The sequence below is a fragment of the Cicer arietinum genome, chromosome 3, assembly GCF_000331145.2.
Source record: "Cicer arietinum cultivar CDC Frontier isolate Library 1 chromosome 3, Cicar.CDCFrontier_v2.0, whole genome shotgun sequence".
NCBI lineage: Eukaryota > Viridiplantae > Streptophyta > Magnoliopsida > Fabales > Fabaceae > Cicer > Cicer arietinum.
In genome coordinates, this window is record NC_021162.2 from 20252739 (window position 1) to 20318201 (window position 65463).

Consider the following 65463-nt stretch of genomic DNA (forward strand, 5'->3'; position numbering starts at 1 on the left):
TGTTGCAAGAAAGAAAGAAATGTTATACAACTGATGATTATGTCCCACATTGGCTAAAAGACATATCAAGTATCTAGGTCTTGGCTATAAAATAATAGTTCATTCTCTTAACAAAACATACCTTTCTCGGCCTTTTGGCTAAGATCAAGTGTAGTATCTGTTATTATCAGTTTAATATTTGATATGTGGACCAATGGTCCACACGATAATAAATTTATTTCTTGAGGGGTAGAGTCTACTACAATAGCTTATTGTTGGGTCTCTCAAGTGTCACCTTTGTGTTGCACTACAACATTGGCTTGGCGCACCCCACCAATTTAGATAAAGTAAGTTTGCATTATTATTTCAATGGATGTTGATATGGATTTGAGTGTTTCCATATGATTTTAAGGATCTAACCAAATGATCTTTTCAAACAAAGTACCAAATAAAATGGAGAACACAAAGAAGAAAATATGGAGAAGGAATGAAATGGTAGAAATCACCACACTCCACAACAAGGAATGATAAGATCAATGTAGAATCGCCAAAAGAGTAGGAGGCTCTTGATAAGATCCAAATTTGGTTCAAAGAAGAACCCTAGAGAGCATTTCTCACATTAAGTGTTTTTTTCTTTCAAAAAGTCTCTCTTATGTATTACAATAAAAAGGCATATATAGCCTAACACAAAATAACATCGTACATAGGCTACACACAACTAATGACATTGTGCCTAAGCTACTAAATATTTAGGCACACTCACAAGTCAACATAATTCCTAATTATAAGGAATGATTATTACATCCCAAAATTAACATTAAGTCTTAAGATATTTCTATGACTAAAAGATTAATATAACGTGGATCAATCTTTTCACAGCTCTTAAGACTAATAAAATTAACAACTTGTTTCTCTAATTGTTCTTTTAGCTTCCTAGCCTTCCCTCTAGTCAATGGTCATTCCGCTCCTAGTTCTTGAAGCTCATTAGTGTTACACCCTAAATTTTATAATAAATTATTTTATTAGTTAACTACGATTTTAAATAACTAATTTTAATGTTAAATTATTTTATAATATATGATGATAAATTTTCTGACTAATTTTCGTTATATAGGTGATTTCTATGATGTGCTAGTTTTAAATATACTAGATTACATGAATGATATAAATAATAAATATTATATTTTATTATTTAATATATTTTTTTTAAAAAAAAATTAATTGTATTGTAGTGTAATATATGTTTTAAAGAAAAAGATTTTATGCAATACTTTTATGTGCGTTTGACTAATGTTAAGTATGCATGTAGTTATATTTCAATTATTTATAACTATTTTCTATTTTTAGTTATTTTTTTATAAATAATTATCTTGAGATAGAATTGATATTGTGTTTGATTTTGTTTACTTTTATATACTTGTCATGACATTGTGATTTTATATATATTTATTATGATTTAGTAATTAATATAAAATATTGATGTTATATTTATTTTATAATTTTAACTATTTTCTAATATGCTGGTATTATTATAATGTGAGTATTTTGATAAATAAGTATAATTGTAGAGATTATTTTGAATGTGAGAGTTTCAATTATTAGTAATATGTTTTTTTTATATTGATTATTTTAATTACTCTAATTTATAAAATATTAGTAATGTTTGAAAAACTGTGTTTGGAAGAATATTAAAAAGGAGATTAAATAATTATTAATTTTGTTTTAGCAAAATAAAAATAATAATAGTTAAACAAAAACATAAATAAAGGGACCAATGGGTTTGATTCATGTGTGAACCCTGATTGTTAATTAAAAAAAACAAACAAAAAAGAGAAGGGAGTTGGAAGGGCAGCCGTAAAACCAAAGAGAAAACACAATAATAACCTATCGTTTGACACCAGTGATCGATAACTACTCCAGAAAACTTTCTTCATCTTCGCCAAATTTGAGTATGTTATTTCATTAATTTAACCCGTCAATTAAACATAATTTTTCAGATTTTTAACAACCCCAATTTCTCTCTAAAATATCCGACTTCTCCGTTTGTAGAATTCGTTATTTTCACCGTTCTCCTTCACCGTAAGCCCGAATTGAGGGAAACCAACGCCAAAACGACCATGTGGAAAGTGGCTATATTATCAGCTAATTGATTTTTTGATTTATGATAATTTTACTTGACCGAATTTTGAATTTAGTTTTTAGAGTATGTGCTCATAATTTATTTTTAATGTTTACCCATAAAATGTCGGGTTAGAACGGTTGAAGGATAAAAAGTCAATGACCAAAGGATGTTTGCTCGTGGAATCGTATTCGTGTGTGAAAGCGTCGAAATAAGGTAAGGGGTGATAGAGCATTTGAATTCATGAGTATAATATATTGTGAGATGAACGGGAAAACTGTATTTCTCAATGATTCATCTGGGGCTCGCTACGTATGGCAGTAGCCCTTTGAGTGATAAATTAATTAATGTGCAAATAAGAAAATTGTGAGATTAAAATGTGGAATATAAACATTTATAAAGTGTTGATTGATTTAATTTCGTAAAACGTGTGATATTTGATATTATTGTGATATTTAACATTATTGTGATATTTGATATTATTGTGATATTTAACATTATTGTGATATTTGATATTATTGTGATATTTGATATCATTGTGATATTTGGTTTCAAATGAATTTGGTGCATATGTTTGATTAAATGAGTTTACATGAATCCAGTGTATAATGTATGCTTATTTGATGATGATGTGTGATTTATGATATAAATTTGTGATAAGTTTATGCGATGATAATGATGAAGTTTGGTTGATGATAGTGATTCTATGACAAAAAGATTAATATAATATGGATCAATCTTTTCATAGGTCTTAAGACTAAAAAAAATAACAACTTATTTCTCTAATTGTTCTTTTAGCTTCCTAGCCTTCCCTCTAGTCAATGGTCATTGCGCTCCTAGTTCTTGAATTTCATTAGCCTTCATGTAGGGTCGTTCCACATCATATGTTATCTTACGAAACACGATTTCAAATCCAATAGAACTTTTTCATAATTGATTTTTTTTTTTTTTTTTGTATCTGCAACAATGTTTCCTTGTAGTTTTAGACTTGAGAATTTTGAAGTATTCTAGGAAGCAGGACATCACTTTTTGTTTAATATTATAATCATAAAATAAAACATTTATTTTCCATAATAAAGAAAATAACCTAGAATAATTATTACATGTTGGTACATAGGCTACACACAACTAATGACATTGTGCCTAAGCTACCAAATATTTAGGGACACACACAAGTCAACATAATTCCTAATTATAAGGTATGATTATTACATCCCAAAATTAACATTAAGTCTTAAGATATTTCTAGGACTAAAAGATTAATATAATATGGATCAATCTTTTCATAGGTCTTAAGACTAAGAAAATTAACAACTTGTTTCTCTAATTGTTCATTTAGCTTCCTAGCCTTCCCTCTAGTCAATGGTCTTTCCGTTTCTAATTCTTGAAGCTCATTAGCCTTCATTAAGGGTTGGTCCACATCAGATGTTATCTTATGAAACAAGATTTCAAATCCAGTAGAACTTTTTAATAATTGATTTTTTTTTTTTTGTATCTGCAACAAAGTTTCCTTGTAGTTTTGGACTTTAGACTCTTGAGGTGTTCTACAAAGCATGACATCACTTTTTTTTAATATTGTAATAATAAAATAAAACATTTATTTTTCATATTAAAGATAATAACCTAGAATAATTATTGCAAGTTGGTAATTCATGACACATTAATAGTTATACATAATATTATATGCTAAATATAATAATAATAATAATAATAATAATAATAATAATAATAATAATAATAATAATAATAATAGTAGTAGTAAAATGTGTGTTAAAACAAAATGAAAGTTGAATAATAAGGAGGATTGAAGAGGAAAGACCTTTTAGATGTGCCACATGAAATTTTTGTTGACGAGACAATATTTGAATGAAATGACACAATATTAGATGATATTTTTGTGGGAGTCTATCAGGTGCGGGGAGAGGGGTGAGGATGATTGCGAGTAGAAGCAGAAGATGATTAAAAAAAATTAGAATCTAGAAAAAGAAATTGTCGAAGGAAGAGGAGAAGTAGAAGATGATTAAAAAAATTAGAATGCAGAAAATGAAATTGTGGAAGGAAGACAAAAAAAAAGGATTAAAGAGATTAAAATAGGGGAAAACTATTTAAAAACTAAGTAGATTAAACTTTCTATGAAAACATACTCATCAGCGTGAAAGGAAGTCAAAACAAAAAAAAAAGGATTAAAGAGATAAAAATTGGGGAAAACTATTTAGAAACTAAGTACATGAAATTCTCTATGAAGCTGTACACATCAGTTAATAATTGATTTTTTTTTTTTGTATGTGCAACAATGTTTCCTTGTAGTTTTGGACTTGAGACTCTTGAGGTGTTCTCGAAAGCAAGACATCACTTTTTGTTTAATATTATAATAATAAATAAAACATTTATTTTTCATATTAAAGGAAATAACCTAGAATAATTATTAAAAGATTTCAATTCATTTACATTTTTGTAATTAATTTTTTTTTATTTGTGTTCCATCTTTCTAATTAAATTATTTTTTTCTTTCACTATCCAAGAAATTTGAGTCCTTAAGACTTATAGTGCCGAAATTGCAATTGTGTTAGTGAGTTTCCGACGACATTTCTCATCTCGTCGACATAACAATTTTTTTTAATGTTTTTATTTCTCTCTCCAAAATATATACTAGTGACGTTAATGAAAAGTCTTGAATTGTTGTTTGTAGTTTTCTTGTTAAAATAGTTACAAGAAAAAAAAATATATTCTATTTAAACAATTAAGAATTGTAGGAGCCACAATAGTGCAATGCAACAATAAGAGTTAATAAGCTAAATATAACGGAAAAATAAATATTAGAGTTTCAGTTTTTCTTAAATAAAGCACTAATTGTAGAAATTATTTGGAGAAGAAGAATAGTATAGGTAAAAAAAACTTATATATTGATTGTACTTTAATTTGCGATTCATGACACATTAATAGTTATACATAATATTGGATGCTAAATATAATAATAATAATAATAATAATAATAATAATAATAATAATAATAATAATAATAATAATAATAATAATAATAATAATAATAATAATAATAATAACAATAATAACAATAATAATAGTAAAATATGTGTTAAAACAAAATGGAAGTTGAATAATAAGGAGAATTGAAGATGAAAGGCCTTTTAGATGTACCACATGAAATTTTTGTTGATGAGACAATATTTGAATGAAATGACACAATATTGGATGATATTTATGTGGGAGTCTATCAGGTCAGGAGAGTGGGGTGAGGGTGATTGCGAGTAAAAGCAGAAGATGGTTAAAAAAATTAGAATCTAGAAAAAGAAATTATCGAAGGAAGAGGAGAAGTAGAAGATGATTAAAAAAAATTAGAATGTAGGAAAGGAAATTGTGGAAGGAAGACAAAACAAAACAAAAAAGGATTAAAGAGATTAAAATAGGGGAAAACTATTTAGAAACTAAGTAGATGAAACTCTCTATGAAAACGTACACATCAGCGTGATAAATATCTAGATATTTTTAGATATTTGTTAAGTTATAATATATATATATATATATTTGGAGGGAAAAAAAAAGGAAAAGGAAAAGAAAGAAAAGGAAAGGAAGGAAAAAGAAAGAAAGGAAAAGTGAAAGAAAACGTTTTTCTTCCTCCCCGGTTGTCAAGCGAATCCTCCATCTTCTTCCTCCTTCTTTATTTTCGTTTACTTCCTTTTGCTTTAAGAAAAGAAACCCAAGGCTTAGTGGGTAAGAAAGCAAGGAAACCCCAACTTCATTCTTCTTCTCGGATTTGAAAACAGTGTTGGTGATTTCAAAACAGTCAAATACAAACTCTCACATTTCTTCTAGATCTAAGCTTTATTTTGCGAAGAGATAAAAGGGAAAGTTGTTCATCTTCCCGCTACGAAGCTAGTGAACCAACTTTGGAAGCGACGACGCAAACTTAGTTTTTACCGGAATTAATCGTGGTGCCGTAATCGCTCGTTAAAGCTATCGCTCGTCATAGTACATGGCGACCGGATGGGCCATGGTGATAGTGGTGACTGGATGGGCCAAGAGATGATTCCATGTGATTTGTTGGTTCATCTTATCCTTGCAGGGATTGTTGTGTCGTGTAAGGTCCACGATAGACTTCACATTTTTGGTAAATCGTGCTGACCCGTGATAGGTGGCACCTCGGTAAATAGTACTTTGGCATGTGTTAAGCGGTACATTTACGATTTACATTTTTAGTAAATCGTGCTGGCCCGTGATAGGTGACACCTCTGTAATTTAGTACTTTGGCATGTGATGGACGGTACAATTATGATTTACACCCTTTCGAGGATGGTTTGGTTAATAATTCTAAGTCCATGCATTTTGGCATATACACATTGCATTAGGGTGCTTGGCACGCGAGTCATGTTTGATTTAATGTTATGATTGCGTGTGTAAACTCAAGTTGTTGTTGTGATTATGACATAAAAGCTAATTTTTGTTGTTTTCTAATGTGTATTCGAATACAAGAGGCTTTTAGTCGAATACTAATGTTCTAATTTGGCTACTGATTCATGAAACAACTGTGTAGTCGAATACAAGAGGCTTGTAGTCCAATACAAATGTCCTGTTTTTGCTACTGACTTCTTAAACAGCAATGTATTCGAATACAAGGATGTTATATTCGAATACAACAATGCAGTTTTGTTAAAAACTCTATTTTTCAACTTTGATTATGCATGTCTAGCATATGAAAACCCTTTCAAGGTGCATGCTAACTTGAAATGTTATTTTGTGCATTTAAAATTTAAATGCTAAGTGATATTTGTTAATTTCGGTTGGTGACCCTTTGCAATTATTGTGGAAATCTAGGCTTTGCCCTCATATGAGAATCAGGATCATCCTACTGAGTAGTACCCTAGAGATGGACACGTAGTTAGACATACCTGACCGGTGTTGTGTTAGAAGGATCTTGCGGGGCGCGTGGAGACACCCGAGTTGTATAGCTAATGGAAGAATGATCAGATTAGACAGTTGTATAGGGACAAGAGGTCTTTCTTTCTTGGATGTATTTATTGTATGTTGGAAGACTATACCTATACCAATATTGTCATCTAGACTTTTATTTTGATGGGTCCACGTACTACTTTTTGATGTGACGTGGGGAGTTAAAATTCTTGGAGCAGTGATTTTGTACAGGTGTCTGCCGAGAATACCCCAGGGGTATGAGCAATGTCTGATAGGCCTCATAGCCCCGGTGTATTTTGATGTTTGAATACTTTGGATTTTTATTTCAAAAACTATTCCGCTGCTTGTAAATATTTGTTGATTTTGTCATTGTGTTACGACTTAAATGTTTATCCAAAAGTATCTCCTTCTTTATTTCTTTGTTTTATGAAATTTGTTTTGAAAAAGAAAAACACTCGCGCTGTAAAAAATCGGGGTGTTACAATTGTGCTCACATGTCTAGCATATGAAAACCCTTCCAAGGTGCATGCTAAGTTGAAATGTTATTTTGTGCATTTAAAATTTAAATGTTAAGTGATATTTGTTAATTTCAGTTGTTGACCCTTCACAATTATTGTGGAAATCTGGGCTTTGCCCTCAGATGAGAATCAAGATCGTCATACCGAGTAGTACCGTAGAGATGGACACGTAGTTAGACATACCTGACCGGTGTTGTGTTAGAAGGATCTTGCGGGGCGCGTGGAGACACCCGAGTTGTATAGCTAATGGAAGAATGATCAGATTAGACAGTTGTATAGGGACAAGAGGTCTTTCTTTCTTGGATGTATTTATTGTATGTTGGAAGACTATACCTATACCAATATTGTCATCTAGACTTTTATTTTGATGGGTCCACGTACTACTTTTTGATGTGACGTGGGGAGTTAAAATTCTTGGAGCAGTGATTTTGTACAGGTGTCTGCCGAGAATACCCCAGGGGTATGAGCAATGTCTGATAGGCCTCATAGCCCCGGTGTATTTTGATGTTTGAATACTTTGGATTTTTATTTCAAAAACTATTCCGCTGCTTGTAAATATTTGTTGATTTTGTCATTGTGTTACGACTTAAATGTTTATCCAAAAGTATCTCCTTCTTTATTTCTTTGTTTTATGAAATTTGTTTTGAAAAAGAAAAACACTCGCGCTGTAAAAAATCGGGGTGTTACAATTGTGCTCACATGTCTAGCATATGAAAACCCTTCCAAGGTGCATGCTAAGTTGAAATGTTATTTTGTGCATTTAAAATTTAAATGTTAAGTGATATTTGTTAATTTCAGTTGGTGACCCTTCACAATTATTGTGGAAATCTGGGCTTTGCCCTCAGATGAGAATCAAGATCGTCATACCGAGTAGTACCGTAGAGATGGACACGTAGTTAGACATACCTGACCGGTGCTGTGTTAGAAGGATCTTGCGGGGCGCGTGGAGACACCCGAGTTGTATAGCTAATGGAAGAATGATCAGATTAGACAGTTGTATAGGGACAAGAGGTCTTTCTTTCTTGGATGTATTTATTGTATGTTGGAAGACTATACCTATACCAATATTGTCATCTAGACTTTTATTTTGATGGGTCCACGTACTACTTTTTGATGTGACGTGGGGAGTTAAAATTCTTGGAGCAGTGATTTTGTACAGGTGTCTGCCGAGAATACCCCAGGGGTATGAGCAATGTCTGATAGGCCTCATAGCCCCGGTGTATTTTGATGTTTGAATACTTTGGATTTTTATTTCAAAAACTATTCCGCTGCTTGTAAATATTTGTTGATTTTGTCATTGTGTTACGACTTAAATGTTTATCCAAAAGTATCTCCTTCTTTATTTCTTTGTTTTATGAAATTTGTTTTGAAAAAGAAAAACACTCGCGCTGTAAAATATCGGGGTGTTACAATTGTGCTCACATGTCTAGCATATGAAAACCCTTCCAAGGTGCATGCTAAGTTGAAAGGTTATTTTGTGCATTTAAAATTTAAATGTTAAGTGATATTTGTTAATTTCAGTTGGTGACCCTTCACAATTATTGTGGAAATCTAGGCTTTGCCCTCAGATGAGAATCAAGATCGTCATACCGAGTAGTACCGTAAAGATGGACACGTAGTTAGACATACCTGACCGATGCTGTGTCAGAAGCATCTTGCAGGGGGGTGGAGATTACTCGGGTTGTATAGCTTTTTGAAGAATGATTAGATTAGACGGTTGTATAAGGACTAGAGGTCTTTCTTTCTTGGATGTATTTATTGTATGTTGGAAGACTGTACCTATACCAATATTGTCATCTAGACTTTTATTTTGATGGGTCCACGTACTACTTTTTGATGTGACGTGGGGAGTTAAAATTCTTGGAGCAGTGATTTTGTACAGGTGTCTGCCGAGAATACCCCAGGGGTATGAGCAATGTCTGATAGGCCTCATAGCCCCGGTGTATTTTGATGTTTGAATACTTTGGATTTTTATTTCAAAAACTATTCCGCTGCTTGTAAATATTTGTTGATTTTGTCATTGTGTTACGACTTAAATGTTTATCCAAAAGTATCTCCTTCTTTATTTCTTTGTTTTATGAAATTTGTTTTGAAAAAAAAAAACACTCGCGCTGTAAAAAATCGGGGTGTTACAATTGTGCTCACATGTCTAGCATATGAAAACCCTTCCAAGGTGCATGCTAAGTTGAAATGTTATTTTGTGCATTTAAAATTTAAATGTTAAGTGATATTTGTTAATTTCAGTTGGTGACCCTTCACAATTATTGTGGAAATCTGGGCTTTGCCCTCAGATGAGAATCAAGATCGTCATACCGAGTAGTACCGTAGAGATGGACACGTAGTTAGACATACCTGACCGGTGCGGTGTTAGAAGGATCTTGCGGGGCGCGTGCAGACACCCGAGTTGTATAGCTAATGGAAGAATGATCAGATTAGACAGTTGTATAGGGACAAGAGGTCTTTCTTTCTTGGATGTATTTATTGTATGTTGGAAGACTATACCTATACCAATATTGTCATCTAGACTTTTATTTTGATGGGTCCACGTACTACTTTTTGATGTGACGTGGGGAGTTAAAATTCTTGGAGCAGTGATTTTGTACAGGTGTCTGCCGAGAATACCCCAGGGGTATGAGCAATGTCTGATAGGCCTCATAGCCCCGGTGTATTTTGATGTTTGAATACTTTGGATTTTTATTTCAAAAACTATTCCGCTGCTTGTAAATATTTGTTGATTTTGTCATTGTGTTACGACTTAAATGTTTATCCAAAAGTATCTCCTTCTTTATTTCTTTGTTTTATGAAATTTGTTTTGAAAAAAAAAAACACTCGCGCTGTTAAAAAATGGGGTGTTACTATTGTGATCACATGTCTAGCATATGAAAACCCTTCCAAGGTGCATGGTAAGTTGAAAGGTTATTTTGTGCATTTAAAATTTAAATGCTAAGTGATATTTCTTAATTTCGGTTGGTGACCCTTTACAATTATTGTGGAAATTTGGGCTTTGCCCTAAGATGAGAATCAAGATTGTCCTACCGAGTAGTACCCTAGAGATGGACACGTAGTTAGACATACCTGACCGGTGCTGTTTCAGAAGGATCTTTCTGGGGGCATGGAGATTACCTAGGTTGTATCGCTTTTTGAAGAATGATCAGATTAGACGGTTGTATAGGTACTGGAGGTCTTTCTTTTGTGGATGTATTTACTATATGTTGGAAGACTGTACCTATACCAATATTGTCAGCTATACTTTTATTTTGATGGGTCCATGTACTACTTTTTGATGTGACGTGGGAGAGTTAAAATTCTTGGAGCAGTGCTTTTGTACAGGTGTCTGCCGAGAATACTCCAGAAGTATGAGCTATGTCTGATAGGCTCATAGCCCCGATGTATTTTGATGTTTGAATACTTTTTATTTTTATTTCAAAATCTATTCCACTGCTTGTAAATATTTGTTGATTTTTTCGTTGTGTTACGACTTAAATATTTATCCAAAAATATCTCCTTCTTTATTTCTTTGTTTTATGAAATTTGTTTTGAAAAAAAAAATACACTCGCGCTGTTAAAAATCGGGTTGTTACAATTGTGCTCACATGTCTAGCATATGAAAACCCTTCCAAGGTGCATGCTAAGTTGAAATGTTATTTTGTGCATTTAAAATTTAAATGCTAAGTGATATTTGTTAATTTCGGTTGGTGACCCTTTACAGTTATTGTGGAAATATGGGCTTTGTCCTCAAATGAGAATCAAGATAATCCTACCAAGTAGTACCGTAGAGATGGACACGTAGTTAGACATACCTAAGCGGTGCTGTGTCAGAAGGATCTTGCGGGGGGCGTGGAGATTACCCGAGTTGTATAGCTGATAGCGTTTCAGCAAGTGTACTGAATCGTTGCAAGTAATAATAAAACGGTAGTACCGAGTGTCGAACTCAAGGATTGCGTTTTACTATTGAATTATATTTAGTTACTAAAATTGAACAAAAAGTTCCCAAGTTGATTGAAATAATTATTAAAATTGACTGCAGTAGCAAAATTGATCTTTTATAAATTGAGAAAAATGTCAGGGATGAGTTTCACTTCGAATCCAACCTTGGTGTCTAATTTGATCCTAGTTACTGAATTCCTTTATTGAATTATTACCGAATTCTCTTTATTATTCTTGCCCTAATGTCTTAGTGACAGAACCTTTAATTCCAAAGTAACCCCTAATTCCTTAGTGGATTTAAGATTAGAATTAAGCATTACCGTATAGAAATCCTCTTCTAAATTATTGCTTTGCAACTAATTTAATTGGTTTCATGACCTGCATCTATCCCTAGACTACAAATTCATGAATTTCTCATCTCAAGCATTTGTAAAGTCCACTTCCGTTTCAAAATACAAATCGTAGAACATTTTAATGTTGATCAAGCAATAAAAAGCATTAAGCACAGAGATGAGAAAAACAATTCAATAAACTCATTCATATAACTAGAAATCAAATCAGAAAAATAAGGGTTTCATCTGGTTACACTCATCCCTAACAAATAGGGTTTAGTTACTCATGACAGAGATACAAAAGATAAGGATTAAAGAAGAATTACAAGAATGATTCATGGATGATTCTTGATAAAACTGCTTCAATCGTGTTAGAAACGGCCGTCTTTGAGTTTCTATGCTAGGGCACAAGTCTCCCAAGTTCCCCAGAGTCAAAAAGATCCCTAAAACAGTAAAAATCTGCGTTTTTATGGTTGTTGGTGCGCGTCGCGCGCCCCAGGCGCGGAAAAACGCGCTCCAGGCGCGCGTTGGCAGAGTCCAATCCTGAGAAATGCGCTCCAGGACGCGCTCCAGGCGCATTTCATATGTTGTCTGATGTATTTTGCATTTTTCTCATCTTTTGTGTCTGAATTTGGTCCCGGGTCTTCATGAAAGTTGTAGATATGGATCTTAGCTTTCATTAGCACTTGGAGTGATACTAATTGGACATCTAGAACTCCAGATATGGCTGAAATACGCCACATATGTCATGTTGATTTTTCACCAAAATTCAGCACTGCACTAAAACAAATCGCAATGTAAAATTACGACAGATTCCTACTTAATCAACGAAATAAAAACAAAAAACATTTTATTAACTCAAAGAACAAAAATCAACAAAATGTATTAAATAAATCCTTAATTTAACTGATGATTGAGGATAAATAAGACTAAAACAGTGGGAAAATATGCATATGATGAAGAGTCATCAATAGCTTTTTGAAGAATGATCAGATTAGACGGTTGTATAGGGACTGGAGGTCTTTCTTTTGTGGATGTATTTACTGTATGTTGGAAGACTGTACCTATATCAATATTGTCAACTAGACTTTTATTTTGATGGGTCCATGTACTACTTTTTAATGTGACGTGGGAGAGTTAAAATTCTTGGAGCATTGCTTTTGTACAGGTGTCTGCCGAGAATACTCCAGAAGTATGAGCTATGTCTGATAGGCCTCAAGAAGTATAAACTATTCCGCTGCTTGTAAATATTTGTTGATTTTGTCGTTGTGTTACGACTTAAATATTTATCCAAAAGTATTTCCTTCTTTATTTCTTTGTTTTATGAAATTTGTTTTGAAAAAAAATACATTCACACTGTTAAAAATTGGGGTGATACAAACCCTAGAGAGCATTTCTCACACTAAGTGTTTTAAGATATTTCTATGACTAAAAGATTATTACATCCCAAAATTAACATTAAGTCTTAAGATATTTCTATGACTAAAAGATTAATATAATGTGGATCAATCTTTTCGTAGGTCTTAAGACTAAGAAAATTAACAACTTGTTTCTCTAATTGTTCTTTTAGCTTCCTAGCCTTCCCTCTAGTCAATGGTCATTACGCTCCTAGTTCTTGATGCTCATTAGCCTTCATGTAGGGTTGGTCCACATCAGATGTTATCTTATGAAACACGAATTCAAATCCAATAGAACTTTTTAATATTTTAGTTTATTTTTTTTGTATCTAAAACAATGTTGCCTTGTAGTTTTGCACTTGAGACTCTTGAGGTGTTCTAGAAAGCAAGACATCACTTTTTGGTTAATATTATAATAATAATAACATTAAAATAATAAAATAAAACATTTATTTTTCTTATTAAAGAAAATAACCTAGAATAATTATTACAAGATTTTAATTCATTTACATTTTTTTAATTAAATATTTTTTATTTCAGTTCCTTGTTTCGAACTAAATTATTTTTTTTCTTTCACGATCCAAGAAATTTGAGTCCTTACGTCTTATAGTGTCGAAATTGCAATTGTGTTTGTGGGTTTCCAGCGACATTTCCCATCTCGTCGACATACCAATTTTTAAATGTTTTTATTTCTATCTCCAAGATATATACTAGTGACTTTAATGAAGAGTCTTGATTTGTTGTTTGTAGTTTTCTTGGTAAAATAGCTACAAGAAAAAAAAATTATCTAAACAATTAAGAATTGGAGGAGCCACAATAGTGCAATCCAATAATAAGAGTTAATAAGCAAAATATAACGGCAAAATAAATATTAGAGTTTCAGTTTTGTTTTCAGTAAAGAACTAATTGTAGAGATTTTTTGAAGAAGAAGAATAGTATAGGTAAAAAAAAAACTTATATATTGATTGTACTTTAATTTGTAATTCATGACACATTAATAGTTATACATAATATTAGATGCTAAATGTAATAATAATAATAACAATAATATTAATAATAATATTAATAATAATAGTAAAATGTGTGTACAAACAAAATGAAAGTTGAATAGTAAGGAGAATTGAAGAGGAAAGACCTTTTAGATGTGCCACATGAAATTTTTGTTTAGGAGACAATATTTGAATGAAATGACACATTATTAGATGTTATTTATGAGGGAGTCTATCAGGTCTGGGGAGAGGGGTGAGGATGATTGCGAGTACAAGCAGAAGATGATTAAAAACATTATAATCTAGAAAAAGAAATTGTCGAAGGAAGAGGAGAAGTAGAAGATGATTAAAAAAATTAGAATGCAGAAAATAAAATTGTGGATGGAAGGCAAAACAAAAAAAAGGGATTAAAGAGATTAAAATAGGGGAAAACTATTTAGAAACTAAGTAGATGAAACTCTCTATGAAAACGTATGCATCAGCGTGGAATGAAGACAAAAAAAAAAAAAAAGGATTTAAGAGATTAAAATATGGGAAAGCTATTTAGAAACTGAGTACTTGAAACTCTCATATGCTGATGTGGAAAATATTTGCATAAATGGAGAAACAGTGTGAGGTGGCAATAGAGTCTGTTTTAAATATATATAAGTTAGAGACTAAGACGGTTGTTGCATTAGAGTTGAGTAAGAAAGAAATATTATACAACTGATGATTATGTCCCACATTGGGTAAAAGCCGTATCAAGTATCTAGGTCTTGGCTATATAGTAATAGTTCATTCTCTAAACAAAACATTCCTTTCTCGGCCTTTTGGCTAAGATCAAGTGTAGTATCTGTTCTTATCAGTTTAATATATGATATGTGGGCCAATGGTCAACACGATATTAAATTTATTTCTGGAGGGGGAGAGTCCACTAATTTAGGTCTTGGCGCACCCCGCCAATTTAGTTAAAGTTAGTTTGCATTATTATTTCCATGGATGTTGATATGGGTTTGATTGTTTCCATATGATTTTAAGGATCTAACCAAATGATCTTTTCAAACAAAGTACTAAACAAAATGGAGAACACAAAGAAGAAAACATGGAGAAGGAATGAAATGGTAGAAATCGCCACACTCCACCACAAGGAATGGTAAGATGAATGTAGAATCAACACAAGAGTAGGAGGCTCTTGATAAGATCCAAATTTGGTTCAAAGAAAAACCCTAGAGAGCATTTCTCACACTAAGTGTTTTTTTCTTTCAGAAAGTCTCCCTTATGTATTACAATAAAAAGACGTATATAGCCTTACACAAAATAACATGGTACATAGGCTACAAACAACTAATGACATTGTGCCTAAGCTAACAAATATTTAGGCACAAACAAGTCAACATAATTCCTAATTATAAGGTATCATAGTTTTATCCCAAAACTAACATTAACTCATAAGATATTTCTATGACAAAAAGATTAATATAATGTGGATCAATCTTTTCATAGGTCTTAAGACTAAGAAAAATAACAACTTATTTCTTTAATTGTTCTTTTAGCTTCCTAGCCTTCCCTCTAGTCAATGGTCATTGCGCTCCTAGTTCTTGAATTTCATTAGCCTTCATGTATGGTTGGTCCACATTAGATGTTATCTTATGAAACACGATTACAAATCCAATAGAACTTTTTAATAATTGAATTTTTTTTTTTTTTGGTATCTGCAACAAAGTTGCCTTGTAGTTTTGGACTTTAGACTCATGAGGTGTTCTACAAAGCAGGACATGACTTTTTTTTAAAATTATAATAATAAAATAAAACATTTATTTTTCATATTAAAGATAATAACCTAGAATAATTATTACAAGTTGGTAATTCATGACACATTAATAGTTATACATAATATTAGATGCTAATAATAATAATAATAATAATAATAATAATAATAATAATAATAATAATAATAATAATAATAATAATAATAATAATAATAATAATAATAGTAAAATGTGTGTTAAAACAAAATGGAAGTTGAATAATAAGGAGGATTGAAGAGGAAATACCTTTTAGATGTGCCACATGAAATTTTTGTTGAGGAGACAATATTTGAATGAAATGATACAATATTAGATGATTTTTTTTTTTGGAGTCTATCAGGTCCGGGGAGAAGGGTGAGGATGATTACGAGTAGAAGCAGAAGATGATTAAAAAAAATTACAATCTAGAAAATGAAATTGTCGAAGGAAGAGGAGAAGTAGAAGATGATTAAAAAAAATTAGAACGCAGAAAATGAAATTGTGGAAGGAAGACAAAAAAAAAAAAAAGGATTAAAGAGATTAAAATATGGGAAAACTATTTAGAAACTAAATAGATGAAACTCTCTATGAAAACGTACACATCAGCGTGAAAGGAAGTCAAAATAAATAAAAATAAAAAAAGGATTAAAGAGATAAAAATAGGGTAAAACTATTTAGAAACTAAGTACAGGAAATTCTCTATGAAGTCGTACACATCATTTAATAATTGATTTTAACTTTTTTTTTTTTGTATCTGCAACAATGTTTCCTTGTAGTTTTGGACTTGAGACTCTTGAGGTGTTCTCGAAAGCAGGACATCACTTTTTGTTTAATATTATAATAATAAATAAAACATTTGTTTTTCATATTAAAGGAAATAACCTAGAATAATTATTTGAGTTCCATCTTTCTAATTAAATTATTTTTTTTCTTTCACTATCCAAGAAACTTGAGTCCTTAAGTCTTACAGTGCCGAAATTGCAATTGTGTTTGTGAGTTTTAGGCGACATTTCCCATCTCGTCGACATACCAATTTTTTAATGTTTTTATTTCTCTCTCGAAAAAATATACTAGTGACGTTAATGAAAAGTCTTGAATTGTAGTTTTCTTGTTAAAATAGTTACAAGAAAAAAAAAATCTATTTAAACAATTAAGAATTGGAGGAGCCACAATAATGCAATTCAATAATAAGAGTTAATAGCAAAATATAACAGAAAAATAAATATTAGAGTATCAGTTTTTCTTAAATAAAGCACTAATTGTAGAAGTTATTTGGAGAAGAAGAATAGTATAGGTAAAAAAAAAAACCTTTTATATTGATTGTACTTTAATTTTTAATTCATGACACATTAATAGTTATACATAATAGGCTTAATTGCACTTTTGGTCCCCCTATTATAGGTGAAAATTGAAAGTAGTCCCCCCATTTTGTTTCTCCCCAGTTTTAGTCCCCCAAACAGAATTTGAGTCCAAATCATGATGAGTTGTCATTTTTTTAATGACGTGTCAATAAAAAGCTGATGTGGCAGACGCTTACGTGGAATAAACTTATTATTATATTATTTCTGATTAAAAAATATAATTTATATTTTTAAAAATCCTTATTATAATTGTGACAATATTTTTAAAAATACAATTTAATTGTTAAAATTAAATTAAAAGAAAAACAGTCCCAATTCAAAAACCCCTCCTCCCCCTTCTTCAAGATCCATGGCAGATAACATAGTGCAACCCAGGAATTGAAAGCAAACTGATTCTTCATGATAACCCTTTCCATGAATTGACTAAAATTGCCTATAGTTAAGCTCAGAGACACACAATGATAGGGCGTCTTTCACTTGCATATTATTCGAGTCCATATCAAGGGCATCTTCATACATCCTTTTAGCCTGCTGCAGTAACTTCAATTTCTCCTTACTACTTCCGGGCCTTAATCGAGATCTCTGTTGTAAGGCCACACCCCATCTGAACAAAGCTGCAATTCGACATGTTAAAATCCAAGTTAATACAGGATTTTGGATGGGAGTTTGAAGAAGGGGGAGGAGGGGTTTTTGAATTGGGGCTGTTTTTCTTTTAATTTAATTTTAACAATTAAATTGTATTTTTAAAAATATTGTCACAATTATAATAAGGATTTTAAAAATATAAATTATATTTTTTAATCAGAAATAATATAATAATAAGTTTATTCCACGTAAGCGTCTGCCACATCAGCTTTTTATTGACACGTCATTAAAAAATTGACAACTCATCATGATTTGGACTCAAATTCTATTTGGGGGACTAAAACTGGGGAGAAACAAAATGGGGGGACTACTTTCAATTTTCACCTATAATAGGGGGACCAAAAGTGCAATTAAGCCTACATAATATTAGATGATGATAATAATAATAATAATAATAATAATAATAATAATAATAATAATAATAATAATCATAATAATAATAATAATAGTAACAATAATAATCGTAAAATATGTGTTAAAACAAAATGGAAGTTGAATAATAAGGAGAATTGAAGATGAAAGACCTTTTAGATGTACCACATGAAATTTTTATTGAGGAGACAATATTTGAATTAAATGACACAATATTGGATGATATTTATGTGGGAGTCTATCAGGTCCGGAGAGTGGGGTGAGGATGATTGCGAGTAGAAGTATAAGATGATTAAAAAAATTAGAATCTAGAAAACGAAATTGTCGAAGGAAGAGGAGAAGTAGAAGATGATTAAAAAAATTAGAATCTAGAAAACGAAATTGTCAAAGGAAGTGGAGAAGTAGAAGATGATTAAAAAAATTAAAATGCAGAAAATGAAATTGTGGAAGGAAGACAAAACAAAACAAAACAAAAAAGGATTAAAGGGATTAAAATAGGGGAAAACTATTTAGAAACTAAGTAGATGAAACTCTCTATGGAAACATACACATCAGCGTGGAAGATAGACAAAACAAAAAAAAAAAGGATTAAAGAGATTAAAATTGTTGAGTCAAAATCTCTCTCAAATGGTTTTAATGATAACAAAATTAATTAAAAGATTATGATTGAGGTTAATGACTAATTTGTGCTTTTGAGTGTATTCATATAAGAAAACAAGTTATTATTCATTAAGGCAAAAAGAAGAAAATTCTGAGTTAAATGCTAAGTATGGAAAATGCTGAGTATGGCCTCACGAGTTGGTGAAACTACAGTTATACATCCTCGCTGATTTGAGTTACTTTTATTCATTAAACAAAGGCAGAATAGTATTAAAGAATGAATTATTTGATTCATTCAACAAAGGCAACATAGTATTAAAGAATGAATTGTTTGATTCATTCAACAAAGGCAAAATATTATTAAAGAATGAATAAAGAAAAGCTTTTGAAGAAAAGGAGCAAGAAGGCAAAAGAAAGGTACGAGGAAGGATTACACTAGGATGGGTTTATAGTCAACATCTTGAAAAGCATCCCAACACTTTTTGGAAGCAACCCATCATATCATAGGCAAAGGCTACATGTAGACCTAAAAGATCACTCTGGTGTGATTTAAAAATATTATAAAGTCAATCTTCTAAAAGGCAACAATAAACAAGTCAAAAATGAAATGCTCACATGTCTTAAGGCAAGGAGAGAGAAAAGGACTTCACACGTGAAGCCTTTACAAAGCCTTGAAGAAAGGGATGAAAAAGACATCACATGTTCTTACAAGCATTAAAATGAAGGAAAGAGAAAAAGTTCACATGTGAAGCTTTAACAAGGCATTGAAGAAAGGAGAACGAAAGTGACTTCACATAAACTTACAAACATTAAAGAAAGGAAAGAGAAAAGGACAACACGTGCCCCAAGTACCCAGAAAATCTGCTACCTCGTACTTGAACATGGATTGCATCTATCCAAGGAGCTGAATGGCATTTTCGTAATTATGAAGAAAAACCTTAACACAAGTTCATCCTCTGATCAACAAAAGAAAGCCTTGGTACTTGGACGGTGATTGCTCAAGGCATATGACAGGGGATAAGCATTGCTTTATTTCCTTGGAGATAAAGGATGGAGGATCAGTCACATTTGGTAACAATGATAACGCTCAAATAAAAGGTACATGTATTATTGGTTAAAATAATTTTGCAAAAATTGAAAATGTTCAGTATGTGGATGGTCTAAAACATAACTTGCTAAGCATTAGTCAATTATGTGATAGCGGTTTTGAAGTCATTTTTAAGCCTACTCTATGTGAGGTTAAACATTCATCCTCGGGTAGTGTTTTCTTCTCCGGTTTTAGAAAAAAAAATTTATATGAACTTTATCTGGATGATTTACCCATTGAATCTTGTTTTGTATCCATTGATAAAGATAAATGAATTTGGCACAAAAGAATTGGTCACACATGTTTAAAAAATATTTCTAATTTATCAATGTTAGAATTAGTTAAAGATCTTCCAAAAATTAATTTTGAGAAAGACAAAGTTTGTGAAGCTTGTGTTAAAGAAAAACAAGTTAAAAGTAGCTTTCACTCAAAAAATATTGTTTCAACAAAACATCCTCTTGAACTTATTCATATTGACCTTTTTGGTCCCATCAAAACTCCAAGTCTTAGTGGTAAAAGATATGGCTTTGTTATTGTTGATGATTTCTCTCGTTTTACTTGGGTTTTATTTTTGAAACATAAAGATGAAGCCTTTGAGGCGTTCCACCATTTTTGCAAAAAGATTCAAAACGAAAATGGATTAAAAATTGTCTCGGTGAGAAGTGACCATGGGGTGAATTTGAAAATGAATCCTTTAAAAATCTTTGTGATGAAAATGGTATTTCTCACAACTTTTCTTGTCCAAGAACTCCCCAACAAAATGGGGTTGTTGAAAGGAAAAATAGAACTTTACAAGAAATGGCTAGAACCATTTTAAATGAAGCCAATATTGAAAAATACTTTTGGGCCAAAGCCATTAGCACTGCTTGTTATGTTTCTAATCGTGCATCCATTAGAAAAATTTTAAACAAAACTCCATATGAACTGTGGAAAGGGAGAAAACCAAATATTTCCTATTTTCATATTTTGGGGTGCTATTGCTACATTCTTAATAATAAAGAAAATTTGGGAAAGTTTGATCCAAAATCTGATTAAGGAATTTTTCTAGGATACTCCACAACGTCAAAAGGTTATAGAATATATAATCTTAGGACTCAAACTGTGGAGGAATCCATGCATGTTATTTTTGATGAGTTTGATGACTTGTGTTTAGAAAAAATTGATAAAAATGAAGAAGATGAACTTTCATCCTCTCGAGTACCCGGTCCTCACGAAGAGGATGAGTCTGACCCAACCTCACAGCAACCTCCAAGAGGATGGAAAACAGTCACACATCATCCTCCAGATCTAATCAATGGGAATACTGAAGATGGTGTTAGAACTGGAAATTCTCTAAGGGAAATCACTACCAACATGGCCATGATATCACAAGTTGAACCCAAAACGATTGATCAAGCTATTGGTGACAAATCATGGGTTGAAGCTAGGATGGAAGAACTCTCATAATTTGAAAGAAACAAGGTATGGAATCTTGTACCCCATCCTCTGGACAAATCTATTATTGGGACTAAATGGATATTTAGAAACGAACTAAATGAGGATGGAGAAGTCATTAAAATAAAGCAAGACTAGTGGCACAAGGGTACAATCAACAAGAAGGAATTGATTATGATGAAACGTTTGCACCCGTAGCAAGACTTGAAGCAATAAGAAACCTCTTAGCTTATGCTACTCATAAAGGTGTAAAACTATTTCAAATGGATGTCAAAAGTGCCTTTTTGAATGGGTTCTTAAATGAAGAAGTGTATGTTTGTCAACCTCCTGGTTTTGAGGATGAGATGAGGCTGAACCATGTGTTCAAACTTTCAAAAGCTCTTTATAGCTTAAAGCAAGCTCCTCGAGCTTGGTATGAGAGTTTAAGTTCTTTTCTAAAAGAAAATGGATTCATTAGGGGTCAAATTGATACTACTCTTTTCAAGAAGACTCTTGAGAAAGATTTATTGATTGTTCAAATATATGTCGATGACATAATGTTTGGATCCACAAATGAAATGATGTGCAAAGATTTCTCCAACCTCATGCAAAGTGAGTTTGAGATGAGTATGATGGGAGAATTAAAATTCTTCTTTGGTTTGCAAATTAAACAACGAGATGATGGTATCTTTATATCTCAAGAAAAATACACCAAGGATCTACTTAACAAATACAAAATGAGTTCAGCCAAAAGTATGGGAACTCATATGCATCCATCCTCCATACTCCACAAAGATGATGAAGGAACTCCAATATCTGAAAAAGAGTATAAAGGGATGATTGGATCCTTGTTATATTTAACAGCCAGTAGACCGGACATAGTCTTTGTAGTCGGTCTTTGTGCAAGATTTCAATCCTCTCCTAAAGAATCTCATCTTACTGTAGTAAAAAGGATTTTTAGATATCTTGTGGGCACTATCAATCTGGGAATTTGGTACAAAAAAATGTTCAAATCATGACCTCACAGCTTATTGTGATGCCGATTATGCTGGAGATAAAGTTGAAAGGAAGAGCACAAGCGAAGCTTGCCAACTTCTGGGTAAATCTCTAATAAGTTGGTCATGCAAAAAACAAAGTACTATTGCTCTTTCAACTACAGAGGTTGAATATGTATCAGTTGCTCAATGCTGCTCACAACTATTGTGGATAAAGAATCAACTAGATGATTACTCATTAAGGTACACAAAAATTTCCATCCTTTGTGATAATGCAAGTGCCGTTAATCTTTCTAAAAATCCCATTCAACATTCAAGATCTAAGCATATTGAAATTAAACATCATTTTATAAGAGATCATGTTCAAAAGGGAGATATAGAATTAATTTTCATTGATACTGAAAATCAATTGGCTGATATTTTTACCAAACCTCTCCAGGAGGATCGGTTTAAATACATCTTAGAAGAACTCTCCATCATAAATTTTCCCAAAGTTATTTAAATATTTTAATTATGTTATTTTCTGTTTTTATTTTTATTTTTATTTTTATTTTTATTTTCTATTTTTATTTTTTAAATCTTATTTGGGTCAATATAATAGCAAATCTGATCCCTCAAATAAAGTCTAAAAATTAGAGGATAGGAAAACCAAAAAAAGACTCTATGTACTCTTTTGTGAAACTCCCTCTTGACAAGTCAGTCAAGGCATGCGCATGTATCTCTTTTTCCATTGGTCAAATGGATGACACGTTTTGCATACTTCCCATCCGTCATTAAATGCGCATACTGCATTAAATGCATTTCATCATGATTCCTGCATCATCATCATTATGCCTAATCAACGGCTCTCCGTCTTTCTCTCTCTCTCTCACGCCTTTGATTTCTTTTTATTATTTTCTCTCTCTTTTTTTAATTTCTTTTTCTCTCTCTCATTCAATCAGATTTCTTTCTCTCTCTCACATTCTCAGCTTCTCTCTCTCACGTTTCAAGTTTCAACTATCTCTCTCTCTCTCATTTATTATATTTCTCTCTCCTTTTTTATTTCCTTCTCTATCTCTCCCATACGTTTCTCTCTCTCTCAATTAATTAGCTTCCTCTCTCTCTCTCTTCACCATGAACTTCAGACTCCCTTTCAGTATTCTCAAACCATCAAAACTACAGCCAAGAGAAAAATCTCATCCTTTGATCTTGAAACAGACTCCCAAAACTATTCAAGCTCTGAATCCGTTGGCCAAGAAACCAAAAATCCCTCATCTTCAAAACCCAATGCCTCAACTAGAAGATCTTCAAGAGTTCATTCTGGGGCTGTCTCTTCAAGCAAAAAGGTTCCTCAAGACTTTACTATTCATGTGGTTGATTCAGACGATTCCAAAGGAAACACCTCGGCTCCATCGATCCCTAAATCATCATCCAAACCTTCCACTCCAAAAAGGTCAAAAACTAAATATACTGAACAGGGTAAAAGAAATTTCGTTCATCCAAAAAAACTTCTTCTTTTCCTCTTTTTGACTCCACAGATTCAGAGACAAATTATACCTCAAAATGGATCAATAAATTTGTGGTTCATGGCAAGCACATTGACCTAATTAATTTGAAAAGTGGTGGCTTTAACGTTGAAGAAATGTTTGATAAGTTAGGATGGACCTCCTTTTTTAGAGTAAATGAACCACAATACCCACGGCTGGTAAAGGCGTTCTATGCTGCATGTAATCGCTGTAAAGGAAGCCCTGGTTTCAGTTTTGTACTTAAAGGAGTACACTTAGAAGTAAACCCCACTACCTTATGCAAAATCCTTGACCTACAAGATGTTGGAGCTCACTGCTTTGTTGAAACCTAGTATATGCAATATTTGATCACTCGAACTTCCGTTCTTCAAAACATCTTGATAAATCCTCGCAAGCCTCTCGTAGCTTCAAACCTTTCTCATATGTGTCAGATTTTTCACAACATCTGTTTTCACTCGATAGTGCCTCGAGCTGGGAGCTTTGAAAAGGTAACCGAACTTGATATTCTGATTATTCATCATCTGTTGACTGGAACACCCCGTCATTTGGGCAATATCATATTTAGCTACATGTTGAATGCTGCCATTGTGGGTCGATCAGCTCTCTATGGGATGATCTTGACCTAAGTCTTTAAGTTCTTTAAGGTACCTCTTGATGATGAAGAAAGTATTTAGTGCAATAACTTCTTTTCTATGAAAAATATCAAACAAATGCGCATTGATCTGCCTAAACAAACCCCCACCTCAAGGAAGAAGAAATCTGCCTCAAAGAAACAGAAGTCTGCCTCTCCACTATCTAATTCTCGCACCCCCACTTCCTCATTTAACTCAGCTGGCTCAACGCTTCCTCAATCTCCACAACTCAATAACAATCCATCAACACATACTGCCGCTCCTTCAGTTGAGGATGCAGTTGAAGAAAATCCTCCACAACACGGGGAGGATGGTGAAGACTTATTCTTTGATCTGAATGTATCATATGATCACCATTCTTCAAAAAGCCCTCATAGGAACATGCCTGCGGAAGAATCCACATTACCATCTCAAGTAAGTCTAAACTCTTCTCCTATTTCTCCAAATATTGCTCCATCTAATTCTGATCCAAATTTACAAGAAAAATCCAAATCTCCTTTGGCTCCATATTTTGAAAATTTCTCCAAGGATAAGGCTAAAAGTTCACAAACCAAAAGTGCGCGTGATGATTCAACAACCAGCATGAAATCGGCAGGAACTGAGAACAAAAAGTTTTTAAAGCTACTAAAGACCATTAGGAAAGACCAAAAGAAATTGTTGGTTAAATTTTCTCACTTTCAAAAAACCATCGCTCAATTTGGACTCATTCTGGAATGGGTTACCAAACACTTGGGTTCATCTTTGCTGCCAATGACCAACCTCCTGTGCTACCGGCCTAGTTCTCCTTTGTCCCAAACTCTACATCTTCATCATCTGAAGAATCATCTTTCGCTGAATGACTCTGTGTTAAATTTTTTATACTTTTTAATGTCGACTTAATTTAGGGGGAGTCAGATTATGGATTATATTTTGTCTTATGTTAGTTAACTCTTTGATATTATGTTTAAACTCATATTATGTTTGCTGATGTTATGGTTGAATTCACGCACCTATGGTATTTTGTTTAAGTTGTTGGAATTTATTTTAGGTGTTAATGAAAGATCTACTTACCTCAATGTTGCATAATTTCAAAAATTTGTTTTTACTGGAATGTTAAAAGGAACTTTTTTCAAAATTATCACTTGTATGATTGAGGGGGAGTTTAATCATTTCATTCTTACATATAAAAAAAATCATAATCTAAAGAATTTTGTCATCATCAAAAAGGGGGAGATTATTGAGACAAAATCTCTCTCAAATGGTTTTAATGATAACAAAATTAATTAAAAGATTATGATTGAGGTTAATGACTAATATGTGCTTTTGAGTGTATTCATATAAGAAAACAGGTTATTATTCATTAAGGCAAAAAGAAGAAAATTATGAGTTAAATGCTAAGTATGGAAAATGCTGAGGATGGCCTCACGAGTTGGTGAAACTGCAGTTCTACATCCTCGCTGATTTGAATTACTTTTATTCATTAAACAAAGGCAAAATAGTATTAAAGAATGAATTATTTGATTCATTCAAAAAACGCAAAATAGTATCAAAGAATGAATTGTTTGATTCATTTAACAAAGGCAAAATACTATTAAAGAATGAATAAAGAAGAGCTTTTGAAAAAAAGGAGCAAGAAGGCAAAAGAAAGGTACGAGGAAGGATTACACTAGGATGGGTTTATAGTTAACATCTTGAAAAGCATCCCAACACTTTTTGAAAGCAACCAATCATATCATAGGCAAAGGCTACATGTAGACCTAAAAGATCACTCTTGTGTGATTTAAAAATATTATAAAGTCAATCTTCAAAAAGACAACAATAAACAAGTCAAAAATGAAATGCTCACATGTCTTAAGGCAAGGAGAGAGAAAAGGACTTCACACGTGAAGCCTTTACAAAGCCTTGAAGAAATGAATGAAAAAGACATCACATGTTCTTACAAGCATTAAAATGAAGGAAAGAGAAAAAGTTCACATGTGAAGCTTTAACAAGACATTGAAGAAAGGAGAACGAAAGTGACTTCACATAAACTTACAAACATTAAAGAAAGGAAAGAGAAAAGGACAACACGTGCCCCAAGTACCCAGAAAATCTGCTACCTCATACTTGAACATGGATTGCATCTATCCAAGGAGCTGAATGGCATTTTCGTAATTATGAAGAAAAACCTTGGCATTTCTAAAATGGATTTTCCAACGGTCATAAAAAGCTTGGCATATGAAATGAACATCACAAGACCTCTATAAAAAGCAGCAAGCTCATCTTCATCAAACACACAACACATTGCATTAAAAAGATCAAAGATCTTAAAGCTTTTAAGCAGCAACATCCATCATCTCTTCACACTTTCAACAATCCTACATTAGATCTTTGTTAATCTTTTGAGAAAGTATTTAGAATCAATCACTCTCATATCACATTGTAATTTCCACGTGAGGTACACTTGGAATTATTTGAAATTTGATTGTAAGCTTGGTGAAGCTTAAGAATACACAAGTTGTAATCATCCTACGCCCGAGGTTGATCTATTTGAACATTAGTGAAATCTCACAAGGGTGTGAGGACTGGACGTAGCCATCTTTGGGTGAACCAGTATAAAAACAGTGTGTGTCAATCTTATATTTCCCTTTCACTCTTTAGCTCAACTCAAATCTGAAGGATTTGAAAAACTCATCATCGGGCTTGCCATCCTCTACAAGAGGATAGTTTTTAAAAACACTTGAAAATTATTTTTAACAGCAAAATCCCTATTCAACTCCCCTTCTAGTGATATTTAGCTACATCAAAAATAGGGGAAAGCTATTTAGAAACTGAATACATGAAATTCTCTATGAAAGTCGTACACATAAGTTAATAATTGATTTTTTTTTTGTATCTGCAATAATGTTGCCTTGTAGTTTTGGACTTGAGACTCTTGAGGTGTTCTCATAAGTTGGACATCACTTTTTTTTATATTATAATAATAAAATAAAACATTTATTTTTCATATTAAAGAAAATAACCTAGAATAATTATTACAAGATTTCAATTCATTTACATTTTTTTAATTAAATATTTTTTTATTTGAGTTCCATCTTTCTAATTAAATTATTTTTTTTTCTTTCACTATCCAAGAAATTTGAGTCCTTAAGTCTTATAGTGCCAAAACTGCAATTGTGTTTGTGAGTTTACGGCGACATTTGCTTTCTCGTCGACATACTAATTTTTTTAATTTTTTTATTTCTCTCTCCATGATATATACTAGTGACGTTAATGAAAAGTCTTGATTTGTTGTTAATTTTGAGTAAAAAGTCATATTTTCAATAGATATGTTGTATAATATCAGCATGTTATAAGTTGAGTTTGGAGATATATAAAATTATTTTGATATTGTAGAATTAAGATTTAGTGAAAGTTTAACAAATTGAAAGAAAGTTGATTATTAATATCAGTTGTCAAAATTGTTTTCAAATATGCAACTGACAATTGATGCTCGAAAACGTTAAAGTTTTACAAAATTTTGTTATGACAATGAAATATATTCCATAATCATTATTAAGATGTCTATTTGTAGAAATTGCATAAATCTTATTTGCATTGTTATATATTTAATTATATTATGAAAGCTTTAAGTTTCACTTGATTAACTAAAACACACAAAATACAATTAACAACATGAAAATAAATTAATAGAGTTATTTTAGAGTCATTTGAATGTTGAATCCATCATTTTTCCGGTTACTTAAGTCACATTCACATTTACACAACAAATAATCAAATCACAGTACACTTACAAAACATGAAATGCAAAAGCAAAACCAAATCACAATACAAAATCAAAAATAATAATTAATTAAAAAGTAAGATATCTTTACCATGGTAGCTACCCAATATTGTTGATTTTTGTTTTTTTTTTTTTACAATTGAAGAGAATCTCGATTTTACTTCTTCAATGCAAGAAATTTGATATCCGCAAAAAATTACAAAGAATCCTAAATGCAAGTTATGCTAGTGATTTTATATAAGATTGATGCAATATTGTGTGTGGTAAACTCACAATGCAAATTTTGGCCATTGCAATATGGTAAAAATTGATGAATTACCAAATAGGAATGAATGTAATACTTTGTTTTAGAATAAACGATAATTTAGTTGTGAAATATGATGAATGAACTAATTATTTAAAATTTATATTATAAATTGATTGAGAAAATAAAAGCAACACGTTGATGATAATAGATTAACGTTAACAAATTTATTGAGGAAGGATGAATGATTAAAAGTTAATTAATATAAAGAAAATAAAAAGGTTTAGTGAGACCAAAAAGTTTTTTTTACAAAATAAAGAAGTTTAGTAACCAAAAAAAGTGAAAGCAATAGTCACATGCATTGATAGATGGTAAACTGACAATGCAAATTGTGATAATTGCAATATGATAAAAATTGTAGAATTATCAAATAGAATGAATGCAATACTTTGGTTTAAACAATAATTCAATTACCAATTGATCATTTAAAATTAAGTTGCAAATTGATTGATAAATTAAAAGAAATACATTGATGATAATAGATTAATGTTAATTAGTAGATATGTTTAAGTTTAGAAGACAAAGAAGTTTAGTGAAACTAAAAAGTTTTTTTTACAAAACAAAGTTTAGTAATAGAAAATGTGAAAACAATAGTCACATGATAGATTAAGTAACCGAAAAAGATAAAAATGAATTACATTTAGAGATATGAATGATAAAGAATTACAATAGAATTTAGTGACACAACATATTGTTTATGATGTGGAACAAAATTGAATAGGTGGCACATAAATAGATGATGTGTCAATGAAGAAGGTTCGGATGTTATTTTAATATATTATAATAGATTTGTAAGCATTAATTTTTAAATGATCATTTTTTTTACTTTTCATCTTGAGTACTATTATTTCTTTATTCTTTTTTGACTAATTGAATGAACTACTATTTCTTATATTTTATGTTTCATGTTTCATTTCCACTTAAACTTCTGATAACTAATTCTTAATTAGAGGTATTATGCCACCTGTTTTTTCACAAATATTTTGATTTAATTATCCTTTTTAGAGAGTGTATATAATGAACAAACTCAATGTACTATTTTTTACGACAAAAATACAAAAAAAATATTGGGAATGACAAGACATCACTACTTGATTTTGATTATTTTCATGTTAATTGAAACTATGATTTGAGTTTGATTAATAACTTTCTTTTGAATTAGAGGAATAAAATGTGTATCTCAACACTAATACGAGAAAAATAAACACAAATTGTACATTACTTTTTACTATGAAAATATTTAATGTATAATTTAATATTTTTGTTTTTTAAAAAATATGTTTTGCTCTTTTTTTTTTTTTTTTTGCAAAGACTTACTAATTTAAATGATTGTGTTTCGATATTTTTTATTTATTTTAATTTAAACTTCATTTCATTTTTTGTGCATAAGTTTAATTATGGATTTTTATTATGTGATGGTTATGTTTCTATATATTTTGTGGTAATTTATGGTTGCTACATTTTAATTATTATTATGTAATTAAAATATTGTGATGTATTTATATGCAATGAATTAAAAATTAAATGATAATTAAATCAAGTTTGTAGTGAGAGTTATATTTTTTATTGTTGGTTTTTTAATTATAAAGATAAAGAAAAAATATTAGAAGAATGGAGAATAAAAAATGAATGAATTCCAGAGGTGTCACATCATAAGGATAACGTGGCAAAATTAGTGTTGCATGACATATAAGGATGTGATGTGTCAACATAATATTTTAGGAGTTATTTTAATATATTACTAGAATATAACTCGCGCATTGCGCGTGATATATAAACTTTAACATATTAATAGTATTGTGACTAAGATTTTAAAATTTCAAAAATAATATAATTTATTCATTTTGTTTGTAGAGTATTTTTTCAAGTGTGTTTATTTGAGTAAGTATTATATATGAGTTGCCAAATACACATTTGAGAATATGTAAAATGTTTTGCAGAACATAATTGCAACTAATTCATATATTTAGTATTAAAAATTCATTGTTAAGATCATCCTACAAATAAAATTCATAAATTATATTTAGTGTTAAAAATCTTAAAAGTATTTTAATAAATATTAATATATGTAATTATCTACTGCAAAATTAGATTAGTCATGCTCTTTTTTTGTGTTGTCAAATCTAAATTTATTGTCAAAATATTGTTTGAAAAATATAAAAATAATTTTTTCATTTGATATTCATTTCATTATAACTCTGTCAAAGAAATGACAAATCTAAATTCCAATATTTTGACTATGAGACTTTTATACAACATGACTTGAGAATTTTTACAAACAACTCGTATGTACGATTTAGCAGAGGTAAAACAGGTCTAGAAACTTAAAATTGGTAGATTTTTAAAAAATTTGACAACATAAAACAACTCCGTATAAAAACAACAAATAATTTTTTAATCTAAATATTAAACATTATTCTTTTATCTATAAATAGTTTTTTTCTTGAAGACACAATAATAACACTCATATAAAGCTGAATATGGACAATCTTCTTTGTCTTTTGATGAGCCAATATGCTTTGATGTCGTAGAAGAGATCAAATATGTCTGCAAAACAATACTCTAACTAACAACGATCAAGGTTTTGAGGAAAATAAGCAAATATGTATAATATGTTACAAAATACCACTTGCTCAAAAACTATTTGTGCAACAACAAAAAAAGAATTTTCCAACTATATCTAATTTCCTTTTGAGTTGATAAAGTGGGATTTAGGGTTTAGGATTTATTTTTCATATTAAAGAAAATAATCTAGATCCACAAATTCATTTACATCTTTTTAATTGAATATTTTTTATTTGAGTTTCATCTTTCTAATTAAATTATTATTTTTGTTTCACTATCCAAGAAATTTGAGTCCATAAGTCTTATAGTGCCGAAATTACAATTGTGTTTGTGAGTTTCTGGTGACATTTCCCATCTCGGCGACATACCAGTTTTTTTAATGTTTTTATTTCTCTCTCCAAGATATATACTAGTGACGTTAATGAAAATTCTTGATTTTTTGTTTGTAGGTTTCTTTTAAGCATATATGAAATTTCATATTACAAATCATCATTTTGTTTTAAGTCTGGCTAAATTGCCCTAAGTACACTCTAGAAAAGTATTTTGCTTCGTGTATTTCATCCAACAACTCTTCGATCATTGGAATGAGGAATTTGTCCAGCACAATAACCTTGTTCGATGTTGAAAGCCCTATAATCCATACAAACATTTAACACCCATCATTTTGGTTTACAAATATCAATGGGCTTGAGTAAGGACTTCTATTGGATTTTATTGTACCATAGCTCAACATTTCAGCCACATGTTTTTCTATCTCATTCTTTGAAGGTGAGGGTACTTCTATGGCCTTACTCTCTTACATCTGTAGTAGTATTCTTGAGAGCATTTTATATGGCCATCACCCTGAATTTGTTAAATGTGGTTAGATGCTTTCATAATTCACTATCTAATGTTTGAAGATAGAATTGTTAGAGAATTGGACGGTTGTTGCATTAGAGTAAAGAAAGAAATAAATATTATACAACTGATGATTATGTCCCACATTGGCTAGAAGACGTATCAAGTATCTAGGTCTAGGCTATAAAATATTAGTTCATTCTCTAAACAAAGCATACCTTTCTCGGCCTTTTGGCTAAGATCAAGTGTAGTATTTGTTCTTATCATTTTAATATCTGATATGTGGGCCAATGGTTCACACGATATAAAATTTATTTCTTGAGGGGGAGAGTTCATTACAATAGCTTGTTATTCACTACGCAAAAAAAAACTATTTTACAACCCTTTTTTAAGCCATTTACAGCGCTTTTTCAAAAAAATAAGTGTTGTAGTATCTAGCGCTGTAAAAAGATACAACAACGCTTTTTAAAACAAAAAAGCGCTATAAAATAAGTAGATATATTGCGCGCTTGTTATACTTGTTTTACAGCGCTTTTTGGAAAAAAAAAACATTGAAAAAGGTGCATTCAATAGATACATTATTATGCACCTATTGCAGTGCTTTTTGGAAAAAGCGCTATAAAAGGTGCATTCAATAGATGCCTTATTATGCACTTTTTGGAAAAAACGTTGTAAAAGGTGCATTCAATAGATGCATTATTATGCACCTATTACAGCGTTTTTTTTGAAAAAGCGTTGTAAAAGGTGCATTCAATAGATGCATTATTATGCACCTATTACAGCGTTTTTTTTGAAAAAGCGTTGTAAAAGGTGCATTCAATAGATGCATTATTATGCACCTATTACAACGCTTTTTTAAAAAAGCGCTGTAAAAGGTGGAAACAATAGATGCATTATTATGCACCTATTACAACGCTTTTTTGAAAAAGCGCTGTAAAAGGTTCATTCTTATTTTAGTTTTATTAAAAAACGCTGTAAATGAAATTTTTAAAAAGCACTTTTGGGTTTTTTATAGCATTTTTTTAGAAAGCGCTGTCTTTTAATTTTTTTTTCCAAAATCATTTTCATCCAGAATCAGTTCACACAATCATTTCACAATCAGTACACAACAACATAACTATATAACTTTATAATTTAACTTTATAACTTTACATATTTACACAATCAGTTCACAATATAATTATATACATATTCACATATTGACAACAACACATAACTATATACATATTCATATAACTACATATTCACAAATTTTCAAATGTGCCCTATTCATATACATATAACTATCAGAACTACACAGAACAGAACTACCATATATTCATATAACTATCCCTTGCAGCATGCCATTTCCCAGCAAATCAAATAATTTTCATTTCAATCATATACTGACACCAGTCTTCCTTTTATTCAATTAGATCTCTTTCAGAGTATGTTAGACTGGAATTGTCAAAGTACTGTGCGATATAAAAATTGAACATAAATAAGTTAGAATCAAATATATACATAGTTTATATATGAAAATCAAATAATGAAAATATCGTACCGTTTCTTGGATTATAGTTTGATTCATATCAACAATCTCCTTCATGAATCGCAATATGTAGTACCCACAGTCGATGTTGTTTGTTTGACGAGGGCACTATACAATAAAACATATAAGTCAATAAATATTTTTGCATTGATTGTAAATAAAATTTTAAAGGCATATATTTCAAACCTTTATTGGAATCCATGTGATGCTATTTGACTTTTGCTTCGACACTGTAGCACCTCTTTGAGCTCGAAAAACTTGTAAAACACTATCGAATAAATAAATGTGATTATTATAGCATTAACAAACACATTATTTAAATATATATGTAAGAAATAAATGAATATTACTTACGTGTCGAACATAGTCTTTATATCAGAGTGATTGTTGTAATTGTCGTGCAAGGGATCTAAATAGTATATAACTTCAGAGGTCGCATTGATTGAAAATAGCACCCAATGTGATCTACAACAACAAAAAAATTGGTTGGAAATTTTGTTTACACAACTAATAAATTAAGATCTCATAAATTAAAAAAGATATAAATAAAGAATATATAATTACGTACCCTGAATTATATGGTGCAAGGAACAACTTATCCTTCTCTCTATTTCCTAATATGATATATACAATGTATTTCTTTACATTCACTGGATCGAGTTTAAACATTGAAAGCTTATGCGGAGACAAGAATAAAAATCTATTTGACAATCTTTGCGTGCACACCAACTTCTCATACCAAAACATTCAATGAAAATTTTAAATTAGATTAATTACCAATAAATTAAATTAATTACCAATAAATGCAATTAAAAGTAATTTTTACCTAATGTTTAAGTTGATGACAGTAGCACTCAGCTCCTTATGGTTGAGAAGTTCGTATATGTGCTCTTTTTCAAGTAGTTCTTCACACTCATCTCTGAATATAGCATTATCCATGCTTATGATGCGTGAATCATTGTTGCTGCCCCAATTCGTTTTTACCTGTATGTCAAGACACGACCCATATCGAGCAAGGCATGGGTGACTTATTTTAGGAGCAGGAGCATCAACTGATTTTCCCCGATCTAGTTTTTGAGCAGCAACTTTGGCAGCTTTATTACCCGCCAGCTTTTGAAGTTTGCCAGCTTTATTACCCTCCAATTTTTGAAGTTTGCCGACTTTATTTTTACCACGAACATCCAGTTGTGGTGCGGCAGTTGGTTTATTTTGGCAGCTGATTTGCTGTATGGGTGGCTTATTGGATTGAATCTGAAAAAATGAGGTTAATTAGTTTGTTAGTTTATTGAATATGAAAAAAATGACAAACCATACAGAATAAATGTGACAAACCTTTTCCGGCGATGTAACTGACTCGTTTCTGGGAATCTTCTTATCATTTCCTTTATACTTTGTTTGAATCTAAATAAATGTGAGATTAAAGTTAACAGCGGAAAAAAATCAGCAATTAAATATAATCAATCATAATCATATATCGTGCAATTAAATATACATATCAATTAAACATACATTTCAATTAATTAAACATACCTTATCAAGGGCAACAAGATGTGTGGGCCATGCCACGTAACTACCAATTGCTTCTCCCAAATACTTCATATCTGCATCGTTTTCCGGTATAGGCAATGATGCATTTGGTTCCAAAGCAATAACTGGTGATACTCTGACATGGCCCGTAGGGAATTGGTGTGTTGTGCAATACTTCTCCCAAAGTATTGTACAATGTTCCTTTTTCGACCTTGCGATGAGTAGGGGAGGATAAGTACAACACGCAAGGAGTGACACCCTAAATCAATGGTTAATACATAAGTATGTGAAACAATTAGGTTGAATAAATTTCTTATTTTATTAAGTAATTAATTACCTCGGGAAGACTTTTGAGACCAATATTGCAACTCGCATTTTCACTCTCCATTTGAATTTCATATTGGAGCTGATCCGGAAATTGTTTGTCTTTATTCGTCTTCACCAAGAGTGCCACTTGCTCTGATAGGAATTTGAGCTTCTCCAATACTTCCTCGTTAGATGGATTTTAGCGCTTCTCTTGTGAAAAATAGCTTTTAGGAGTTACGTCAAATCCTTTCCCCCTCACGCGACCGGAATATTCAGGAACATTGAACACTTTACCGAGAATGTCCCTGCAACTAGCTTTGTTGTCCTTTTGATTTTCCAAACTTTGTTCGAGATTCTCCTAAAATACACGTAGGATTAAAAAGATAAGTCCAATGTCATTTTTAAAATACAATATTCAAAAATATTAAAGTGATAATATACTTACACAAAGTTCTATTACTTTTTGAACATTTCCGTTATCAACCGCTCGATCTTTATTTACATGAGCTTCCTTCCACAAGATATGACGACCCAATGGTTCATCGGATTGGGTGTCTTGTAGCTATTCGTTAAGATCATAAACAAAATATTAGTTAGAAACTATAGTTTATAATGTACCACATTATATAAAAGTGATGTTTAATTACTTACAAGTTTTTGCTCTAGACGTGCATATCCCGTACGAGATTTTTTGATAGGTGCGTCGAATTTTTTGCCCTCTCGCGATTTCCCTTAATTATATTCTATATAAAAAAAATAACAATCGTGTAAAAATTTAAAATATGCTATGAATATGAATAATAAAACACAAATACTTATAAATTAATCACTTACCACAAACGCGGGGTCAGAATGTTTTGCTACAAATGCGCTCCATTCTTCATTTGATATATAATGTTTATATATTTTTGGAGCTTCAGCATTCATATTTCCTTCACGGTCTTTTAGATAGCAATTTGAGAGGTGAGATCTAAAACCACGGTGTATTTTCCCTGCAACTCTCAACACGTAAGCCTTTCTCACCTCGTCAACAGAAAAAGCTGTCTGCAAACGAAATAAAGATATAGTTTGAGTAAAGTATTTCAATGGAAAAAATTATAAGTAACAAAAAAGTGGATCAAAAAAGTTACTTGTATATCAGTCCACAATATATCTTTCGCATCCTTCAATGCCTTATCTCTCCAATCGTCAATTGTGATGGGGATATTCTGACGAACAACAGCCCTAATATAACTTACAAACATGGAACTGTTGGGGTCAATTGGATGACCACGCTCATTCCATCCAACCTAATAAACTCATATAGTAAGTACATGCTTTCAAAAAAGATAAAAAATAAACAGCAAACAAAGTATAGTATACCTCAAATTGTATGCCACTACTCCTTGCTTTTTTGACATTTTGCATGATGGTTGCACCACGTTTGACTTCATTTTCATAGGTCTTAGTGTTGACAACTTCCTCATTTTGATGATCTAAATCCTTGTTGGTATCCATTTATCTACAACAAGTTCAACATGCAGTTCAGTATAACTTCAAAAAGTTCAACATGCAGTAGTCTAAGTACGTAGCAGTATAAGTTCAACATGCATTTTAGTGAAACAAAAAACTAATAAATACAATACCTGAAAAACAAAAGAACAATAGGGTTACGACACAAACTTACAAACAAAGAAGAACAGCGCAGAAATACAAAAGGTTTGTAGTAGAGTATGGTTCGCAGAAATGAGTGTATGAAGTTTACATAATGGAGAGTAGGGTTCGCAGAAACAAAGATGGTTCGCAATGACAAGGAGAATGAAGAGGACACAAACGTATGAAGTTTATGTAATGAGGGTTAGTAACAATGCAATATTGTTCGTAGGGTTCGCAATGAGAAGGAGAATGAATAGGAGGAGGAAACAAGCGTATATGAAGTTTACGTAATGAAGAGGAAACTGAAGCGATTTACTGTTATATATAAAACCCTACTACAACGCTTTTTTGAAAAAGCGCTGTAAAAGACCTTCTTATTTTATTTTTTTAAAAGCCTTTTACAGCGCTTTTCCACAAAGTGCTTTAAAAGGCTTCTTTGTTTTATTATGTGCAAGCGCTATGTGACCCTTTTACAACACTTTTCCAAAAAGCGCTTTAAAAGGCTTCTTTCTTTTATTATGTGCAAGTGCTATTTGACCTCATTTTTTTTTAAAGGCTTTTTATAGCGCTTATTGACAAAAGCGCTGTAAACTTACAAAGTTTATGTTCTTCCAAATAATTAGTTAAATACCTATATATATATATATATATTAATGCTAAATTACATGATCAGATCATATTGGGATGATCAGTTAAAGTTCAAGAAAAATTCCCAGTACTCAAACAAAGCTTTTTCAAGTTCAATATAAGCAGAAAATCAGTTCTGGCAGGTCAAACACTTAAATTACACGAACTTAGTATAAAACACTAAGATCAAGCTAAATATAAGCAGAAAATAAGTATAAGAAGAAAATCAAATACAGTTTAAGCTAAATACTAAAATGCTCAATTCTGGCAGATCAAACAATAAAATTACATGAACTCAGTCTAGATTACATTTACATTAAGATGCCCTTCTTCTTTTCCTGGTGACATTCACATTTGTTTGTCCATTTACAATACGAAACGATGGATTAATCCAAATTCTCTCATCATGATCATCTCTAAGATATAAACCATCATCAGTTGAATCAATTTCATGTGGTTGTTGTGATGTTGCAAATAAAAGATCATTACCAACATCTTCATCATTATTGTTATCATCACTTATTTTATTGGTCGATAGGACAACAGACCATTTATCATCAGCAGGATCAGTGACAAAAAACACTTGTTGAACTTGCGACGCTAAAATAAAAGGCTCATCTTTGTATCCCATCCTATTAAAATCGACAAGCAAGAACCCTGACTTATCAATCCGAACGCCATTATTATTATCAACCCACTTGCAACTAAATATGGGAACACGCAACATTGTGTAGTCTAACTCCCATATGCACTCGATAACCGCAAAATATGATAGATTTGCATATATTGAGTTTTTGTCTTTTGCACTTGAGATATGCATCGCTTCAGCTACGAAAGTGACACCGCTATTTTGCATAGTGGTTTGATCATCTTGTTCTTTGGTATAAAGTGTGTAGCCGTTAATTACATAACCGGTGTGAGAAAAGACATGTAAACTCGGACCATTTGCTAGCCACCTCAGTCTTTGTGAAATTGATTTGGGGTCTACATCAAACTTTGACTTTATGTGATTTTTTAACCATGTTATAAAACTTCGATTGTGCTCTCGAGTTATCCAACTTTGATTCCTATTCATGTTCAAACTAGATAACTGATCCATGTGTATTGTAACATACGGTTGAACCCCATCATCATTGTGTAGAACATACAATTGTGCCTGCTCCCATTCTGTCCTTGATATAGTTATTAGTCTCTTTCCAATTATCCCTTCTCTTGATATTCTTCCCGAATGACGAGACATAGGAAGCCCGATGGATTCAACATTGGACAGATATTTAGAACAAAATTCAGCAACTTCTTCGACAATGTATTGTTCAACAATACAACCCTTCTGGTCGACTTCTACTTTTTACGTACCCTTTTAATATTTTCATATATCGTTCTATCGGATACATCCATCTCATATAAGCTATCCCACAAAGTTGTGTCTCCTTAACCATGGATAGTAAGGTGAACCATTATATAAAAAAAACGAGGGTGGGAAATACATTTCAAGCTCACACAAAGTAACAACAATTTCCCTCTACAATGTCGGTAATTTCTGAGGATCGATCACTTTACTATAAATTTCCCTGAAGAAGAAGCATAGTTTAGTTATGGCTCGTCGAACTTTTTCAGGTAATATGGAACATATACCTATTGGTAGCAAATGCTCCATTAGAATATGACAATCATGGGTCTTCAAACCTTTTAACTTGAGGTCTTTCATACAAACTAAATTTGTAATGTCTGAAGAGTATCCTTCTGGAACTTTAACTTCTTGTAGAAATTTACACAAAACAATTTTTTTCCTTTCTAGATAGAGTATGAGCGGCTGGAGGTAGATATGTGCGATTTCCTTTCTTTACGGGACCCAATTCATTTCTTATTCCCATATCGACCAAGTCCAATCTTGCATTGATGCCATCCTTAGACTTTCCTGGAACACTAAGTAATGTACCAATAACCCTATCAAATACATTTTTTTCAATATGCATCACGTCGAGGAAATGTCTTTTATACAATGACTTCCAATATGGCAATTCAAAGAAAATTGACTTTTTCTTCCACCCAGTTTTCACCAGCTCTCCCGCAAAAGGTTTGCCAAATTTATTGGTCAAACCTTGTACTTTTTCAAGTATTTGATATTCAGTCGGTGCTAAAGGAGCTTTACCTTCCTCTGATTTTCCATTGAATGCATTTCTCCACCCACGATACTGATGACTATAAGGTAAAAATCTACGATTTCCAAGAAACACATTCTTCTTACAATGTTTCAACCGCATCCAATTTGTACTCTCTTCACATATAGGACATGCACACTGACCTTTAATGCTATATCCTGATAAATTACCATATGCTGGAAAATCATTAATTGTGCCGAACAACATAGCCCTCAAATTGAAACATTCTTTCTTATACCCATCATAAACTTCCACACCTGTCTCCCACATATTTTTTAAATCTTCAATTAAAGGAGTTAAGTATACGTTGACAACATCATAAACTTACGCTTCTTACATAACCATGGAAGTAGGTTACAAATCAACAAAATCACAGGCGAGCGAAAAAAAATGAAATTATAGAATGGATTGCTACCTATGACTAGATCTCGTATAAATGGAAATTTTATTTATAAGACCTTTTCGATTGTAGCCAATATATTATTGCGAATAATTCCGACAACTTCTGGAGAAAAAGAGGCATTCAATTATAACCGAGATGGTGCGATTTGATTATCTTTTTTTTTTTTACCGATCTCAGTCTGAAAACAAAGATACATTCTTCGGAGAGAAAGAAAAAAATTTTGAAAAAAAAAACCGACGCTTGCTGAAGGTGAAGTTTGGAATGGAAATAAAAGGATTAATTCCTTCTGTCGTGTATTCCCGATTAATGCAGCCTCATATGCTTGAATTTTAGGTTTATAGTATTAAGCGAAAGGTTATACCTATATCTATGCGGTTAGGTCAATCCTACTCCACTAGTACCAATAGGCGGCATGGGGAAAGAAGCACTACGCTTAGGAATCAACAACACGAGAAAACTTTGTAAAAAAAAAGATTTCCCTTCTTATCGGGATCGGGACTAACAAAAATGGTTGGGACAATAAACATCCATCTCGTTTGTATTTTGGATACTCATAGAACCATCGAAGATTGTTGAAGTGACTAATTCCGGGAAATTTAGCAGCGTTGAGGACAAAGAAATTGTTGAAGTTACTATTTATTCAGTAATAACATACTTGATGTTAATAAAAGATCTTTTACAGGAAGGTTGGCTAGAAATTTCGTGTAAAAACACTAGTCCCGCTCAGTTGATAATGAGAATATTGGAATCTTTTTTGATTCTATGCATGTTTATCATTATGAATCTGCAGGGTGTCGAAACTTTCCATCTCTAATTCTTTCATCTGCATGCCATGTCAACTGTTTTGAATCTTCTTCACTGCGATACATGCACCTAAATCTTGGTATTATAGGAAAATACCACACGAATTTTGCTAGAGTAGATTCTTTCTTCTTATATCAAGAGACATTGCATTCGGGACACGCCTTTAGTAAATCATATTCGTTTCGAAATAAAATGCAATCGTTAGGACATGCATGAATCCTTTCGTAATTCATGCCAATAGAGCACAAAATTAGTTTAGCCTCGTAGGTTCGACTGGGAAGTTCATTATCATCTGGCAACATATCTTTTAAGAGTGTTAATAATTTTGTGAAGCTTTTATCAGACCATCCGTTACTCGCTTTTAAGTTGTACAACTTTAATATCGCCGACAGTCTTGTGAATTTAGTACAACCATTATATAATGGTTTCTCTGCATCACTCAACAAACTCTCAAACATTTTAGGACAATCCCGAAGATCTTCTTCAACTGCTTTTGCAATCTCCTCAACTCGGTCCGACTCATATGTATCTGTGTCGAAATCAACTGAAGCATATGTCGAACCATTCTCAAAATTAATGTTTCCATTTATTTTCTCACCATGTCTTATCCAACATGTATAACTTTGATTAATTCCATGCCATACTAAATGTTCTTCCAATTCATCTGCTCTAATGCGTTTTCCAAAGCAACATTTTAAACAAGGACAAACGACTCTATTTGGATCTTTTGCATTCTTCACTACAAACTCAACAAACTCCTTCACTCCATTTTCATACTCTTTTGAATATCGTTTGGCAGACATCCATTTCATGTCCATTTTATATGACCTATATAAATGCAGTTACACAAATAATAAGCTACTGGTAATAATATACTAATCTATAGTACACATATATATCTAATATTGGAAAATGGAAACCAATGTTCAGGCCTGATTTCAAAACATAAAAGATCAACAAATTTCAAAAAAGAATAGATGTTTTATGATTTATCATGTAACAATTTATCAGTTTTAGTGACAACAAAAATTAATAAATACAATACGTACCTGAAACAACGTATCCAATTTATTTTAAAGGAGGAGCAGTAGATGTGCGCACAATAGAGGAAATGAGGGTTCGCAGAGTAGAGAAGATGAGGGTTCGTAGGGTTGATTTTTATTTAAAGTGGTTAATGAGTTATTTATTTGAAGTGAATGATTTTTATTTAAAGCGCAAGCCTTTTACAACACTTGTATAAAAAACGCTCTAATAGGTCATTTAATTATATGAAAGCGCATGTATTTTACAACGCTTTCACAAAAAGCGCTATAAAAGTCATGTAACATAAGGTGGGAGCGCTACATTTTACAACGCTTGTGTTTAAAATGCTCAAAAAGCGCTGTAAAAGCTATGGGAGAGCGCTTCAATTTACAGCGCTTTTACAAAAAGGGTTGTAAGCATTATGTGCAAGCGCTGTGTGACTATATATGACCCTACAACAACGCTTGTCAAAAAAGATCTATTGTATCCTCTGTTATTTTTAAAAAATTCTACAACAGCACTTGTATTTAGTAAGCACTGTAAAAGACGTGCTATAAAATATCGTTTTTGGCGTAGTGATTGGGCCTCTCAAGTGTCGCCTTTGTGTTGCACCACTGCATTGGCTTGGCGCACCCCACCAATTTAGTTAAAATTAGTTTGCATTATTATTTCCATGGATGTTGATATGGATTTGAGTGTTTCCATATGATTTTAAGGATCTAACCAAGTTATATTTTCAAACAAAGTATCAAATAAAATGGAGAATACAAAAAAGAAAATATGGAGAAGGAATGAAATGGTAGAAATCGTCACACTCCACAACAAGAAATGATAAGATCAAGGTAGAATCCCCACAAGAGTAGGAGGCTCTTGATAAGATCCAAATTTGGTTCAAAGAAAAACCCTAGAGAGCCTTTCTCGGACTTAGTGTTTTTTTCTTTCAAAAAGTCTCCCTTGTGTGTTACAATAAAAAGGCATATATAGCCTAACACAAAATAACATGGTACATAGACTACACACAACTAATGACATTGTGCCTAAGCTACCAAATATTTAGGCACACACACAAGTCAACATAATTCCTAATTATAAGGTATGAATATTACATCCCAAAATTAACATTAAGTCTAAAGATATTTCTAGGACTAAAAAATTAATATAATGTGGATCAATCTTTTCATAGGTTTTAAGACTAAGAAAATTAACAACTTGTTTCTCTAATTGTTCTTCTAGCTTCTTAGCCTTCCCTCTAGTCAATGGTCCTTCCACTCCTAGTTCTTGAAGCTCATTAGCCTTAATGTAGGGTTGGTCTACATCAGATGTTATTTTATGAAACACGACTTCAAATCCAGTAGAACTTTTTAATAATTGATATTTTTTTTTTGTATCTGCAACAATGTTGCCTTGTAGTTTTGGACTTGAGACTCTTGAGGTGTTCTAGAAAGCAGGACATCACTTTTTGTTTAATATTATAATAATAAAATAAAACATTTATTTTTCATATTAAAGAAAATAACCTAGAATAATTATTACATGATTTCCATTCATTTATACTTTTTTTATTAAAATTTTTTTATTTGAGTTCCATCTTTCTAATTAAATTATTTTTTTTCTTTCACTATCCTAGAAATTTGAGTCCTTAAGTTCTATAGTACCGAAATTGCAATTGTGTTTTTGAGTTTCCGGCGACATTTTCCAATTTCGTCGACATACCAATTTTTTTAATGTTTATATTTCTCTCTCCAAGATATATACTAGTGACGTTAATGAAAATATTGATTTGTTGCTTGTAGTTTTCTTGTTAAAATAGTTACAAGAAAAAAAAATATATTCTATTTAAACAATTAAGAATTGAAGGAGCCGCAATAGTGCAATGCAATAATAAGAGTTAATAGGCAAAATATAACGGCAAAATAAATATTAGAGTTTCTATTTTGTTTTTAGTAAAGCACTAATTGTAGAGATTATTTGAAGAAGAAGAATAGTATAGGTAAAGTAAAACTTATATATTGGTTCTACTTATGAAGATGCTAAATAGTTATACATTACAGTAATAGTTATACATTACAGTAGATGCTAATAATATTAATAATAATAATAATAATAATAATAATAATAATAATAATAATAATAATAGTAAAATGTGTGTGACAACACAATGGAAGTTGAATAATAAGGAGAATTGAAAAGGAAAGACCAATTAGATGTGCCACATGAAATTTTTGTTGGGCAGACAATATTTGAATGAAATGGCACAATATTAGATGATATTTATGTGGGAGTCTATCAGGTCTTGGGAGAGGGGTGAGGATGATTGCGAGCAGAAGCAAAAGATGATTAAAAAAATTAGAATCTAGAAAAAGAAATTGTGGAAGGAAGACAAAAAAAAAAAAAGGATTAAAGTGATTAAAATAGGGAAAAACTATTTAGAAACTAAGTAGATGAAACTCTCTATGAAAACCTACACATCAGCGTGGAAGGAAGACAAAAAAAAAAAAAAAAAATTGATTAAAGAGATTAAAATAGGGGAAAGCTATTTAGAAACTGAGTACATGAAACTCTCTTATGAAGATGTACACATCAGCTTTTTGGTTGATGTGGAAAATATTTGCATATATGGAGAAGTAGTATGAGGTTGCAATAAAGTATGTTTTAAATATATATAAGTTAGAGACTTGGATGGCTGTTGCATTAGAGTTGAGAAAGAAAGAAATATTATACAACTGATGATTATGTCCCACATTGGCTAAAAGACGTACCAAGTATCTAGGTCTTGGCTATAAAATAATAGTTCATTCTCTTAACATAACATACCTTTCTCGCCCTTTTGGCTAAGATCAAGTGTATTATTTGTTCTTAACAGTTTAATATCTGATATGTGGACCAATGGTCCACATGATATTAAATTTATTTCTTCAGGGGGAGAGTCCACTACAATAGCTTGCTATTGGGTCTCTCAAATGTCGCCTTTTGTTGAACTATTGCATTGGCTTGGCGCACCCCACCAATTTAGTTAATGTTAGTTTGCATTATTATTTCCATGGATATTGATATGGATTTTAGCGTTTCCATATGATTTTAAGGATCTAACCAAGTGATATTTTCAAACAAAGTACCAAATAAAATGGAAAACACAAAGAAGAAAATATGGAGAAGGAATGAAATGGTAGAAATCGCCACACTCCACAACAAGGAATGATAAGATCAAGGTAGAATCACCACAAGAGTAGGAGGCTCTTAATAAGATCCAAATTTGGTTCAAAAAAGAACCCTATGGAGCCTTTCTCACACTAAGTGTTTTTTTCTTTAAAAAAGTCTCCCTTATGTATTACAATAAAAAGGCATATCTAGCTTAACACAAAATAACATGGTACATAGGCTACACACAACTAATGACATTGTGCCTAAGCTAACAAATATTTAGGCACACACACAACTCAACATAATTCCTAATTATAATGTATGATTATTACATTCCAAAATTAACATTAAGTCTTAAGATATTTCTATGACTAAAAGATTAATATAATGTGGATCAATCTTTTCATAGGTCTTAAGACTAAAAAAATTAACAACTTGTTTCTCTAATTGTTCTTTTAGTTTCCTAGCCTTCGCTCTAGTCAATGGTCATTCTGCTCCTAGTTCTTGAAGCTCATTAGCCTTCATGTAGGGTTGGTCCACATTAGATGTTATCTTATGAAACACGAATTCAAATCAAATAGAACTTTTTAATTTTTTTTTTTGTTGTATCTGCAACAATCTTGCCTTGTAGTTTGGGACTTGAGACTCTTGAGGTGTTCTAGAAAGTAGGACATCACTTTTTGTTTAATATTATAATAATAAAATAAAACATTTATTTTTCTTATTAAAGAAAATAACCTAGAATAATTATTACAACCTTTCAATTCATTTACATTTTTTTAATTAAATATTTTTTATTTCAGTTTCTTCTTTTGAACTAAATTATTTTTTTTCTTTCACTATCCAAGAAATTTGAGTCCTTACGTCTTATAGTGCCGAAATTGCAACTGTGTTTGTGAGTTTCCTGCGACATTTCCCATCTCGTCGACATACCAATTTTTTAATGTTTGTATTTCTCTCTCCAAGATATATACTAGTGACGTTAATGAAAAGTCTTGATTAGTTGTTTGTAGTTTTCTTGTTAAAATAGTTACTAGAAAAAAAATATATTCTATTTAAACAATTAAGAATTGGAGGATTGAAGAGGAAAGACCTTTTAGATGTGCCACATGAAATTTTTGTTGAGGAGACAATATTTGAATGAAATGGCACAATATTAGATGATATTTATGTGGGAGTCTATCAGGTCTTGGGAGAGGGGTAAGGATGATTGCAAGCAGAAGTAGAAGATGATTAAAAAAATTAGAATCTAGAAAAAAAAATTGTCGAAGGAAGAAGAGAAGTGGAAGATGATTAAAAAAATTAGAATGCAGAAAATGAAATTGTGGAAGGAAGACAAAACAAAAAAAAAAAAGGATTAAAGAGATTAAAATAGGGGAAAAATATTGGGAAACTAAGTAGATGAAACTCTCCATGAAAACGTACACATCAGTGTGGAAGGAAGACAAAACAAAAAGAAGGATTAAAGAAATTAAAATAGGGGAAAGCTATTTAGAAACTGAGTACATGAAACTCTCTATGAAGACGTCTACATCAGCTTTTTGGCTTATGTGGAAAATATTTGCATACATGGAAAAATAGTATGAGGTGGCAGCAGAGTATATTTTAAATATATATAATAGATAATAGATATAATAGATACATCATAACTTAAAAAAAACTCAACTTTTCATATCCTAAAAATCAATTCACATGTTCAGAAAAAATAAATTTGCCCATAAATTATAATAACATTATTGTACCCATAAATTTGTCCAAAAAATCAATTCATTGATATCATTCCTATTTCGAAATCAATTCACCCGTACTTTGAAATTCAATTTGCCCTTCATTTCCATTTCAAAATCAATTCACTTGTTTTCAAAAAATCAAGTTGCCCTTCATTCCGATTTCAAAATCAATTCACTCTGAAATTCTTTTTCCCTATTTCGAAATCAATTCGCTCTGAATTTTTTTTCCCTATTCCAATTTCATCTCATAAATTGTCCAAGTTTTTCCCAATTTCTTCGTCAATAATATTGATTCCATCTTCAATCAATTCCTTCAATTTTCTCTTCAATCGATTTCCTCTTCAATACATATTCGTCTTCAATTGTTTTTCTTTAATGTGATTTCTCTTTAATCGGATTTCAATACGTATTCAGCAACTCTATGATTTTCGATTTACCATTCAGACTCCGCGAGTCAGATTCAGCGATTTAGGGATTCACAAGTAAGTGAAAATTGTTTTTCCACTATTATCAATTTGCATTGGTTGAATGATTTAATTGATTTTAGTATTTTATATTTTAAAACAAATTTGAGGTTCTTCTATTTTCATTTTCAGAGAAAAGATAATGAACAACCAAAAAACAAATATGGAGTTTCTCATCTTCAAGCTCAGGTTTGATTGAAGGATTTTGTTGAAATAATATTATGTATTGCAGCTTCCTAACTCTTGATCTTGTTGTCTATTTGCCAATGCTCTCATCATCATATGCAAACACGCTAATTATTCTGCCATCACTCATGTTTCAATTGCTGCAATTTCATTCTGTAAAGTAAATGAAAGTTTTCTAATGTATGTATTATATATATAATATATATGAAGAACATTTTCTCCTTATAGAATAATGCCTAAGAAAGAAGGGAAAAGCAAAGGAAAGAAACATTTTTCGTCTTCTTCCTCTCACTGCCTCGCGTGACTCCCTCCCTCCTTCCTCCATTTTTCGTTTTTCTTTGCTTCCTTTAAGTTCGAGAATTGAAACCCAAGGCTAGTGGGTGAGAAAGATCAAGTTCCCAACTCCTTCCTCCTTCTCGGATTCAAAAACGGAGTTAGGGATTTCAAAACCGTCAAACACAAACCTCCCCGTTTCATCTAGATCTAAGCTTCGTTTCACGAAGAGATAGAAGAGAAAGTTGCTCACTACCACGCTACGGTGCTAGGGAACCAACTTTGGAGGCGACGTTGCGAGCGGAGATTTTACCGGATTTACTCGCGGTACCATAATCGAACGTTAAAGCTAACGTGAAGGTAAGGGCTCCTTCCAAACTTCTAGTTTGCATTTAGGGACTTATCTGTGGTTGTGTGGAAAGGAAATTGTTAGGGTTGAAGTGTTGATTTGGGGGAAAATGAATCTAAGACTTTATGGGTAAAATCTTAGAGTTAGGTTTTGGTTATATTGATGAATGTTTCGTGGAAAATGAATTTAAACTCAATTATGTATGATTTTGAGTAAATGGAACTTGTTGTGTTTGAGTGGTGGATTGTGTTGATTTGTGTTCGTCGTATTTGACGTGTTCTTAATTAATACTGATGAAATTTGATATGTGTATGGTTGGATTTTTGTGGAGAAATGAATTGATGTGTTTTGGTGTGGATCGTGGATTGAATTTGATAATATGTTTGAGTTCATTTTGTGTGGAATTTGAAAACCATTAGAGTTAAACGAGTATTAAGAATGGAGAATCTCTTAATGTCTACGTTTACTTAATGTTGGCGTGAAAACCATTAGAGTTAAACGAGTATTAAAAATGGGGAATATTTTAATATCTCGGTTTACTTAATGTTGTTTTGGAAAATCGTTTAAGTTAAATGAGTATTAAGAATGGGGAATCTCTTAATGTCTTGTTTACTTAATGTTGTTTTGGAAAATCGTTTAAGTTAAAAGAGTATTAAGAATGGGGAATCTCTTAATGTCTTGTTTACTTAATGTTGTTTTGGAAAATCGTTTAAGTTAAAAGAGTATTAAGAATGGGGAATCTCTTAATGTCTACGTTTACTTAATGTTGGCGTGAAAACCATTAGAGTTAAACGAGTATTAAAAATGGGGCCCGTGATAGGCAGTACGTTTATGGCTTACGCTTTTTAGTAAATCGTGCAGACTCGTGATAGGTGACACCTCGGTAATTGGTACTTCGGCCTGCGATAGGCGGTACAATTATGATTTACGGCCCTTCGAGGAGGGTTTTGGTTTGGAATTCCGAGTCCATGCATTTTGGCATATACACATTGCATTAGGGTGCTTGGCACACGAGTCATGTTTGAATCAAGTTATGATTAAGTGTTATGTATTGATTTTGTGTGTAAGTGTGACTGATTGTAAACTATTTCGAAACTCAAGTTGCCGTGATAATTGTGTTGGAATTGCTAAGTGTTATGTATTGATTATCGTGTGTAAGTGTAATGGATTGTAAAACTATTTCAAAACCCAATTTGTCGTGGTGATTGTGTGGGAATTGCTAAGTGTTAAGATTTGGAGTTGTGTATGAATGTGATTGAATTAGTTTATGTATTTTTGAAAGAATGAGCAGGGAAATTGATTTCCCAATCGATTTGATGAGTTGCAGGGACTTCGCTAAATTGACAAAATCGATTTGCCAATCGATTTTGTAATCTATTTTTCAAAACCATTTAAGAAATCGATTTGGAAATCGATTGGTATGATTTCCTGTTTTCTTGAATCTTGAAAATATATTGAAACAATCGATTTGGCAATCGATTGGCTGCATTACAGGAGCTCAGCCATTTTGACAAAATCGATTTGGAAATCGATTGGCTTTAACACAGGGGCTCAGCTACTCATTCAATCGATTTCCCAATCGATTGATGTAAGCCCAGAGTACAGATTTTACAAAAACACCTTCAAGCAATCGATTTCTCAATCGATTTGCTAAGTGGAAATTCTTATTTTGAGTTAGATAATCGATCGCTCAATTGGTTCATCAAAGGATTGGCCAGTTGTTTATTACCTGATTGACTTAAGACTTATTTTGACTTCATTTTTATTTGGCAAGCATTATATGAACTTTGAGCATATGGAAAATCCTTTTAAGGTGCATGCTCAGTTGAAAGGTTATTTTGTGCATTTAAAAACTTAAATGTTATGTGTTAACTGTTAATTTCGGTTGGTGACCCTTTACAACTATTGTGGAAATCTAGGCTTTGCCCTCATATGAGAGCCAGGACGGTCCTACCGGTTCGTACCCTACGGATGGGAATGTAGATGGGAATGTTTGACTGGAGCTATGTTAGGAGGATCTCACGGGGCGCGTGGAGATCGCTCAGGGTGTATAGCTATAGTTTTTTTTGTAGAATGATCAGATTAGGATGACATAGAGGGAACAAATGTCTTTCTTTTGGATTACGTTATTTTGAACTGGAAAACTGTACCTTTACTAATATTGTCAGTATGACATCTTATTTCGATGGGTTACATGTACCACTTTCTGATGTGTAAATATTTTGGATTCATATTTTGAGAAACTTTTCCGCTGCTTGTAAATTATAATGACTCAATTATTTATCCAAAGGTATTACCTTATTTAATTCTCTGATTTATTTTAATTTCTTTTGAAAAAAAAATACACCCTCGCTTTGAATATCGGGGTGTTACAAAGAGAGTTCATTCAACAGTTCTAGAACATTTGAGTTTTGCATTGTGTTTTGTAATTGACATATGGAACTTTTGCTTGTGTCAGAAAAAATAATGTATGTAAAATAAGATTAAAAATTAAGAATAAATAATACCCATTCTTTGTTGCTGTTGCATTTGGTATTTGTAGGAACATGGAATTTATATTTGTAATTGATATTAATAGCATAATGCCTTATGTTGGTTGTGTAGATTGGTGTAGGTAGGAACTCATTGATATTAAAAGCATATCCATTTTATCATTCTTATTTCTTTCTTCTTCACCATCACTCATCTCATAATATTTTACATTCATATCTCATATTCATAATTCACACATTATAATTCATATAAATCCTTAACCAACACCCCTCACTCAGAACTTACATATTATAAGTATTATCTTTATATTGGAGTTAATGTCACCAACAATCAATCAGGGTTTACTAATATGCGTTTGAGTTTGTATTTTTTTTATAAAAAAATCAGTAAATTTTATGTGATTTGAGTTCATGTACGTTGTAAATAATATTGTATGAAAACTTAAATCACGTATCCTTATGTGGTATGTGTTCACGTACGTAATATAAATTAAGTTACGTTTTATTCTCGGAAACTTGGGAAAACCTTATATTATTATTTTTTGCATTTTAACTTTTAAATTTATTTTTTTTATTGTCAACTCAAAATGATTATCTTTCTTGCATGTTACTTTGGATCTTGACTAATTTAACTTATAAATTTGGGAATATTTTAAAACTTAGCCACATCAATTCTTGTAGAAACAATATTCTACTTTCACTTTATTATTTGTCACAATTGTGTATACTTACACACTTGCATTTTATCGCAACAGCATTGGTGGTGAACCAGGATAAATTGTTTTTGATCTTTCCTTTTACTTCTTGTTACTTTTGTTTCAAAGTTTTTAATCTCTCATAAAGTTTACAAAGGAAAAGTTTTTTAAAACATTATTCAATTCCGCCCCCTTTTCTTGTGTTTTTCCCACCTTCAAATCAGGATATAATCCAAAAGTTCACATCTCAGATAGTATCCCAATTCGTATTGTATAACACATTACAACAATGAAGCATAGTTCATAGCAAAACTACTCATGACATATTCTAAAAAATTAGGATATTATAAATAAGCAATTATCATACATCACATCTTAGTAAAATAAAGACAATAATTTATCATTATTTCTAACTCATTTTATTACTCATTGTTCAAGTGACATATTTAATTAAATTTTACCCTTATAGAGTGTTAGCTTTGGGCAACTTCGATTGATTGGGAAATGAAACATTCTTGTTCATCATATCTCATTTGTACTCATAATTTGATAACATTAAACTCACGTTTACCTATTAGGTTCGAAAAGCACAACATTGACATTATCACTACACATCCAACACCACTTAATTCTATGTTACAAGCTTTTGATTAGAAAAGTGTTAAACAAATGCACATGGTTTACAAGGAATAACATTAGTTACTGAAAATGTTAACAAAGATTGGTGATTAGTTACCAACTATCAAGAAGATCGTACAATCGGTGACGAAAACGAGCTATAATGATCCAACAAAGGTTCAAGTGGAAGAATACGACACCGTTTTGAGATTATGGGAGCAGTGACTTGCATTGAAAACAGTTACACGGAAAATGAGGTTGATAATCTATTTATAGAATCTAAAAAGTAGGTTTTCACACTATGGAATGACACTTTTCGCACTGTTAAACAAACATAGCAAAAAATGATCATTTTTCACTGCGATTTAAATAGTTAGATAATAGCAGTCAAACAGACTCTTATTGCAGACGAAATGCTTCAACTACGAAACAAGATCTAGTAGTTAAGACTGCATAAAACCTTTCTTTCACTGTTAAAACATCAGTATAAAGAAAAGTTAACATTTAGACAATGAAATGAATATAATGATTAGAAATGTTAACTTTTCATATGAAACATTAGTATACAATGAAATTAATATTGAGCTTGTCCGCTACTCATGTTTGCACTTGAGTTTTTGTTGAAAGAACAAGAATCACATAAGTAGACAAACTAAAAGCTATTCACATCAACAAGTGCATTGTACCTACTTAATAACGAAAGAATTATAGTAGCATCAAAGAATTACAATTATAGTATCACAAGATTCACAAAGTTATTAAAGTATTGTTTGAATTATAAGAGGATTAATTGAAAGTTCAAGAAAGAAGATGAATACCATGATTAACTGACCTCAACCCCACTTGGTTCTCAACAAATATAGAAGATTTAAGCAAGAAGATGAGATTCATAGTTGAAGAATCATGATAGAAGAACTTGCATCATAAGCTACACACGATTATGTTTGGATTTATGTGACAAAACTCACATTGAGTTTTGTGTTAGATACTTTGAGGGCTTAGCACAACTATACAAGTTAAAAGGATAAAATGCATATATTTTATGAGAATCATAAGAACCTACTCAAAATATCATCCTACTAAAATTTTCAAGATGTGAAAGTTCGAGAATGACCTTCAATGAGTTTTTTTTAAAAAAGATAATGAAATATACATATAAAATTTCAATCATTTTCTAAACTAAAAAAAGGGGACATCCTCGTGAAGAGAATATTCATTGTTATAATAGAAATCATAAAAAGCAATAAATAAGTCCAAGAACTTCTTTATAAAGAAACCTCAAAAGGAATATAGCATTTGCTAAGTCAACCATTTAAGTGAATGTTGTTGGAACTTCAAATGAACATTTTATCAAAGTTCATAATGTTCATCATTATCACATGCAAGACAAGAACTAAAACTACTTAGGAATAAATAATATAATATGGCATTAATATCAATTATTATAAAAATAGATACTGATATTAAATCCAACAAAAATATTCAATGTTGTTTATCAAAAAGAATGTTGGAACAAATACATAGAGAATATTCTCTTGTGTCATAAAGAAAGGATCATCCTCATTGTCAATACAAATGATCCCTTAATTGTTCAACACTATTTATATTTACTAAGGTCGAATGAGAAGCCGACATATTAACCTTAACAATATAAATTTCAATATTTATGAAGATCGTAATGTTCCTCACTAAAAGATAAAAGTTGAGGTACACTATCAAAATATAAAAAAGTGTCTACAAAGTACAATATAATGATCCAACCACTAGATCTGAATGAAAGTACATGAACAATACAACTTTTCTAAAAGAAAAAACCCAAGAATAAAAGTAGTAGATGTTTTTTGCTAATTTATTTAAAATTGGTTTGAGATTGGTGACTTACTTAGAATAAAAGTAGTAGAAATCGGTTTAAGTGATCAAAGGTAGAAATAAAATAAGAATTGCATAATTAAAGTGACACAGGAATTTATCATGTTTCATCATCAACTTGGTAGCTACGTCTAGTCCCCTCACTTAGAATGATTTAATTCACTAATTCAAAACTTGAATTACACAACACTTGACCCTATAAGACAATCTTCTCAAAACAACCTGACACCTATAGGCTTTTTGAAAAACAAAAAAACCTTGAGTCTACAAGCCAAATCTTTTCAAAACAATCTGAAAACCTACAAATTACTTGAGGAACACAAAAGCCACTATCAGACTGGGTTACAAGAGTTTAGAACAAATTGGTTTTCTTCTAACAAGTTGATTATAACAATGACTCTCACACTAGAAAACACTTAGAAAATATTTCTTTTGAGCAAGTGTTTATCTAGACCTTAACCTTATGAACTCTAATGAGTTAGGACATTTTGTTCTTGTAAGTTCACTTTTTTTCTTCTTCAGCCCTGAGTATCGAATTATAGAATAGATTAGGGTTTATCTTTTGTCCTTGCAAAATTTGAGTCATATCTTTGGAAAAAAATAGATGCATCTTCTTGTGAGTGTTTCTTCTTGTAAACAATTCTTGATCATATTTTCTTGTAAATAATTCATAGCTTTTTGTAAATAAATTTTAATCAAATCTTTTTGTAAATAATTCATATCTTCTTGTGATAAATCTTGATCAAATATTCTTGTAAATAATTCATATCTTCTTGTGATAAATCTTGACCAAATCTTCTTGTAAATAATTCATATCTTCTTGTTGTTAAGACAAACTCTCAAATTAAAGTTTTGATGAAAATAAACAAAGGTTAATTAAGAATGTTAATTATGATTCTAAAATGTTATGTTAATTATGATTCAAGCAAAGCAAATAAATCAGATAAAAACTGAAAAAATAAAGAAACAAGAACATTCTGGATAAAACAAAGAATGTTCTCTAGGATCAAGACTGATCATCACAACCTCAAGATCAATCAATCTCCATTAGTTCAAAGAAGATCCTGCCTCTAAATTTTATACTAAGGTTATTCGTACTTGGCAAGGAACAAGTAGGATCCCTTCTAGTCAAAGAAGTCATTTGAATCACTAAGATAAAAGGTCTTGAATCAAGCTAGTTAAAACAAGTATGAACCTTCTCCAGCCAAGCTGTCAAGAAAGTTAATCAATATTGTACAAGACATCAGGAAGTCATCCAAAATGATCAAAACTGAACCTCCAGATTGATCACCAATCTCCAGAAAATTCAAAAACTGACAGTCCAGATTGATAATCAATCTCCATTTCTACAAAAGTTCAACATCAATCTCCTTAGTTCTGCAGAAGTTCATCATGATTCTCCAAACTGTTTTGAATAGAATCAAGTCTCCAGATCGAAGATATAACATCAACAAATACATGTGAAGTATAAAGGATCATTAAACACAAATGATTGAATCTCAAACAAGAGTTGAGACATCTCAGATTCTATCAAAATGATCTCATCATTATTGTAAAACTCAAACTATAAGAGTTTAGTATAGTTTGAATAGAGCTTGTTAGGTGATTAAATTGCTTTATGGGTGGAATGAAATAGAGCTTGTAACAGATCAAGGTTGATCTAAGCTAGGTGCTGTAAAACCAAGAAGGTTCTTTGTTTTGAACACTTAGTGGAAAATCTCACAGTTGTGGGGACTACACGTAGCCCAAGTTGGGTGAACCAAGATACATCTTTATGTGGTATTCTTTCTTTTATCTCTTTATTTATTAAGCTTGATTGATTAAGTGAGTTAAAACATAAACCGAATTTCTGTTTTTAAGCTAACCAATAACGTTCTCTGTTTTTTGGTAAAAACCAAGAACGTTCTTCGTTTTCTGTTTTCTTAACCAAGATCATTCTTGAGTTAAATCTTTAGACTTTTTCAGGAATTTTTAAATAGGAACATTTACTATTCAACCCCCTTTCCTTGTAAATCGACATTTCTATTTTAATTGGCATCAGTGCTCGGTCTCTAGAAATATTAAAAACACCTAACAAGTGCTAGAGAAAAGATCTAGAAGAAAAGACGTCGAAAGCCAAATACATTGTTGAAGGAGGATCTTCAAACAGACCACCATTCTTTGATGGATCTGATTATTATTTCTAGAAGAATAAGATGCAACTATTTCTAAAATCTCAAGATACATGGATGTGGCGCATCATTACAGATGGGGATTTCATACCAAGAGTTGATCAAGATGACTCAACCTCTGTTGCGAAGAAAGAAGCAGACTGGACAACTGATGATAAAACTAAGGTACTCCTAAACTGTAAAGCTCAATTATTCTTATCATGTGCTTTGAGCAGAGAAGAAAGTGAGAATGCACAACTGCTAAAGAAGTGTGGGATACAATGCAAACTCATCATGAAGGAACAAGTCATGTTAAAGAAACAAGAATAAACATTGGCATAAGGAAATTCAAACTGTTCGAAATGCAAGAAGGAGAAACTATTGATGAAATATACTCAAGGTTCACAACAATCATGAATGAAATGTGTTCTCTTGGCAAAGCTTACAAAGTACAAGAAAGAGTAAGAAAAATCATGAGATGTCTTCCAATCATATGGAGACCAATGTTAACAGCTATAACCCATACCAAGAACCTTGAATCACTTCCCTTGGAAGAATTAATTGGAACCTTAAGAGCACATGAAGTATTGCTACAAGAAGACAAACCAGTCAAAAAAGGAAAAGCAATCGCACTAAAAGCATCTTAAGAAAACATCACAATACAAATAGAGGAGGAAACATAAAAAACTGAACAAGAAGAGGCTGATGAAGAAATTGCTCTTCTCACCAGAAGGTTACAAAGAATGATGAGAAGAAGATATCAAATCAAAAAGGGATTTCAAAACAAAAATCCCAAAACAGAAGTGGACAAGAGCTAAGTAACATGCTTTGGATGTAATAAATTAGGACATTACAAAGCAGAATGTCCTTTAAACAAGAAACCACCAAAATGATTTCCTTTCAAAAAGAAATCAATGATGGCTACGTGCGATGATTTAGAAGAATCAGAAACAAAAGAAGGTGAGGAAGCCAACATATGCTTGATGGCAAAAATAGAAGAAGATGAGGTAACAAATTCTGAACCTTGTTATTTATGTGAAAAAATCGGAAAAGAATTTGATAACTTGTTAAATTATTCAAACCTTCTTATTCAAAAATGTAGTTCTTTGAAAGAACAATTTCATAAAGAAAGAAAGAAAAAGAAAAAGCTCAAGCTAGGAATAATGTTCTCAACAATATCATTCAAGAACTAAAAGAAACACAACAACAAAATTTTGAAAGTCAAAAGGGCCAAGAACGTTATGCAAAGAAAAAAGAGAACGTTCTCCTTAAAATTGAAAATGAACTTCTAAAAATTGATTTATTAAATTTCATTAAAGCCACTGAAACTTTTAAAAAAATTATGGGATCTCAAGCAGGAATCTTTGATAAAGTTGATCTTGGTTTTAATCAAACTCAAAACAAAAATGTATGAAAACTTTTTTGTTCCAAAAAGAAAGGAAGAAAAATGTAAAACTAGATGCTCATATTGTAAAAAACTTGCACATCTCAAATTTGCTTGCTACTTTAAAAAAATAGATGAAAAGATTAAAGGAAAAATGTTTTTTAAGGAAAAGATCATTATGCTAAACCAGTTCTAAAAAATCAGCAAACAGGAGAACATTCTCCAGACTGTTTTCAAAACGGAGAATGTTCTGAAACAAAAGCTGAACTTTCTCTAAAAAATCTAGAAAAAAGGAGAACTATCTGGAACTGCTTCAAAATAAATAATAAACTTTTTAAAACCCAGATTATAAAATCAATTCTAAGATCAACAATTAAATGTTCACATTGACTCAAAACTGGTCATGAAAAATCAATGTGCTATCTTAAAAGGAAAGAAAACTCTACAACTAACTCTAAAGGACCCAAAACAAAATGGGTACCTAAGGTTGAGATAACATCTTATGCAGGTTGGATTTCCAAATGTAAAGAGAAAGCCTTGGTTCTTGGACAGTGGTTGTTCTAGACACATGACAGGAGATAAAAATTGTTTCATGACTTTCATCAAGAAAGATGGAGGATCAGTTATCTTTGGAAACAACAATCAAGCTCAAATTAAAGGTAAATGAACTATTGGTAAGACAAACTTTGCTCAAATAAATGATGTTCATTATGTTGAAGGTTTGAAACACAATCTTCTAAGCATAAGTCAGCTATGTGACAATGGTTATGAAGTTATCTTCAAACCAAAAGTATGTGAAATCAAAAAAACTGAAACTAGAGAAATTCTTCTTTTTTTGGAATAGAAAGAAAAATTTATATGTCCTATATCTTGAAGAACTATATGATGAATCTTGTTTTATGTCAATCAATAAAGATAAATGGATATGACATAAAAGAGCTGAACATATATGTTTGAAAACAATTTCAAAAATCTCAAAATTAGATCTTGTTATAGGATTACCCAAACTCAATTTTGATAAAGATAAAATACGTGAAGCTTGTTCAAAAGCAAAGCAAGTCAATAGCAGTTTTCATTCAAAAGATTTTATAACTACAAAGAGAACTCTTGAATTACTTCACATGGATCTCTTTGGGCCAATGAAAACAACAAGTTTAGGGAGAATGAAATATGGTTTTGTTATTCTTGACAATTTCTCAAGATTCACTTGAATACTATTTTTTTAAACAAAAAGATGATGCATTTAAAATATTTTGCAAACAAGTACAAAATGAAAAGGAATCCAACATCATTTCCGTAAAAAGTGATCATGAAGGAGAATTCATAAATGCTTATTTTAAAACCTTCTTTGATGAACTTGGCATTTCTCATAATCTATCATGTGCAAGAACTCCACAACAAAATAGAGTTGTTGAACGAATAAATAGAACTTTACAATAAATGGAAAGAACAATCTTGGAAGAATCTAATGTTAAAGGTATTTTTGGGTTGAAGCTGTTAACACTTCTAGTTATATCTTAAACCATGTATCCATAAGAAAAATCATCAACAAAACCCCATATGAAATCTGGAAAAATAGAAAACCAAACATTTCTTATTTTCATATTTTTGGTTGTTATTGTTATATTTTAAACAACAAAGATGTTATTGGAAAATTTGATGCAAAATCATATAACGCAATCTTCCTAGGTTATTCAACTGATTCTAAAGGCTATAGAGTATTTAATCTAAGAACTAAAGTTGTAGAAATTAGTATGCCCATATTATTTGATGAGTTTGATGACTTGGATATGAGTAAAAAGGATGAGGAAGAAGATATTAAAATTGGTCTGCAACAACAGAACAGTCTGCAACAACAGAATAGATTGGAGAACTATTGAAGATCATTCTCAAACAGAACAGTCTGCAATAAACAGTCTTTGTTTCATTCTCCACCAAAAAGCTAGAGAACTATTGAAGATCATTCTCAAACACAAATCATTGGAGACACGGCTGATGGGATCCGAACAAGAAAATCATCAAAGAATTATGAAAACAACATGGAAATGATATCTCAAATTAAACCAAAATCAATTAAAGAAGCCATAATTGATCAAACTTGGATTGAGGTCATGAAGGAAGAACTGCTACAGTTTGAGAAAAATGAAGTCTAGACCCTGGTACTTGATCCACTAGATCAAACAATCATTGGTACACGATGAGTTTTCCAAAATAAACTAGATGAAGAAGGTAAGGTTATAAGGAATAAAGCAAGATTAGTTGCTTAAGGCTATAATCAACAAGTATAGATTACGATGAAACCTTTGCTCAGGTTGCAAGGTTAGAAGCTATTCAGATACTTCTTACATATGCATCCCATAAGCTTATTAAGTTGTTTCAAATGGATGTTAAAAGTGAATTTTTAAATGGTTTTTTAAATGAACAAGTTTATGTAAAACAACCTCCTGCATTTGAGAATCAATCAAAATCAAATTATGTTTTCAAACTTACCAAAACTCTATATGGATTGAAACAAGCACCAAGAGTTTGGTATGAAAGGTTAAGTTCATTTTCAATTAAAAATAGATTTTCAAGAGGAAAATTTGACACCACAATATTTAAGAAAATAGAGAAGAATGATTTACTTATTGTTCAAGTATATGTTGATGATATCATCTTTGGATCCACAAATGAAAAAATTTGTGAAGGATTTTCAAAACTCATGCAAAGTGAATTTGAAATGAGCATGATGGGAGAATTAAGGTATTTTCTTGGATTACAAATTAAACAATATGAAAATGGTATTTTTATTTGTCAAGAAAAATACATTAAAAATCTGTTGATCAAATACAAAATGAATTAATAAAAAATTATGTCTACTCCCATGCATCCATCCTCTTCTTCGGAAAAAGATGAAAATGGAAAATTTGTTTCTAAAAAGGAACATAGAGGAATGATTGGCTCTTTGCTTTATTTAACTGTCAGTAGGCCTGATATAGTATTTGCAGTGGAATTATATGCTAGATTTCAATCAACACCAAAGGAAACTCATTTAACAACTGTAAAACGAATTTTTAGATATCTTGATGGAACACTAATCTTGGTCTTTGGTATAGAAAAAGTTTTCATTTTGATCTTATAGGTTATTGTGATGCTAATTACGCTGGAGATAAAATTGAAAGAAAAAGCATAAGTGGAGAAGGTTAGTTCTTAGGTGAAACATTATTAAGTTGGTCTTGCAGAAAACAAAACACAATAGCCTCATCAACCACTGAAGCTGAATATGTCTCAGCAGCAAATTGTTGCTCACAAGTTATTTGGATTAAAAATTAACTCGAAGACTACTCTGTAAGTTATTCAAGAATTCCAATTTACTGTGATAATACTAGTGCAATCAATTTATCTAAAAATCCAATACAATACTCTAGATCAAAACACATTGAAATAAAACATCATTTTATTCGTGATACTCAACAAGAAAGATATCGAATTAATCTTTGTTGATACTCAAAATCAAGTTGCTGACATTTTTATGAAGTCTCTAGTCGAGGATAGTTTCAATTTGATCAAAGAAAAACTAAAAATTATGAAAAATCCAGAAAATTCTGGTTAAAATCAGCTTCTGTAGAAAACGGAGAACGATAATCAATATCCATTTTCCAAGCATCAGTCTCTGTTTTTCAACCAACATTCTCCTCTGTGTCACCACTTTCTCTCTTAAACAGAAAAGGGAAATCTTGGCATTTAATGCATGTGTCTCTTTGTCTGCAAAAGAGAATTGACACAAGCATTCCCTCCCCCAAACTTTCTCCTCCTTCCCAAGGTTCATATAATCATTGTTTTTTCTCTTCAAAATCAAAAATCTGATTGACAACTAAACCACTCCATTTTCTTGTCCCTCAAAAACAGTAATAGAAAAAAACCTCTCATCTTTCTCCTCAAATCTCTCTCACTTAAAAAATTCTTCTCAAAACACAACAATAGCACGAACTAAAACCTCAGCACGCAAAAATGCTTATCCCTACTCACCATCATCATCATCTCCATCATCAGATTCCATAAGTCGTTCACCTTCTCCTCCACCACGACCACCTCCACCACAAATTTCCTCTAATACAACCTTTTCAGACTATCTCATCTTCCCCAGAGAAAAACCCTAATTATATCAATCCAAATCCTCTGTTTACTGTTCTTCCACCTCTCTATACATGTCCTCCTCCAAATCTCGCTCAAGTTCCTCCACACTTACGAAATCCCACTACAGCAAAAAGACGATCTATGCATGTTCAATCAGGCATTGGAACTTCAACAGCCTCAAACCTTAAACCATTATACTTCATCATCCTCAATTCTGAGACAGATGAATCATCTGACACACCTCGTCACACAACTCCAACAGACAAAACAACCACACCAACAAAGTCAACAAAACCCATTACACCATCAAAATCTTCATTCTCCTCTAAGCCATCTCAATCAACTCCTCCAAATCAAAAAAGGAGATTGATAAATGAAATTTTCTCCTCTTTCCAAAAACCATCTTAGCCTTCTTCTCAATCCAAAAAACCAACACCATGTTCCATGAAAACCAAAACCACCATGACCATTGCCCAATTCCTAGCCAGAAACAATCTTAGAAATCCCCAAAGAAAGAAAACACATGCACCTAAACATAACTTAAAATCCACTAAACCTGCCTCTCCAAAACATTCTCCTGTTTCACAATGTTCCTCAGCCCTAACTCTAGAATGTTCTCCACATCAAGAACATTCTCCAGTTCGTTTGCCCTCTCCTTCTCAAAATCAAGAGCGTTATCCACTTCAAGAGCGTTCTCCTCCTCGACCACCCTCTCTTTCACATCATCAAGAACATTCTCCAATTCGAGAATCTTCCCCAGTTCATATACCTTCTCCCTCACCAAAAACCAAATGTTCTCCCACTCCAGAACACTCACCTTCCCCAACCTCTGAATCATCTCCTCAACCATCCCCTCCCTTCAAAAAATCAAAACCCAACACTCTTCCTCTTATTCCGTCCAAAATCTCCAAAATCTTCAAAGACAAATGTGCTCAATGCCCTATCGGAATAGGAAAAGTTTTTGTATTTGAAAAACTTATCGTAGATGGCAATGTTGTTCAACATCATATTGATGCTCTAGGTTGGACTTTCTTTTTACAAAAATATAAGCATTATTATCTAGATGTTGTACAGGCTTTCTACTACAATGCCAAAACTTTCTCTAATAAATCTCTCATCATATCCACCATTAAAGGAATAGAGATACGGCTGACACCTGATATCCTAGCCTACATCCTCCAACTTCTAATAGAAGGACCTTCCATATTTAGAAGCAAATGGTATTCAACACTAAACCTCAATCAGACTGAAATACTCTCTGATCTGTTTCAAGAAGGGTTTACTCGTTATCTTTCAACCTATCTAAAGCCCCTTCCTAAAGTATTCAATAGCATGAGTCAACATACCATTCTTCCTCATTGTGGAAGCCATGAGTATGTATCTGATAATGATGCTTTGATTATTTATGACCTCCTCAATTGTAAGCGCCTTAACCTTCCTCATGTTACCATTCATCATATGATATGCGCTGCCACCAAAGATTATAAGAAAAATACAGTTCCTTATGGAATGATTTTAACCAAAATCTTTAGGCACTTTGAAATACCACTCACCAATGAGAAATCCCTCATCAAAATCTCAAAATTTTCAACCAAAAACCTCTCCCCATGAGAAAAACGTCCTCAGAAAAGCATGCTCCCATAACTACATCTTTTCCAACTTCCTTAAAAAGAAAGCGCTCGGCAAGAAGAAGAACTGCCCCTATACCAATCCCTTTCTCACCTCAAACATCTGAGCAATCAGCAGATGCAGCATCTAAAACTACACAAGAACGTTCTCCACCAAGCCGAGAACATTCTCCAGAAGAAATCCCCAATCCTCCAACTTTCTCTGCTTTCCCACAACCATCAACTTTATCCTCCACATATTTCCTCTTCTACTCCCAAATTCTTCACCCTCCTCCTCATGACCTTTGCACCTTATTGCCCAACCATCATATAAGTACCATGTCTCCACTCTTTGTCTCTCCATAAAAAACCAGCTCTTCCATTTTCGGAATAAGCCAGTTTTTAATCTATCCAGACACTCCTAGCCCATCCATACAACTGTTGGAACCAAGTTGGTTTTACAATTAGAGCTTTGATGTTAACAAAAGTATTTTATGAAAACAATATATTTGATTTCAAAGAGTATAAAAGAAGATTCATGTAATTGAAGAAAATCTAAAATAAGATTTGATTCAAATTTATAATTGATGAAAATCTAAAATATGATTTGACTCATATTTCATAATTGAAGAAAATCTTTGACCAAGTTGAAAAGAAGATATGGTCAAGATTTGAAAAATATTTGATCAACATTTAATGAAGATTTGAAGAAGATTTGAAAAACATTTGATCAACATTTAATGAAGATTTGAAAAAGATTTGAAAAAGATTTGAAAAAGATTTGATCAACATTTAATGAAGATTTGAAGAATATTTGATCAACATTTAATAAAGATTTGAAGAATATTTGATCAACATTTAATGAAGATTGGAACAATATTTAATTAACAATGAATGAAGATTTGAAGAATATCTTATCAACATTTAATGAAGATTTGATCATAAATTGAAGAAGAGTTTATTTAAAGAATTCACAAACTCAATCTACACAAAATAGAAATAGAATCAATTTGAAGAACTTACAAACTCAATCTAAACAAGATACAATTCAGAATTAAACAAGGACTAAATTGAAGCCCAAATTTTCACTATAAATAGACACTGAAGGCTGAAAGAGTAAAGCATAAAAAAAACAGAAAAGAGGAACTCAAGCTTAAAGTTCTCAAGCTCAAGAGAAACACTTGTTTAGTTTAGAAATATTTTCTTAGTGTTCTTTTCTTATAGTGTGAGAGTTATTGTTATTATCAGCTTTGTTAGAAGCAACTACTCAAGGTTCATTCTTTTGTATCCAACCCGATATTGGTTTAGTTCATTCTTCAATCTGGGGTTGTCATGCTGTTAGGAGAAGACTTTGCTTGTAGGGTCAAGGTGGTTAGTTCCTCAAAAGTCTGGGGTTGTCAGGCTGTTTGGGAGGACTAACTTGGAGGGTCAGGTGTGTAACACCCCGTTTTTCTAAGCGAGGGTGTTACCTTGTGGTATTAGAGCTTTGGTTTGGTTTTCTTTGAGGGCTGTGGAGCCTTGGTTATAGATTGTAGGTCAACCTGTAAGTTGGGAGTTGTTATCTGATCATGCGTCGGTTTAGGTGGGTTGAGTTGTCAGGTCCACAATAATTATTATGTGTTGATGTGGTCGAAAGCTAGTTTTGGAATTATTTGAAGTAGTGTTAAGACTCTACTTGATGATGGTTTTATAGGAAAAACCATGCCGCCAAGAAGGGATGACGTTCCAAGAGCCAATGCTAATAGGGACGGTCGAATGGCGGAGGCTATGAATAACATGGCTGCTTCTGTTGCTGCACAGACTACTGCCAAGACTCAACGTGATCTTGAAAATAGGGGAAGAGAGATCCGTGCTGTAGAGTCAAGAGGATTAGAAGACTTTCGTCGTTACAATCCTCCCAAGTTTAAGGGGGATGAAAATTCAGAGAAAGCGGATCAATGGATCCAAGAAGTGGAGAAGATCTTCGAATTGATTAACTGTCAGGCAGAAGTGAAGATCAACTATGCCACTTATATGCTATTAGGGGATGCTGAGTACTGGTGGAGGAGTGCAAGATTGTTGATGAGATCAGCTCACGAGGAGGTGAACTGGGAATCATTCAAAAGGAAGTTTTTAGACAAATACTTCCCGATGAGTACCAGGACTAAGCTGGGTGATGATTTCCTGAAACTGCATCAGGGGAACATGACCGTGGGTGAATATGCTGCTAAGTTTGAATCGCTATCGAGACACTTCAGGTTCTTCCGTGAAGAGATTGATGAAGCATTCATGTGTCATCGTTTCCAAGACGGACTAAAGTATGAGATTCAAGACTCCGTCTTACCCTTGGGAATTCAACGTTTCCAAGTTCTTGTGGAAAA

General features: G+C 31.8%; 2 non-coding genes and 2 pseudogenes across 2 annotated transcripts; all 4 read left to right on the forward strand.

Moving 5' to 3' along the window:
- The first annotated feature begins 117 nt into the window (after positions 1 to 117).
- LOC113785895 (U2 spliceosomal RNA) lies at positions 118 to 313 on the forward strand. The gene has a single exon (XR_003472078.1). It is a non-coding gene; the product is annotated as a U2 spliceosomal RNA (small nuclear RNA).
- A 14666-nt stretch (positions 314 to 14979) lies between these two features.
- On the forward strand, positions 14980 to 15144 carry LOC113785899 (U2 spliceosomal RNA; annotated as a pseudogene).
- Positions 15145 to 32225: 17081 nt separating this feature from the next.
- LOC113785897 (U2 spliceosomal RNA) lies at positions 32226 to 32408 on the forward strand (annotated as a pseudogene).
- A 12431-nt stretch (positions 32409 to 44839) lies between these two features.
- Positions 44840 to 45034, forward strand: LOC113785896 (U2 spliceosomal RNA). The gene has a single exon (XR_003472079.1). It is a non-coding gene; the product is annotated as a U2 spliceosomal RNA (small nuclear RNA).
- Positions 45035 to 65463: the final 20429 nt, after the last annotated feature.